The sequence below is a fragment of the Rutidosis leptorrhynchoides genome, chromosome 6 (assembly GCF_046630445.1).
Source record: "Rutidosis leptorrhynchoides isolate AG116_Rl617_1_P2 chromosome 6, CSIRO_AGI_Rlap_v1, whole genome shotgun sequence".
NCBI lineage: Eukaryota > Viridiplantae > Streptophyta > Magnoliopsida > Asterales > Asteraceae > Rutidosis > Rutidosis leptorrhynchoides.
In genome coordinates, this window is record NC_092338.1 from 99,607,509 (window position 1) to 99,679,597 (window position 72,089).

General features: G+C 34.7%; 2 long non-coding RNA genes and 1 other non-coding gene across 20 annotated transcripts; 1 reads left to right on the plus strand and 2 right to left on the minus strand.

Moving 5' to 3' along the window:
* Window positions 1-14,373: 14,373 nt before the first annotated feature.
* Window positions 14,374-18,929, minus strand: LOC139851925 (uncharacterized). 15 transcript variants are annotated; one of them, XR_011760795.1, is made up of 8 exons: window positions 18,739-18,929; window positions 17,705-18,047; window positions 17,563-17,603; window positions 17,346-17,472; window positions 15,978-17,254; window positions 15,700-15,821; window positions 15,220-15,267; window positions 14,374-15,127 (listed from the first exon to the last, which is right to left on the minus strand). It is a non-coding gene; the product is annotated as an uncharacterized lncRNA (long non-coding RNA). The 15 variants fall into 15 exon arrangements; XR_011760793.1 differs by having other exon boundaries at window positions 17,346-17,480; XR_011760796.1 differs by having other exon boundaries at window positions 16,009-16,062; window positions 16,153-16,193; window positions 16,388-17,254; window positions 17,346-18,047.
* An 8,001-nt stretch (window positions 18,930-26,930) lies between these two features.
* On the plus strand, window positions 26,931-31,494 carry LOC139852469 (uncharacterized). Of its 4 annotated transcripts, none has more exons than XR_011761082.1 (6): window positions 26,931-27,031; window positions 27,316-27,455; window positions 28,010-28,085; window positions 28,391-28,485; window positions 29,033-29,341; window positions 29,429-31,494. It is a non-coding gene; the product is annotated as an uncharacterized lncRNA (long non-coding RNA). The 4 variants fall into 4 exon arrangements; XR_011761084.1 differs by having other exon boundaries at window positions 28,010-28,073; XR_011761083.1 differs by lacking the exon at window positions 28,391-28,485.
* Window positions 31,495-66,664: 35,170 nt separating this feature from the next.
* LOC139856641 (small nucleolar RNA R71) lies at window positions 66,665-66,771 on the minus strand. The gene has a single exon (XR_011762109.1). It is a non-coding gene; the product is annotated as a small nucleolar RNA R71 (small nucleolar RNA).
* Between the last annotated feature and the right edge of the window lie 5,318 nt (window positions 66,772-72,089).

The window sequence follows — 72,089 nt, forward strand, 5'->3', positions numbered from 1 at the left end:
TTCTCAGCCCCAAAAAATGTAAAGAGTAAAAGGGAATCAAATGAAACTCACGCACATAAATATTGTAAAACAATTAATAAAGCATTTGCATGTATTCTCAGCCCCAAAAAATGTAAAGAGTAAAAGAGAATCAAATAAAACTCACCATATTTTATTTTGTAGTAAAAATACATATGACGACATAGAACAAATGTAGGGTTGACCTTGGATTCACGAACCTATATCATGTATATATATTAACACACATAAATGTAATCGAACGAATTTATATTATTAGTGATATACTTGGTATTTCAATGAATTCTATTGTTATATGTTTTAAATATATTATTATGTACTAATTGTTATTTGGTAAAATAATACTAATACTAATAAATAAAAAAAATTGTAATCTTTTTATAATGATAATATTAATGATATCAATAATGTCAATTCTAATAATAATAAAAATGATAATTTTATTAATAATGTTATTTTATTCTTAATTAAAATATAGTTTTTGTGCAAATAATAATTTTAACAATAATGATAATAAAATAAAAAGTTGTATTATTTTTACAATAAAAATTATCATTTTGATAATAACTCTTAATACTAATAATACTTATTAATAATTCTTGATAGCATTTTATGTGAATAATAAAAATAATATTAATGATAATCATTGTTATAATAATAATCATAATAATAATATTAATAATAATAATAATAATAATAATAATAATAATAATAATAATAATAATAATAATAATAATAATAATAATAATAATAATAATAATAATAATAATAATAATAAGTATTTGTAATACTACCTTTAAAGAAAAGCTTAAAAAAAAAAATATGAACTGCCTCATCCCAGGCTCGAACCCGCAACCTCTCGTTTACACAGCAAACACCCAAACCACTCGACTGTTTCCATTATTCCTGATTAACTCTAAACCCATTTATATTTAACCTATATTTCTGTTTCTTCCTTTTCCTTTCTTCTTCTACAAAACCCATTTACTTTTATGTTCTTATTCTTCTTCAATCTAAGATCATAACATTAACGTTATCATCATTTCATTATCACCTTCAACCTAAATTCGTAACCTCATCCCTCATCATCTTCGAATCTCATCATCTTCAAGTATCATCACCAATTACTCTAGTGGGTGTTTAATAATCGAATTAAATAAAAGAAATATATATAATCGAATAAACCTTTTCTCATTCGCCATTATCATCATAATTTAATGAATCTTTATCATCACTGTTATCACTATGTTATCACGCCATCATCCTAGTTCATCGTATTATCTTTGTAGAATATAAACCATCAACAACGAAATCTAATAGCAGCAATCGCTTTAGAACCTAATGGGTTTTCATCAAGGCCCAACAGAAAAAGAAATAATATCCCGACCTAATCACTTCCTTGGCCCAACATAGCATATATAAGCCCACGTAACCATGTGACAAAGATAATCGGAACACATAATATAAAAGCTTACGGCCTGGTTTCTGGTAACAAAAATATCGTTTACAGACTTAGATAGGATCAACCTTGGTCCACATCTTGGAGTTTATAATAATACTAAACGCATGCCTCAAAATGTTGGCCACTAGTCCCACAATCACAACATAAATCTCGGCCAAAATGGATAGCATGCGTGGACTAAATAATTAATTGCATTGCTCCTGTTTTCCATTAGTAATCAAGTGGGGTATTTTGGTTTAAAGGTGGTTGGGTTGGCTAAAACAGAAACGAAGAATAGCATCATCCATTGTGATGAGTTGTTGGTTAAAGTGGGTTTTAGTTTCTATAGAACCTTCAAACAAGCTTAAGTGTTTACGTGTGGAATATATAACATGAATCGAAATAGTCGCTAGCTCAACAACTTTACAGCTCATCTTATCATTATACTACACCTTTAATATTAGATCAAGTGAGGAGTAATATCCATTATGTGATTGTCGGCCATCATCCCATTTCTTTAGGCTTTATTCTCTAAATCCCACCATCACAATTAACATAAGTAAGAGTACGCAACCAATTGAGTATTCTCTCCTTTCCTTATATTTTGTTTTTAAAAAAAAATAACGAAGCAATAAGGAAGTAAAATAATAAATGGGTTTGCAGGTGGTTTTGCATGTTTTGAAGAGTACCTTTGATAATGGTCCTTGTTTGGTTTAGATGTAAATGGTTGGAGGCGGTGGTTTAATTAAATGGGTTTCGATCATAAAGGTGGTGAAACGGGTTGTTGTTTATGGTGATCGAATAATATAGCAGAGGAGCAAACAAGATGGTAGTGGTGTTGATTTGTTTGGTTCAGGGTTACTCGAACCGAAGGAAACATGAGAAGTTGTAGCGGTAAGTGTGATCGTATGTGAATTGGTGTGGTTTTTTGAAGTGTGAAGATGACAGAGGTGGATAATATTTTGTAAGGGTGTTTCATTTTTGACTCTCTGTAAGTCTAAACTTATGTATATAACTATCTTATATTCTCATGTGTACATACATATGTGAATATATATATATATATATATATATATATATATATATATATATATATATATATATATATATATAATAGTATTCATAATATTATTGACGGTAATCGAATAATTGATTGGAACTATATCTGAATTGTTTTTTTAGTGAATGAAGTTGACATTCGTGGCACATAGAACAGAGAAAAGAGGGATAGGAGATTAAAGCTGATTCTGATATCTAACTGTATTGTACCCGCCGTTGTTTTGTAGTGATTTGGAGTCGACATAGTGAATTTCGTGAGCAGGGAAAGAAGAAGAATTAAAAGTGGATTGTGATTGATAACAGATTCGTACTACATTTTGATCTCAGTATCTAATAATTTGTATCTGACAGAATTATTATATTAAAGGTTGATTCCTATTAGATCATACACGTTCTTATATATTATATAGAGTGATTATTAGATATATTTGATTCAATATTGTTTTATAGTGTGATTGTGCTCGACAGAAATTTCTTTAGTCTGACAGAATCAATTAGGAAGACAAAATAAGATACAGAATTCAATCAGATAATGATGCTTAACAGATTATAATTATCCCACTGTTTATCTATAATTATTATTAATAGTTAGTAATTAAAATATATTAATTCAAATAAAATATTACAGATAAAAAATACTGGTAGTAATAATAATAATAGAGATAATAATACTATAACAGTTTATTCATATCAACTTCATATCTATGTTATATATTGAAAATTATAATATTAGTAATTAGTAATTATGATATATTAATTATATTAATACTTTTAATATTATTAATAATAAGAATAATAATAATAATCTCAATACCAGGTACAATAATAGTTATTAATAATAATTATGATATTAATAACATTAATAATGATAACAATAATATATGTATTAATAATAATATAACAAATTAAATGTATCAAATCTTATATCTATATATTAGATTAAAATGATAATACTTATAATACTAATATTAATATCAATATTGATATTTATGTAGTACTGATAGTGCACCAAATGAACATATATTTAGTAGCAATATCCTCCCAATATGTAAATTATTTAGTTGTAATTGTCCTATTTGAAGTTGTAATCGTTTATATTAAATAAGTGCGAAGACAAAAGGCAAAAACGAAGATTTGAAGACGCAAATGACCAAAAAGCTCAAATGTACAAGATACAATCCAAGTGGTTCAATTTATTGATGAGAAACGTCTAAAAATGACAAGAGTACAAGTTACAAAATGCAAAGTACAAGATATTAAATTGTACGCAAGGACGTTCGAAAATCCGGAACCGGGACATGGGTCAACTATCAACGCCCGACGCAATGGACCAAAAATTATGAGTCAACTATGCACAAGAATAGAATATAATATATAAATAATTATATAAATTATTTAAATATTATAAATATATATATAATCATGTCGACAAGCTATGAGACAAAGGATCCTGAGCTGAATTTTCAAACTTCACGACTCGCGGAGTTTGAAGGCCAAAAACTCCACGACTCGCGGAGCTGTCAGAAATCAAAACGCCTATAAAAGGCCATGCATTCGTTCGATAAAAAATAAAAATAATAATAATAATACTCTGTAATAAATAAATAAATAAATATATATATATATATATATATATAATATATAGTATAGGGTAGTTTTATATTAGATTAGTTCGGGTTGTGTAAAGGTTATTTTACCGGTTTTTGAAGTCGAAATTCTGTCCGTGTAACACTACGCGATAAATACTCAATGTAAGTTATGTTCTCCTTTTTAAATTAATGTCTCGTACTTAAGTTATTATTATGCTTATTTGAGCCAAAGTAATCATAATGTTGGACTAAATATTAAAGACGGGGTAATTGGGCTTTGTACCATAATTGGGGTTTGAACAAAAGAACGACATTTGTGGAAATTAGACTATGGGCTATTAATGGGCTTTATATTTATTTAACTAAATGATAGTTTGTTAATTTTAATATAAAGATTTACAATTGGACGTCCCTATAAATAACCATATACACTCGATCGGACACGATGGGCGGGGTATTTATATGTACGAATAATAGTTCATTTAACCGGACACGGAAATGGATTAATAGTCACTAGAATTATTAAAACAGGGGTGAAATTATGTACAAGGACACTTGGCATAATTGATAACAAAGTATTAAAACCTTGGGTTACACGCAGTCGATAACCTGGTGTAATTATTAAACAAAGTATTAAAATCTTGTTACAGTTTAAGTCCTCAATTAGTTGGAATATTTGACTTCGGACATAAGGATAATTTGACGAGGACACTCGCACTTTATATTTATGACTGATGGACCGTTATGGACAAAAACCAGATGGACTTATCAAATAATCCAGGACAAAGGACAATTAACCCAGGGTAATAAATAATCAAAACGTCAAACATCATGGTTACGGAAGCTTAAATAAGCATAATATATTTTATTTCATTTTTCCTCGTACTTTTATTTATTGTCATTTTAATTATTGTTATTTATTTTATATTGTTATTTAAATATCGTCATTTACTATACGCTTCGTTTAAAATATAAATCGACAAACCGGTCATTAAACGGTAAACCCCCTTTTATATATTATTATATATAATTATATATATTTTGTACAAATATAGTTGTTTAAAAATATAGTGTGCAATAAGCCCGCTCCCTGTGGAATGAACCGGACTTACTAAAAACTATACTACTCTACGATTAGGTACACTGCCTATAGTGTTGTAGCAAGGTTTAGGTATATCCCATTTGTAAATAAATAATTAAAACTTGTGTAATCTGTATCGCTTTTCGTATAAAAAATATAATACTATTTCGTACCCCCACGCTACCACATCAAGTTTTTGGCGCCGCTGCCGGGGAAGTCGGCGAAACTCTATATTTTTAATTTATTTTTGTATAAATATATTTATATATATTTTTAGAAAAGAAAAAAAAACCGAAAATGCAAACTTCGCGACTTGCGGAATTTTAGGGCACGTGGCAACGCGACTCGCGGAGCCGCCCTGTCTGACGCGCCTGAAACCCTAAACCAACATTTATTACGGTGTATTTAATTATTATTATTATTATAAACCTTAATTAGTTTAATTTAATTAATATTTAGTTTAGTTTTAATTTAATTTGTATTTTTAATATATAAATTAGTACTTTTATAAATAATAATATAAAAATAATATTTTTTTTATAAAATTAGTAATTTTATCATTTTTGTATCTTTTTAATTATTTAATCGTAATATTTGTATTTTTATCGTTCATATCTAGTTTTAAGCTTAGTATTTTGCCGTAGCTTATTTTTATTTCTAGATTCTTAGGCTTTGCCGTAAAATTCCTTAAGTGCTTTTTCTTTAGATTAAGATTTAGGCGCTTTGGAATTTTGCGACGCTGTTTTTCGCTTTAGTTTTAAATAGATTTTAGTGCCTTTAAGTAATTGCCGTTTTCTGAATAAAATTGCATTTACCTTTAGACCTTTAGGCGCAACTTTTTAGATATAATTTTTAGACTTTTAAGTTTCGACGTTTTTCTTTCTTATTTTTATTTTTCGACGTTTTTAGACGCGCAATCTTTTTCTTTCTTATTTCTCGCCACGCTAGTTTTTAGGACTTAGAAATTTTCTCTACTTCTTCTCTAATAATTCCAAACGAAAAATTATTTTAAGCAGTTAAATTGATAGACATCCAAATTTTCTACTTCGTAGTAATAGTTGGATTTGTTAGTGGCTGAGTTGTGAGCTTCCGATTTAAAGGGTTCTGGCTCCCTGCTGCATCTATTGGCTATTCGAAATGTGGGCAAAAGCAGAAAAGTCTATTAATTTGATAACTTATATAATTTTTATTTTTTATAACTAATAGGATAATTAAGTAAATGCACCACATTGTAGCTAAAATTTGATAAAAAGTGTATTATGGAAAATTTTGAGAATATGTTGGAAACTCTTTTTGACATGCGAAATCAATTAAATCAATACTCTCAAACGGGTGTTGATGATAATTCGTTCGGTCAATCTTGGATCACGAATGACGAAACAATAACTGGTTGTGAAATCTGTGGAGATTATCACTCAACATAGGAATGTTTTTATTACGTTCCTATGGAAATTTACGCACCCATGGAACCTGAATGGAATGATTATGAAGAATACAATTCAAATTGGGATTATTCCCAAGAATATATTCAAACTCAACAACCAGTAGACGAGGAAAATTATGTGTCCGAAAATTCTTTAGACAATATAAAAATCAAACTCGAAGAACTCGATGCTCAAAATGAACAAATGAGAGAGTTTGTAAATCGGCAAGCTGAAACTCTATCAGATTACACACCTGTTGATCTGAGGAGTATTGTGCAAGAAAATTTCATATCATCGAATTTTGATGAATTCGAGAGCTCCGAAATCACCAATTATCCCGATGATACTTTTTATTCAGTCTTACCAATTTCACAACATAATGACACATTAGCCTCTACCAACGAAATCATCAATCCATCAATGGATGATGAAGAAGAAGTAAGGGTGACAAATTGGTACTCTTGGGAAAACGATAACGTTGAAAATTTTACCCCCGAGGCCAAACCGAACTTCGCCAGTACACAACCTTCCAACCCAATATTCTCAATAGACGAGTCATCTACCGAAAATGAACTACGAGCTGTAATAGATAATGACACCTCGGATTTCACCCAATTGGGTAATAGAGGTGAAAACTTTGATCCCGAGAATAAACGGAAGGAAATGTTAGGAATTGTCCACCCTATAGAAATATGTATGTCGGTGTATATCGATCCATTTGACCAAGAACCAGAAAAGAGACATATCCATTTACTAAAAGCTACACTTAAAAAAGAATTAAGTAGTGACGATCGGGTGGGTCTAAACTTTAAAGCCATTGATATAATATATACCACCCGAGATGTAAATAACTGGCTCACTATTTTAATTCTTGGAACTTATTCTACCGACTTCACATGTCGTCAGCTAAGTGTGGGGAAGTTTAACCCCACTTAACGTTAAATTAGGGGTTCGGGTTAGTGCATAACTCGTTAATAAAAATGCATGATTAGGGTAAAAGACGCTTTTTCAAATATTAGTAAACAGTTCAGAAAAGCAGCCGTTTTTGAAAAAAAAAGCATGTGTGATAAAACAAGAAGGAATGAACGATGAGGCGCGCCATCTATCATTCGACGAGCTTTGTAATTACAAACTGGGTATTTTCAATCATTTTTCTACACTAATCACCCTCATGAATTTATAATTAGAGTCTGATTTCATGCAAATGAGGGCATTGCATGATCTCAAGTGTGGGGAAGGGTTATAAATTCTCTCGGGTTTATACTTGGTTTATTTGCCAAATTTTATGAAAATTTGAAAAATTTTCAACTAAATGAATTTAAAATCATGTTTATATATATTTATGAACGGTGAAAACTAGGTGTTAATACCGAAATTATCGTTACCTCGGAAAGGACATAAATTGAGAAACACCCTAAAACGTTGAATTCATTTAAAATGGAATAAAGGATAATAAAAAGGCAAAGAAAGAAACTAAGTGTGGGGAGAATGTACCTAGTTATTCAATTAAAAACTATCTAGCACATGTTTCCGTAAAGTTATTGCAGGTGCTTTTGTTTTGGACTAAATTAACTATTTTACCCGATGAAAGAAAAGAAAAGATGGATCTACACGATGAATCAATTCCATCATTAAAAGGAAGTAAAGTCTTCCGAAAAAGACACGCGCTTCTTGATTTAGGTCAAGAAGTTGTCGTCCAGACCAGCTGTAGGTTGACGAAAAATCTAGAAAAGTCATCACTAAAATCAGCAGGAAATCCACGGACCTCAGCATCAAACAGGGTCGCCAAGTGGTCAGATTTATCCTAACCATGAGAAGGATTTATCTCGTACAATGGGGGGGACACCGTGCAAATTAGTTTGATAAGACTAATGAATCAGATCCCCAGAAAGGATAATCTCCTTAAAGATTAAAAATCAGCTTTTAAGACTGATATTACTCAATCCTTGAGATTGACCTTAAAGATTGAGAATTCAAACTCATGGAATTCAATGATATCTAAACTCGAGCTTGAACGAGAAAATATTTTGATCAAAATTATAAACCGATTTGTTTTCTGAAAACCCATTTTCAATGCGTTCATTACCATTGAACGTAAAATCCTAGGAATTCACCTGGAATTCATTAGGTCACCTGAACCAAATCGGGTGTCAACCGTAAGAACGGTGGTTGCATAGCATGGTCGAAGACATGACCTTGTGCCAGACCGAAAAATCATAGGATGATCTTTACTATTGCTCCTACAAAGGATAGTAATAGCATCCGACACGTTTTTGGACCATAATCAAATGCATGTCATTAGACATTGCCTTAACAGTTTCTTGTTCATCGCTTTCCTTTACAACCGGACGGTAGTTTGCCGAAAGGTAATATACGGGACAAGTAAACTGGACGTGTTGCTTTCCTAATACAAGGTTAGCAAGTGGGTAATACAAAACCACAAGTGTTGAGCTAAAATTTTCAAATCTGAAACCCACACAACCCACAAAAATATTTTGCAAACACCGGTGAAGTGTTATTCCGGAAAACTTGTCTAGGGTAAAAGCTAGATTGAATTTTCAAAAGATCAAATGTTTTCATAAAGATCCAATTTCCTAACGGATCTAAATTTTCATAGTCATGTGGGACTGTAAACCGCCTTTCAAATGTGCACTTTGCTTTGGAAACCGAAAGTAAATCGGCTATTTGATTGCAAGTGTCGTTGACCTAAACCCGAGGCAACTGTGGATGACACACCCACCTTTAACCATGGTTCTATCGTTACTATCATTGTTTATACCGCCATCTCAAAATCACTGATGTATAAAGTGTGAAGAATAAAGAAGTGATTCGTGTGATGTATTATATTATTTCAAGTTATGTATTACTTGAGGACAAGCAACGTTCAAGTGTGGGGATATTTGATAGTGCTCCAAATGAACATATATTTAGTAGCAATATCCTCCCAATATGTAAATTATTTAGTTGTAATTGTCCTATTTGAAGTTGTAATCGTTTATATTAAATAAGTGCGAAGACAAAAGGCAAAAACGAAGATTTGAAGACGCAAATGACCAAAAAGCTCAAATGTACAAGATACAATCCAAGTGGTTCAATTTATTGATGAGAAACGTCTAAAAATGACAAGAGTACAAGTTACATAACGCAAAGTACAAGATATTAAATTGTACGCAAGGACGTTCGAAAATCCGGAACCGGGACATGGGTCAACTATCAACGCCCGACGCAATGGACCAAAAATTATGAGTCAACTATGCACAAGAATAGAATATAATATATAAATAATTATATAAATTATTTATATATTATAAATATATATATAATCATGTCGACAAGCTATGAGACAAAGGATCCTGAGCTGAATTTTCAAACTTCACGACTCGCGGAGTTTGAAGGCCAAAAACTCCACGACTCGCGGAGCTGTCAGAAATCAAAACGCCTATAAAAGGCCATGCATTCGTTCGATAAAAAATAAAAATAATAATAATAATACTCTGTAATAAATAAATAAATAAATATATATATAATATATATAGTATAGGGTAGTTTTATATTAGATTAGTTCGGGTTGTGTAAAGGTTATTTTACCGGTTTTTGAAGTCGAAATTCTGTCCGTGTAACACTACGCGATAAATACTCAATGTAAGTTATGTTCTCCTTTTTAAATTAATGTCTCGTACTTAAGTTATTATTATGCTTATTTGAGCCAAAGTAATCATAATGTTGGACTAAATATTAAAGACGGGGTAATTGGGCTTTGTACCATAATTGGGGTTTGGACAAAAGAACGACATTTGTGGAAATTAGACTATGGGCTATTAATGGGCTTTATATTTATTTAACTAAATGATAGTTTGTTAATTTTAATATAAAGATTTACAATTGGACGTCCCTATAAATAACCATATACACTCGATCGGACACGATGGGCGGGGTATTTATATGTACGAATAATAGTTCATTTAACCGGACACGGAAATGGATTAATAGTCACTAGAATTATTAAAACAGGGGTGAAATTATGTACAAGGACACTTGGCATAATTGATAACAAAGTATTAAAACCTTGGGTTACACGCAGTCGATAACCTGGTGTAATTATTAAACAAAGTATTAAAATCTTGTTACAGTTTAAGTCCTCAATTAGTTGGAATATTTGACTTCGGACATAAGGATAATTTGACGAGGACACTCGCACTTTATATTTATGACTGATGGACCGTTATGGACAAAAACCAGATGGACTTATCAAATAATCCAGGACAAAGGACAATTAACCCAGGGTAATAAATAATCAAAACGTCAAACATCATGGTTACGGAAGCTTAAATAAGCATAATATATTTTATTTCATTTTTCCTCGTACTTTTATTTATTGTCATTTTAATTATTGTTATTTATTTTATATTGTTATTTAAATATCGTCATTTACTATACGCTTCGTTTAAAATATAAATCGACAAACCGGTCATTAAACGGTAAACCCCATTTTATATATTATTATATATAATTATATATATTTTATACAAATATAGTTGTTTAAAAATATAGTGTGCAATAAGCCCGCTCCCTGTGGAATGAACCGGACTTACTAAAAACTATACTACTCTACGATTAGGTACACTGCCTATAGTGTTGTAGCAAGGTTTAGGTATATCCCATTTGTAAATAAATAATTAAAACTTGTGTAATCTGTATCGCTTTTCGTATAAAAAATATAATACTATTTCGTACCCCCACGCTACCACATCAAGTACTTATTAATTACATATCATATATTGAATATTATATATTTTAATATATAACAATATACATAATTATAAATTAAGTATATATTTCATATATATATATATATATATATATATATATATATATATATATATATATATATATATATATATATATATATATATATATATATATATATATACACACATTTATTTTAATAACACTTAATTATTCTGTATATTATTTTATGTTTTTAATTCTAATGATTAAATTATATTTTATTAAATCACATTAATATATATATACTTTTATTTATGAGTATATCTATATATATTTACATATTTATTTACACACATTTGTTCGTGAATCGTCAGAAACAGTCAAAGATCAAATGAATATAAGAAACAGTTCAAAATTTTTGAGACTCAACCTAACAGACTTTCCTTATCGTGTCAAAAAAATATTAAATCGTATCGAGAGTTCAACTTAAAATTAGTCGAAAATTTCCGGGTCACTACACCTTGGAACCACCAAACCTGTGCAACGTCTCAACCTTCACACCACTGTCATTTCTCCCGTTCCCCGTACTTATCCGGAGGCCCTTCACGACCCTAATTGAAAACAAGCTATGACTGATGAATATAACATTTTAATTAACAACAGTACTTGGACGCTTGTGCCTCGCCCATCGGATGTGAACATTGTTCGCTCCATGTGGTTATTTAAGCATAAGTTTAATGCAGACGATAATTTGAGCAGGTATAAGGCTCGACTCGTTGCTAACGATCGAAGCTAATAGGTTGGTATTGATTGTGATGAGACTTTCAGTCCGGTTGTTAAACTGGCATCGATACGCACTATATTCAGTTTGGCGGTATCTCGACACTGGCCAGTTCATCAGCTAGATGTCAAGAATTCCTTTCTTCACGGACAATTTTCGGAGACTGTCTATATGCAACAGCCACCAGCGTTTCGGGATCCTCAATACCCAGATCATGTATGCCTCTTGTAGAAATCTTTATATGGCCTTAAGTAGGCTCCCCGTGCATGGTTTCAGCGGTTTGCAGGTTATGCTCGGCAGATTGGATTTCACCAAAGCCGATGTGACACTTCTCTTTTTATCTATCGCCAGGGTTCGGATACATCATACCTGTTATTATATGTTGATGATATTGTGTTGACTGCCTCTTCTACAGGTTTAGTCCAACGGATTATTGCTTCTTTACATAAGGAATTTGCTATGACTGATTTGGGCCCACTGGACTATTTCCTTGGCATTCATGCTACTCGTACTGCGTCTGGAATGTTCCTCTCCCAGAAACAGTACGCTTCTGAGATCATTGAGCGGGCTGGTATGCCCTCATGTCATCCTTGCAGGACCCCGGTCGAACCGGATGCCAAACTTACTAGTCATGGTCCCCCTGTTAAGGACCCTACTCTCTACCGCAGCCTTGCAGGCGCACTACAATATTTTACATTTACTCGACCAGACATCTCTTATATCTGCTACAGTAAACAATGGGCTTTTTTATGAGTAGGTAAATATATTTTGATTAATTTTACTCGGCCACCCTCGTGTTAATCTTCAAACTCCGTCCCTAACCTCCATGGTACGATTAAAAAATATATATTCTCCCATCCTCATGATAAGAACAATAGACGCGCAACACACACGATAAATTCCCAATTATCTCACGGCTTCTCGATTCTTCCATGTACCCCTGTAAATACTATTTAACGAGAATAAAAGGTCCGCGCTTTGCTGCGGGGTGGTTTTGGTTGGTTAACGGTCGGTTAATTGAACGTTTAAAAAAACAGTTAAAGTTGGTTAGTTAAACATTTAAAAATAAAGTAATGAAAAATCAAGAGAAAAAAAATAAGGTGAAAACAATTGTAAAAAATTAACTTCTTTGCGGGGGTGATTTTGGTCAGTTAATAGTCAGTTAATTTAACGATTAAAAAAACGGTTAACAGTCGGTTAATTAAACTTTTTAAAAAAAAAAACTAGTTAATTGCCCGCGAATTCGCGGGGATTTGTGATGGTTTTTTCAGAAGTAATGTTTATAATCAATGTATTCAATTTAAGTAGATGGCTCTATTGAGTCGATAACAATCGTCGATTTATTGGCGACTTGACTGACTCTTAGACCCTAAACTAAATTCTAGGAAGGATTTAAAACCCATGAAAATTTGATTCTACCATTTTCACGGCGTCTATTATTATTTTTATTTTAGTATTTAATTTTAAAAAAAAACTTTTTCCTACTTAAGGCCGGAGGTCCTCTCGAAAGCAATCTCTTTATCCGTCGAATAAAGAGAGGGATGACTTTTTCTACTCTTGAGAGTGTTTCACTCTGGGTGGAGAAATGACTTGTCTTTATTCTTGAATAAGGGAAGGATTGTCTACATCTCACCACACCCATACACCACTCATGGGGTATTGGGCTTTGTTGTTGTTGTATTCAATTTAAGTACTAATGTTAGTTGTCTTATATTCAATATTCAATGTAGTAAGCGAAAAACCAAAAACAAACCATATATCTATAGAGAATAAAAGTGAAAGTTTAACATAGTACTGGAAATTAAACATTGATTTTCAAACTTGGTCTAGTTTCCCACAATCTCCAACGGGAACTCCTCTGTCAAGCCCTAGTCCTCTCCAAACTAACTGCAATTCCACATTATAAATAATATTACAGAAACGTTTAAATCCAGAATTTAGGTTATTAGTGTAACTAAATTTGACGTGTCATTATTTAAATAAACTCCGCAAGTGTTGGACAGAAATTGTTTCCGGGTAAATCCAACCTGATGATGAGTAATACGGCTGCATACCTATAGAGACACTGGTAAAGCAAGACAAGCGTTATGTGTGTAATTACAAATCGACACTGGAAAACTTATAAAGAAACTTGTAATACACAATTGTATCAGATTAGCCAAATTAAACAAGAACAAACAAAATTACCCTCAATAGATGAAGCAAATATTGTCATTAATCAAATCAATCTTTTACAAAATACAAACAAGTAAAACTCTCAACTCACTAATTGCTTACAAACAAGTAATTACAAGTCTCTTTATAAATTTTCCATGTCTCCATTATAAAAAAAAACACAGAAGCCTTTAATTTACTCTATTCATTGATAAGTAAATTTGCCTTGAAGATACAGTACCCATACCAACCAAAAAGTCGTCCCCAATAATGTCACTGGACGGGGCATTGTTTACCATGACTGAACGATATGTGATGCGCTGTCTACTAACAGCAAACACATTCTCAACAGAACGTGTGGCTGCCGCCAACGCTTTTCTTGAAACAATGTTAAAGAAGTCAAATTACGAATGCAACACACCAAAAAATAAATAAAACACGAGCAACTTAATAAACAAATAAGCAAGAAATTTAAAGCATCATTACCACAAACAAAAGTAGTAGTGTTGTAATGGGACCTCGTAACAGCAGCAGCTGTCGTTGCTGCAGACGGAACAGCAGTAGGCTGTATAGCAGCAACAATTACCGACCCTACCAAATCAGCGTTCACAACTACACACTCCGATTTATGATAACGTAAGTCAAATACAAAATAGTGAAACACTTAATATTAACAGTAACCTGATTATCACAAATTATTAACAGTAATTTAAAACTCGATTAAATAGCATACGAATTGTTTACCTGATAATTTAAAACCTTTGTGACAGTAAAAAAAAAAGCCTTGAATCCATGTGAATAAGAGATCGCAACCCATTATGACAGTACAAAAACCCTCAAATCCATCAACAACTGAAAAATGCAAATGAAAGCCAAAAGCAGATTATTTAACCAAAGACTGTATAATTCGATATTGTGTAGAAAATGTATTCAAGATATCTAACCTCAATTGCAAAGTCCAAGTGTGTTACGCTATAGCTGTCTTTTGAAACCTGCAACAAAAAAACTTAAATAAGTCGCAAAGTATTCATTGTGGGCAATATTTGACCCGTTTCGACCATCAAATGCAATACCGTGAATCAACCGTAAAAAACGACAATAACTTTCAATAATTTACTTAGTTAAAGTAGATAGATATATTTTTCCGTAGCAAGATAATGATCTAAAATTATACATGTACAGATTAATTAATTCGTGGATAGAACTTCATAAAAGTTTTACCATTTTCACGTGGATTGGGACCTATTTAGTAAATTTTTATAGAAAGTCCACAAAACTCAAGTTTCGATCCGTTTAGACCTATACATAAGTAAATACATGTTTTAACCCATTACCTGTTGCACCTGAATCGCCCAATTTTCACCTTTAGTCACTGTGATGCCAATTAGTTCCAATCCAGGTAAAGGGATATGGTAAACAGTTACCTAAAACAGCAAGTAGTCGGCAATTGAAAAAAAAAAAGGTTCAACAGATAGGCAAGCATTATCCGATTTGTGATTGTTGCGGCATTGGTGCTTGCTAAGGTACCGGTAAAAGCTTGTGATAACTGTAAAAAATGAATAAAAATAAAACTGACATTTTAAACATGTTGGTTACTTCAAATTCTCAAAACTACGTATATGGGTCAAAATATGCCCTTATGACCCATATGGGTTATTTAACCCTAAATAAGCACAATTTTTTATTTTCGAAAGACCGTAACTTGCAATTATACTTCACTTGACACACTCAACCTGTTCTGAAATATTATGCCCCCTTTGATGTCTTGAAACATCAAACCTGTATAGCTGTATATACAAATGATTCTTGAATTTATAAGCATTCTGCGATTGGCATCACTACATATCAAAGTGCCAATAATAGAGGTAGCAACTAACTATTTTCATATTCCAGAGCTTGAAGTATCATCTCAATGTAACTGCAAAATCAGCGTATACAATACATATAAGAAATATAAAGATAATAATAGAGAACAATCATAAAGGTTTGAAATATATTATCTGTATCTTTTCAGGAATCACTTACAAAACCTTTCCTATTTGCATAATGAAAATAAGCAAAACAATAGAAAGATCTTTTTTAGTCTTAGTAACATACGAAATCAGTACACACCTGAAGTAGTTCAAATCCAGTACACTCCACCCCACAATAAGTAACATACGAAATCTAAAGACACCTGAAGCCGAAGTCCAATACTTGTCCGTCTTTAATGACATGTAAATAATAATAACTAAATTAACTCACACTGTGACATTTCCTCCACACATGCTGCCATAAGGTTTTTAGCTCATTCTTTCAAATAGGGTTGACTAAAAAGTCAACTGTACCTTTGGATAAACAATTAAAGAATATACCCATTGAGTCATCAAATGACATCACTGCACCTGGAACTCATTAAATACAAACAACAAACATACATAATCAAATATATGAAATTGGACTTCATGAAGTTGTAAGAATTTTATGAACATGAATTATACTCTCTTATCACACATGTATTCTTGCGAGTAACATCGTTCACGATCTTGGATAAGAGACCAATGCCAGATAATTATGGCATAACAACCTAAGTTAGAATAAGATCGCTTTGTTTGCTTGGATCAATCAACTCTTTCCATGCTTCTAAACCATTAACCACATCAGTAATTGACATAGGATAATTGATATAAGGTGAATATATACGAAGAATTGCAAAAATCTAGAAACTGATCAAGAAATTGAAAAGAATTTATTGGCGATATAAATAGTTTATAAACCTTCATAGCTGCAATACCTTTTCTCCCATGTCGACTTCTTTGTACTCATCTTCTTAATTTATTGAGAAACAATATGAATATATACTGACTTTGACATTGACACTGAAGAATTGAGAATAATACCTGAATAACTTCGGGCATCGATACTTTAACACGATGATAGGGTTTTACGTCAACACATTCTTCTTTACAACCAAGATTCTTAGACACTTTTTTGTATTTTCTGCATTCATAAGTATAAAATCATATACAAAGAAAGATAGTCGATCAGCAGTTGAAACTCGGAGACTTTAATATCGAAAAATATATCATACCAGCTTCTTTGTTAAAGTCTAGTTCTTTATGCGCTTCTTTGCACCATTCGTCTATTACAGGGTTGAAATTAAACTTGGGTTCTGCCCAAACTATCCGCTCTACAACTGACTTAGCGTTCGTCAAGTCCTGTAAAACTTAACGACAAAAAAAAGTATGCTACTTATTCCAATTAAAGACAGTCTCAACGAACCATGGATACAGATTTTTTTACAATACCTCCAAGATCGTTGTTTTGATCCCTTCGTGTTGAACTTGTGCTACATGCATACAATATATTTGAAATACAGCTGCTTATAAGTATATTATTTTTGTATAATCAAATTTTAATCTAATATAAGATTTATCAATTTTTATTTACCTGCTTTGAAGAGATCGATTGAGGTCTTACCGATGTTGTAGCAAGAGGTTTTTCAACAAAATTTGCAAAAAGTTCATCCATTGTATAGTTCGATAATCAACTTAACAATACGGTTAGCATTACGCTCATGTGCTCTCTCCCATAAATGCGGATTTTTCAGAAGCGTTCGTCCATTTTTTCAGATTTTTCTTTCAGCCATACACCATCCATGATCAACTGGTGGCGGTGGAGGTGACTGATTTGGAAGAGTTGGGGAAGGGTATATGCATCACACTTCCTTCTTCCATATTCACATTAAACTCATGACAACCTTTGTCGTTCCTTTTCTGGCTAACTTTTCGACCTGAATGTGACCATAAATTCCAGAAACCCAACTCGATGAGGATGTGAAAGCAATTCCATTGACTAAAAAGATAAATTAAATGTGCTATTACCATATCAACTCCCATTTTACAACCCAACAGCAAACGATATACACATTATGATGTATATTCATATGCAAACAAAAAAAGACAGTATCACACCATAAGCAACTATAAATAATATGTTGTTAAAAACATTGTTAAAAAAACTCAAGATTGCACAGACATTTTACATAACAATTGCTGATTGGCCTATGCGAGCGAACAAAAGGACATCAAATATGACACAATTGGAGGTGATTAACAAAAAGAACTTCCACCAGTTCTTTTTCACTTTGCTGCTACAATCAATCAATTAGCTCTAATAGTTCTTCAAAAAATTCATAAAATAAATTATATAGTAGGAAAAAAATCTAATATGCATGTCTACAACACATCTATGCTGTCCAGTAGCAATAGCAATGAATATAAAGTAGAAATAATAATCAACGAAAAATACAAACTTACTTGAACATAGTAATTATGATATTTAAGTTCTTTTAAATAATAGACTCTTTAGCACAGCAACAAAAAACCACAAATTAAACGCGTACTTTTAATAAAATTGGGTAAACAAAACCAGTAAGCGGAACCAAAAATAAATCAAAGAAAAAGAAGTAAGTATAAACTAACCCTGATGAAAATTCTCCTTCAACTGAATACGTCAATTAATTGATGAAAATCGAATTTTCAATCAAAGTAACCCTAATTAGGTGAAAACAAACGATTATAAGCATTAATCGTCTTTTTAATCGCTGTTAAGCAGTTAGGATAGACCGATGTTTTCTCATCAACAATCGCTGGATGAATGTGGCGATGGTCCCCTTTTTTGTTTCTGTTGTGTGGAGTTGTTGAAGAAACCTTTATTTCATTATATTTTGCCCGTGTGTTTTACAATGTTTAAGGGTATTATTGGAATGATCGGTGTAAATAATTGATTTATTACATCATATGTTTAGGGGATGATTAACGGTCGTTGGATTAAGTAGTATTCTAACGTAATTTTTAAATCTAATGGTGATTAAGGGGTTTTTTAAAATATTTATTAGCTAATAAATACTCTCTTTTAAGATATAGTATATAGAGTGATGAATGAAAAAAGAAGAATAAGAAATTAATGTAGTTTATGTTTCTCATTGTTATAATAATAATAATAATATAGATATGGATAGTCAATTTTGGTGTATACATATAGTCAATTTTGGTACACAAAGTATGTATTTTTATATTGAGATTTTAGGCTATAAATACTCATGAATGCAAGCATTAAACTTGCACCATTTCTCACACTTACAAAGTGTTTCTTTCTTTCTCTCCATTATCATCTTTGTTCTTACACTTCATTATTAGTATTCTAAATCAAGAATCAAACCACTAAAGGTAGTTATAAGCCTACTGAATTATAACATCAAGAATCAAACCACTAAAGGTAGTTATAAGCCTACTGAATTATAACATCAAGAATCAAACCACTAAAGGTAGTTATAAGCCTACTGAATTATAACACGTTATCAGCACGATAATCTTAATACTAAATATGGTTGGCTCTGCCACCAAAATGATATATGGTCGGTTATACCACCAAAATGATATATGGTCGGTTATACCACCAAAATGATATATGGTCGGTTATACCACCAGAATGATATAGGTCGGTTATACCACCTGAAAAAATATATGGTCGACACTGTCGCCAAATTTTCATTTATGTTTACTAATATTTATATTTTTGTTATATAACATTTATTTATGATTGCTTACACATGGTCGACACTGTCACCTACTTATCATTTATGTTATATTAAATTTATGTTTAATGTTTATATACTTATGAATATAAATTGACTCTAATTTATCATGATGTTTGTTTTAATTTTTGATAATAGAAAATGTCGAATCTGGAAAAGCTTAAATTTACTCCTTTAGAATCAACTGGAAACAACTACATGCCATGGGTTATAAAAGTAAAAATGCATCTTAAATCAATGGGCATTCTTGAAACCATAAATGAAAACAACACTTGTTCTGAAAAAGAACAAGCTACGGCATGTTGCTTTATTCATCAACATATTGATGAATGCTTACAAAATAATTATGTGACTGTAGAAGATCCCCATGTTTTATGGGAAGGTCTCAAAAGCAGATTCAATAATCAAAGAGAAATTTTACTTCCAGCTGCAATGGAACAATGGAGAACATTAAGGTTCCAAGACTTTAAGAAAGTAAATGAATACAGCTCAGCTCTGTATAATACATGTTCACAACTTAAATTCTGTGGACATGAAATTAGTGATGCAGACATGATGGAGAAAACTTTCTCCACAATGAATGCTGCAAACATCACAGTGCAAAGAAATTTGAGAATGCTAAAGTTCAAAACATATCCTGAACTTAATTCATATCTCTTAGTTGCAGAGCAAAATGATGAGCTATTAATGAAAAATCAGCAATCCCGTCCTACTGGTACACTTGCAATCCCTGAAGCAAATACTGCAAATAATTATAAACAGGGACAAGGACGCGGGCAAGGTCGTGGTTATAATAACCATCACCATCATCATGCCAAAAGCCATAACTATGGTAGAAACCATCCTTATGGTAATGGTAATGGGCGTGGACGTGGTCGTGGTCGTGGCCGTGGTGGTCAAAGAAATAGTAATCCACGAAAATATAAATATCAACCACAAAACAAGCCCATTAAACAAGATGTTGAAGAAAATTCTTCTAAAAATTCTGAAGAATCTTGCTACAGATGTGGTAGAATGGGCCACTGGGCTAATACTTGCCGAACATCTAAACATCTTGTTAAGATGTATCAGGATTCGCTGAAAGGTAAAGAAAAGGAAGTAAATTTTGTGGATAATATTGATCCAACAGTCACTGAGAAACCATCTGATTTATATGAAGATTTCTTGAATGTTTAAGTTGTGTGTCTTTTGAAAAATAAACGATTTAATATCGTCTGTCTTTGTCATTATGTTTGCTAAATGTTTCAGTACTATCTATTTGCGTTTAAAATATTGTGTAATATTAATGTACTCACTATTTATTTCTTATATATGAAGTTCAATATGAATTTTGCTGGAATACAACATCAATCAAGTGGTGGAGATCTCTGTATAGCAGACAGTGGAACTACACACACTATACTTAAATCCGAGAAATATTTTATTGATCTAAAACCAACGGAAGGAACTATACATACAATATCAGGACCTGCTAACTTGATAAAAGGGATAGGAAAGGCAAATTTCATACTACCAAATGGTACAAAATTTTTAATAAATGATGCCTTATTTTCTCCCAAGTCAAGCAGAAATTTATTGAGTTTCTCCGACATATACCTTAACGGGTATGATTATCAGTCAGTGACAACAGAAAATGAGAAATATTTAAGTATCACTGACAAGAGTCATGTGGTTGAAAAACTGCCAAGACTTAGTTCTGGATTACATTATACACATATAAATGTACCAGAAATACATATGGTAGTTAACGAAAAATATATTGATCCTGGTGTATTCAGTTTATGGCATAACAGATTAGGCCATCCAGGATCAACAATGATGAAAAGGATTATTGAATGTACTCATGGACATCCACTAAAGGATAGAAAAATCCATCATGATACAATGGTTCCATGTACATCTTGCTCTCTTGGAAAATTGATAACTAGACCCTCACCACTTAAGGTTGAGAAAGAATCACCAATGTTTCTTGAAAGAATTCAAGGTGATATATGTGGACCAATTCATCCACCATGTGGACCATTTAGATATTTCATGGTTCTAATAGACGCATCTAGCAGATGGTCTCATGTTTGTCTGTTATCAAGCCGTAATGTGGCATTTGCAAAATTTCTTGCCCAAATTATTAAATTGAGAGCTCATTTTCCTGATTACACCATTAAAAGGGTGAGACTTGATAATGCTGGTGAATTTACATCTCAAGCATTTAATGACTATTGCATGTCTATAGGAATTGTTGTTGAACATTCTGTTGCTCATGTGCATACACAAAATGGTTTAGCCGAGTCATTGATTAAACGTTTACAGTTAATCGCTAGACCATTGATAATGAGAACAAAACTCCCTGTATCTATATGGGGTCATGCAATTTTACATGCTGCTGCATTGATTCGCATCAGACCAAGTGCAAGTCATAAATATTCCCCCCTACAACTTGCTTTTGGTCAAGAGCCAAATATTTCCCATCTTAGAACATTTGGTTGTGCAGTGTATGTTCCAATTGCGACACCACAACGTACAAAAATGGGTCCTCAAAGGAGGTTGGGAATATATGTTGGATATGAAACATCTTCAATATTAAGGTATATTGAACCTATGACAGGTGACGTTTTTACAGCACGTTTTGCTGATTGTCATTTTAATGAAACATTGTTCCCTAGATTAGGGGGAGAAATGAAAAATAAAGAAAATGATGTTTCATGGTGTGAACCTCAATTAAAGTATCTTGATCCTCGCACAAAAGAATGCGAGACAGAAGTTCAAAAGATAATGCATATACAAGAACTTGCAAATCAATTGCCTGATGCATTTACAGATACAAAAACGGTGACAAAATCATATATACCAGCAGTAAATACTCCAGCTCGAATTGAAATTCCAAAAGCTGGCAATAACGTCACTCATGAATCTTTGCCACGTCAGAAACGTGGAAGACCAATCGGTTCAAAGGATAAAAATCCTCGAAAAAGAAAATCAGCTGATAATGAAGTAAAAGAAAGTGTTCAAGAAGAACCACAAATCAGTACTCCTACTGCAGAGGAGATTGATGATGTCAATACAGAAATTGCAATCAATTATGCATATTCAAAAATATTATGGAACCGAAATGAAATGAAAAATCTTGATGAGAAATTTTCATTTAATGTTGCATATGACATCATGAATAATGATGATGATCCAGAACCAACATCTATGGTTGAATGTCAAAATAGACATGATTGGGCTCAATGGAAAGAAGCAATACGAGCTGAATTAGAATCACTCAATAAAAGAAAAGTTTTCGGATCCATCATTCTCACTCCTAAAGATGTGAAACCTGTAGGATACAGATGGATTTTTGTCCGAAAAAGAAATGAGAAAAATGAAGTTACAAGGTATAAAGCTAGACTTGTAGCTCAAGGTTTTTCTCAAAGACCGGGAATTGATTATGAAGAAACTTATTCTCCTGTTATGGATGCAATTACTTTTAGGTACTTAATCAGTCTGGCAGTTTCTAAAAATTTAGAAATGCATCTCATGGATGTTGTGACTGCTTATCTATATGGATCACTTGATAGTGATATATATATGAAGATACCTGAAGGATTTAAGGTACCAGAAGCATCAAATGCAAAACCCAAAGAAATGTATTCGATTAAATTACAAAGATCTTTATATGGGTTAAAACAATCGGGACGTATGTGGTATAACCGATTGAGTGATTACTTGATAAGCAAAGGGTATACAAATAATCTTACTTGCCCTTGTGTTTTCATTAAGAAAACAACATCCGGATATGTGATCATAGCTGTTTATGTTGATGATCTTAACATCATAGGTACAAATAAAGAGATCCATGAAGCCATTCAACTTCTAAAGAAAGAATTTGAAATGAAAGATCTCGGAAAAACCAAGTATTGCCTTGGTTTACAAATTGAGCATATGCCTAATGGTTTACTTGTACATCAAACAACATATACTGAAAAGATTTTGAAACGTTTCAATATGGACAAGGCAAAACCATTAAGTACTCCTATGGTTGTTAGATCACTCAATGTTGAAGCTGATCCATTTCGTCCATGTGAAGATCAAGAAGACATTCTTGGACCAGAAGTACCATATCTTAGTGCAATTGGAGCTCTTATGTATCTTACAAATTGTACAAGACCTGACATTTCTTTTGCAGTTAATTTGTTGGCAAGGTTCAGCTCTGCTCCTACCAAAAGACACTGGAATGGGATCAAACACATATTTCGATACCTTCGAGGAACTACTGATTTAGGATTATTTTATTCTAACGAATCAAAACAAGATTTGGTTGGTTATGCAGATGCAGGTTATTTATCTGATCCACATAAAGCTAAATCTCAAACTGGATATGTATTCCTAAATGGAGGTACTGCAATATCATGGCGTTCTCAAAAACAAACACTTGTTGCTACATCGTCAAATCATGCCGAAGTGATTGCATTACATGAAGCTACTCGAGAATGTTTTTGGTTGAGATCAATGACACAACTCATTACTGATTCTTGTGGACTAGAACGCGATAAAAGTCCAACAACTATCTATGAAGATAATGCAGCTTGCATAGCACAGATGAAAGAAGGGTATATCAAAAGTGACCGAACAAAACACATACCACCTAGATTCTTCTCATACACTCAAAATCTCATTAAGGACAACCAGATTGAAATGAGATATGTGCAATCTAGCAAAAACTCTGCTGATCTTTTCACGAAAGCACTTCCAACTGCTATTTTCAGAACACACGTTCATAACATTGGCATGAGACATGTTCAAAAGATGTAACAGCTGAAGCGATGTCTACTTGAGGGGGAGTCAACTCCATGCTGCACTCTTTTTCCCTTAGCTAAAGTTTTTTCCCACTGGGTTTTCTTTAGCAAGGTTTTTAACGAGGCAGTAATTTATAGTTGATCTTCAACAAAATAAAATTGCTATCCAAGGGGGAGTGTTATAATAATAATAATAATATAGATATGGATAGTCAATTTTGGTGTATACATATAGTCAATTTTGGTACACAAAGTATGTATTTTTATATTGAGATTTTAGGCTATAAATACTCATGAATGCAAGCATTAAACTTGCACCATTTCTCACACTTACAAAGTGTTTCTTTCTTTCTCTCCATTATCATCTTTGTTCTTACACTTCATTATTAGTATTCTAAATCAAGAATCAAACCACTAAAGGTAGTTATAAGCCTACTGAATTATAACATCAAGAATCAAACCACTAAAGGTAGTTATAAGCCTACTGAATTATAACATCAAGAATCAAACCACTAAAGGTAGTTATAAGCCTACTGAATTATAACACTCATGGTATATTTAAGTCGTAGTAAACCTAACAAAACTAAAATGATAATAACTCGGTTTAATCATTAGAAATTCAGTTATTTAATTTTTAAATTTTTAATAAATAAATTAAACAAAATGACTATGTTATCGAACCTACATAGATTAGACACTTTTGCTTATCACTTATTCGTATATATAGATAACTGACTGACTCTTAGAGCTTAAATTAAATTAAAATCCATGAAAATTTGATTTTACCATTTTCATGGCATCTCAATTTTATTTTTAATTTAATGTTGTTTTTTTCTAAAAAAAAAATTTCCTAGTTATTGGCCGGAGGTCCACTCGGAAGCAATCTCTCTATCCGTCGAATAGAGAGAGGAATAACTTTTTCTACTTTTGAGAGTGTTTCACTCTGAGTGGAGAAATGACTTGTCTTTATTATAGGATAGGGGAATGATTGTCTACATCTCACCTCCCCCATACACCACTTATGTGGTATTGAGTTTTGTTGTTGTTGGTTACTTCGTATATAGGACTGTATATAGTTGTAAATAATCTTTTTTCCAAAAAAAATGTTCTATAAAAGTTTTTGACTATCGAATTTGAACAACAACAACAACAACAATACCCAATTCCACGAGTGTAGGGTATGTGGGAGGTGGAGTGTAGACAATCATTCCTCGAACCCTAGAATTTGAAGTAGTCATATATTATGATCTATTTATATTCATTATGATTAAGTGGTTATGAACATTTTAGTGGGATCGGTGATCTACTAAGGAGTCACAAATGATAGAAATAAATCATCTCGGATCATTGTGATTTAAGTTTCTAAGTCGATAACAAACATGTATTTAAAATTATGGTCAATGCTTTTTATAACTTCTCTAACTCTAACGATCAGTGTAATTAGATTGCTTGAACTGAGCTTTTTGTTTGATTTTCTTTTCAATGGGTTGAAGCCCAATATGATTTTATGGTCACTTTTCTCTTTCTATACCGATCGAAACTTAGAAAGGCATTTAACTTCTATCTCTAAACATTTTCATCTACCATAAACCTTAAAACTTCCCACTCTCTCTACAATTTCTGATACCGCCTCACTCACTATTCCGTCGCCAACGCCGACGCACCACCACCGGCTCCTCTATTCCGTCGTCACCGTTGCCAACTACCACTATCCGCCGTCACCTTCTTTTTAATTCAAATCGATGTGGCTAGATCTGTTGACGGTTTAGAGTATTAAACCAAATCTAGTGATTTTTTTAGGTTTAATTCGTTACCTATTTTCAGTTGTCACATTTATTTCAGATCTGGAATATTTTTCAGTTCTGGTGGTGTTTGGTACAATATTTACTTATTTTAGTACAATATTTTAGTTAGGGTTGATTATAAACACATTAGGAATCTTTTGATTGATTTTTTTGCCGCGTAAGGTTGTTTCCGGTAGTAACCGCCGGTGATGGAGGTGTGGTATTTTCCGTTGGGCGAATGATGGTCACTGGTGGTGTTGGCAAGAGGTTAATAGTGGTGGTTTGGTGGCAGGAGGTTGGTAATAGTGTGGTGGCAAGACCCTTTGTTCACACCTATACCAAATTCGGTCTTTCATATTCATAAGAATGAAGAATATTATTAAAAAAAAAAAAAATAAGAAAAAAAGAAAATAGCTACAGTGTAACAGTAAGAAGGGGTAGGTGGCGGGTTACTATTGGGGTTCAAATACACCAGTTAGTATGTGTAAATAAATAAATAAATAATAAATACCCTTCCTGCCATATTTCACACACCAGTTTCACCTTCATCGATTTATTGATTAATTATTCCATCATCGATTAATTCTTCTTAATTCTCCAGGGTAAACTCCTCGATCAGGTAATATTCAATTCAATTTGATAATCTGCGTAATCTTCTTCAATTATCTCTCGATGGATTAAAATTCATGTAAATTATAACAAATTAGATCGTTTGGTTCGGCTGTTCGTGAATCGAGAATTATGTCTCATATCCTATTTGATATGCTTCCTTTTCCTCAGTTTCAGATCGTCTATTCTTAAATAAAAAATTAATTGATTAATTAATTTAATAAATTTATGTGCATCTATTTTGTTATAAACGGATAATTTGATTTGATAAATCTTGGTTAATTATACGTATAGATGGTTTTGTTAAATTCTTAACACGAAGATTACGCGGAAATCAACGGGATCGTGATATGGAAAGGGGCACAAGCAAGGGCTGGCGATAAGGCAAAACAACCTAAAACGGATGGATTAACTCGTGAACAAAGACGGAAAAGGTATTATCTTTTTCTTCTTTTTATTGCTTTTGTGTGTATATCTATATTGCATATATTAAGAAAATTATACCAAGTGATGAAATGTCATCTGATTCAAAAGTTGAATTAGTAGAGATGTAAAACTTTATAAACGAATTAGGCTTTAATATCCTCTAGCTATATTCTTCCTTATATTTAGATGGTTATTTGGTAAATCTTTAAGCCTTAATTTGAAATTAAGAACAGAAGAAATCAGTTTCTGAGTTATGGGTTTATTTGATGTTATAAACATTAATGGTCATAGTGATATTCTGGTTTTTTAAGTTCTGATAAACCCTGTTAGTTGATGTTATAAACAGGCATTCTGTTTTGAGTAGTTCTAGAGTTTTAATATAGTCGGTTTTGATTCAATCATGAAAGTTAGATAACAAGTTCAAAAAGCGTGCTAAAGTAAAAAGCTACATAATAAATTGAAGTTTATATGTAGACTTGCAATACAATCTGCTTACATTATTTAGTTTATATATATTTAGTTATGGAGTAAATTGACTAATTTTGGGTGAATGTTGGAGCAGGGATGCAAAGGCACTTCAAGAGAAGTTGGCAAGAAAGCAGCTAAAGATTCAGCTGGTGCTAAAGGTGGGAAAGATGGTATGAAGACCAAACAATAGATTACCAGTTGTGTAGGTGGTGCATATACATTTAGAGGTTGTTTGTTTTTTTCATTGCAGACCTTATTTGGTCTTATGTCTGCGGGCGGGTAGATGTTTTGGTTGCAGACGGTTTGTTTTTGCGAAGATATAAGACAAAAAAAGATCTTAAAATGTCTTCAAATTAGAAGACCCAAACTAGTGCTTCTCATTTTTTAAGATGTTTTAACTTCTCTCCAACTTATCTCCTGATCTATTTCTCCATCTCCCTTTCACATTCCATCCATCTACCTTCTTCACCTATAGCCGCCACCAACTCCGGCCACCTCCAGCCGCCGCCAACTCCGGTCACCTCCAGCTCCGGCCACCACCACCATCTCTTATCGTAGTACCTTAATTTGGCACAATTTTTTCTTATTTTTTTAATATTAAACTGTTTTAATCATGAATTATGTGATAACTATATACACATCTACTTTCTTAGAATCCATAAATCCTTGTTTATTTGTAAGTTATATGTAGACATCTACTATATTACGTGATTTAAGAGGAAAAAATTAGGTTATGTGATTTGAAATGCACTGTTAGTTGATTTTGGATATAGTGCATTAGTAATTATATAAACAACCTCTAATTTGACATTCAAAGGCATCTAAGCTTGATTTAAAATAAAAAAATTTTTATCATCGCTACTTTACTTTTTGTTGATATCAAATTTATTTATTGATTTCTTTTGACATAGCTTGAATCACACTCCTATCTATATAGTTTTCAATAAATCACATGTTATGTGATTTGAGATATACATAAAGTCATATACAGTAACCATATTACATATTAGATAGGTTACTAGTAACCATATTAGATATATATTGTATGTGATATACGATGTACTATATGTATACATATATAATATTAACTCTATTAGTATTTGTTTATTTTTGTTAGAAATGGATAAAGGTCGAAATCATTGGTCGAATGAAGTACTCAAATGCTTATTAGAAGTATCACTTGAAGAAATTGTTAGGGTAGGAAGAAGGGGAGGTAGTTTACAAAAGGAGTCTTGGGATAAATTAATAAAGTATTTAAGGAAAAGTTTAATTTGAAGAAGACTCAAAAGCAAATTAGAAACGGCTATGATAACCTTAAAGCCAAATACACTGGATGGGTGTATTTGAGAAACAAGACGGGGAATATCTATAATCCTCAAACAAATATGTTACTATGGCGAGTGAAGATTGAGAAGCATTTAGGAAGGTGTGTTATTTTCAAATTTTATACCATTTATGCCATACTTATAACGATTACAAGATATTTATAGTAGGATTTATTAATTGGATGCAGGGTCATCCGAAGGCAGGGTCATCCGAAATCACCCATTACCTTATCTAGACTTATTAAACAAATGATGTACTGGCACAACGGTTTTGATCCCATTACCCATAACCCTTCTGGTCTTGAGTTCGATTCACAGGTTTGTTAAAAACAATCTATTAATTTTTTCAGATTGCCCCTCTCTAATATTAGCTATTTGGGCAGATTTCTACATTTATTTCTACATTGTTGAGAGAAATATCACTACACCCTTAGAATAAACGGCATAATTTAGTGGAAGGTGTGTAAAAACAAATATAAATAAATTATATAAAAACAAATATAAAATATAATACACACACACCTTCCACTGATCAAGAGTCCAATCTCTTTCTGGAATGCAATCATATAAGTATCATTGTCTCTGTATAGCAAACCAACTAAAATATCAACGTGTTTACATGTGCTAACTTTCTGAATGTTTTTAAGCACACGAGAAACGTTCTTTTCCTTGCAAAGAATTTGAACGCGAAGATCACCGGTTTGATTCAACAAAACTTCATTCTGCGATGCATATAATGCATCCCCATCCAAATAAACCATTTCATTACTTTGCAACCCATATTGTAATCTCAGATCTTCTAATCTTAGATTTATAAGATCACTAATATTGTACTCCACCCACTTCTTTATAAAACTTTTCATGTTTTACTTTGAATTCAAGGCGTCTTTTATAAGGTCCGGAGAAAAAGACCAATAAGAAGACCAATATATAGAAGTTGTTCATGTAAAAAACATGGAAAGTTTTATAAAGAATGTCTGGAGTACAATATTTAGTGATCTTATAAATCTAACATTAGAAGATCTGAGATTACAATATGGGTTGCAAAGTAATGAAATGGTTTATTTGGATGGGGATGCATTATATGCATCGTAGAATGAAGTTTTGTTGAATCAAATTGGTGATCTTCGCGTTCAAGTTCTTTGCAAGGAAAAGAACGTTTCTCGTGTGCTTAAAACATTCAAAAAGTTAGCACATGTAAACACGTTGATACTTTAGTTGATTTGCTATATAGTGACAATGATACTTGTATGATTGCATTTCCATAAAGAGATTGGACTCTTGATCAGTGTGTGTATTATATTTTATATTTGTTTTTATATAATTTATTTATATTTTTTTTGTTTGATAATTTGTACTGTTGGGTGACGTTGGAGGCCATTCTAAAGCATATCTGGTTGTTTGATGGCCCGAAACACATTCGGTTTTTGATCGCCATAAGTGATACAACTTTCAACAAAAGCTACTCGGGCCTTACCAAAGAGGACGTTGATAAATGTTATCCATTGAAGAACATTGATCCTGCAACTGGACAGCCTAGCTGGGTCTGAAGATTTATACGATCCCATGAATGACGCAATAGCAAATCCATATAAATACGATCCAACATCTGCTGCTGACTTTTCTAGGTTTCTAAGAAACCTGAAACATCACCCTGAAAATGTATGTTCTGAGATACGAAAAGCCTTCGCAAAAAATGACGACGTACTTGCAAAGATAACCATCCAGGCATAGCCTGGGTGGCCACCAGGACTTCCAATGAAGCAAGAGGTCACGGGTTCGATTCCCTTCAAGGTAAATACTTGGGGCGAACTCCATTTAGTGACTGATTGACTAGAGGATGCCTTACCTGGTAGCGGTGGAGGCCTGGCTTGCCGTTTACCCGGGGTTTACCTGCTAGAGGGGAGCCATTATGGCTCGTCGCTAGGGGGTTCCTCGTAAAAAAAAAAAAAAAAAAAAAATCCGTCAAACGTTCAAAGGTTTGTTCATCTAGTTTTATAAAAGGGCTTGGTGGTTGGTGCATTCTCTGAATCCTCCGGAAAGATTAATAGAGTTCTTTTGATTTTTACGATTTCTCGGTCTATACTTTGCTTGTAGTTTGCAATTCCTGTTACTGTTGACATATAGATTGTTCTCATGGTAAAAAACAAAGTTTTTTTGTTCTTTTTGAGTTGTCTTTCCGATTTGGAGTGAATATGTAAAGTACATATCTCTATGATGGAATAAAGAGGGTTGCTTTTCTGATGTTGATGTTTTTGTTTGCTATTTGCAGGGGCGGAGCTAGTAGGGGGGCGTAGGGGTGCTTCGCCTCCCCCAACTGCAGTCGTATATTTGACATCGAATCTGTATTTTAATGGAGAATTTTTAAGTTGTAGACTATTAAATATAAGTTAGGGTTTATGGTTACTAACTTGCAGGTGGATTTTAGATGAATTGGGGGATGGGACGATTTTTATGAGTTTCCTAATTTCTACCCCTCAGCTTATGTTTAACATTTCATTTTAGTCCTTTATAAATGATATTGTGTCAATTAATATATTTAAGTAAATATAATTTCTTGTGAAAGTCAACAATATTTTCAACATCTCAATATAGTTGTAAACTTCCATTTTTTAGTAATCAATCTATGTAAGTGTTTTGGTAGAGAATAATATATTTTTAATGGTTAGTAGTACAATTATATACCGTAATAGTGTAAATATGTACAAAAATATAAGTGTACAACTTGAGATGAAAATAATAATATGAAAAATCATGTATTCGAGTCCGAGTGTTAGCTATTACAAATGATTGTAAACTTGTATATGTTGTTCTTGGTATGTAAACTTGTATATAAGTGTTTCTAGGGTAAAACTTAGTTTGAAACTTGAAAGTAACTTGAATAAAAATATACTGTATATGTTGTTATTGATATGTAAACTCGTACATACGGAATCGAGTGTTTCTAGTGTTATTGTAATTAAACGTAAAAATTAAGCCACCCTTAACGCTAATTCCTGGCTCCGCCATTGGCTATTTGCTATATGTGACGTTTAATTCAAGTGTGATGTTTGATTTTATAATTCAAGTGTCATGGATTATGAACAATTGTCTATTATAGCAAAGTTCAAAATAGTTGTTCCAAGTGAAGATTATCAAGTTTAGAAGTATTTGGTCAAATGCAGTTTTTCAAGACCCAAATCAGTTTATATATATATATATATATATATATATATATATATATATATATATATATATATATATATATATATATATATATAGTTTATCAAGTGCAGCTTATGTCCCAAAACTGTATTTTACAAAAGAGGGTTATTTTGACGTCAGCATTGAATGTTTAAAATAAAATCTTTTTGAGTGTAGACAACCCAGCCAGACGTCTACCGAAAATGACACCCATTTTGACATGTCACACGACCCAGGCAACTTTTACACATCCAATAAGCATGCAATCATGCTGAGACTTATCTCATCTCAATAAGCTTACCGTGCGGCACTTAGTCTCTATTAAGTCGGCCTAGCTCGGACCTTCCAATGATTCAAGTGACTAATATAGAACAAAATAGAGAACAAGTGGGAACTTAAAGAAAAAGCTTATATTGATTATTAAAGCTTTACAAGAGAGAATGCTTGAGTTTTGAGGTGTGATGTCCCAAATGAGGCCACCCCTATTTATACTACTCTTACATCAAAATGGATGGCTAAGATGAAACTAAATTAATGGCTATGATATAAGTACTAGAAGTTTCAAGTATATACATGTGTTTAGATATTTCTATGGACATTCCATATCATTCCATGGAAGAAGCAATGAGAAAGATCTAGAGAGCTTCCATAAGTTTCTTGGGCCTTCTTTGATTTGGTATATTGGGCCACAATCTTAGTGGATTGGGCCATAAGATAAATGGATTGTGACATTCTCCCCCACCTAAGCTCGCGACGTCCTCTTCGTGTGATCCTCGTGATACTTCTTGTAACACCGGCCATTTTTTTTAAACACAGCGGAAGACTTTATACTAAAATCGCAACATTTAATACATCACAACAGAAATCCACATAATTAAGCTTAAGTTTAAACGACGGTGTTACTTATTACAAAATACATGTTACAAAAGTCCACATCAGAATTCACACGTCAAACATGTCTTCAATGCTAGCACCCGTCCAAACTAGCAGCACCTAAACCTGCAAGGGTGAAAATGTGAGGGATTAGCGCAACGCTAAGTGAATGGAATCTATCTAACAGATATAGCTTAAGCCACACACACAAGCTATATACTAACAACAACACATACTATCTACCAACTAGCATACAATAAGACAATACAAGGATCGACGGCTTGTACGAGCACACGACTCTCAGATGATCGGGTCCGAGTCTCCCGATAATCCCTGCTACTCAATTCACAGTATAGTTATCCAGATGCAGGGGATGCATCATTCACACTATACTCCACAATTAGTAGCCTATGGACCCAACCTCCCCTAGGCACGGTTGACCTCATACGGACTTTATGTAGCGACCCCGACAAATCGTCAAGTGACGGCGTCGACTACGTAGGTCCCATTACCTGGTCATAAGTCTTTAAAACAGACGTTTGACCCGAAATATGTCGCATCCATTCAAGTGTAAAGATTGTTTCAAAGTTTACAAAGATAATTGACCACAAGTTAAGTTACAACGTTATAAGTACAAATGAAAACTATGCGACACAGTTTAAATAAGTTCAAAAGATGCTCCAAAATGCATGTATACTCAACATCCAAGCAAGTATCAAAAGAGTGCGGAAGCATGTATCACTAAGCATTCAAAACCTGAGAAAACATAGAAGAATCTGTCAACGAAAACGTTGGTGAAATCATAGGTTTAGTAAGTATTAAACGTTGTTTTTGAACCACAAGATTTTGTATTTCCATAACGTAGATTATCCAAATCATTTGCATTCCAAAAGTGTTGTTATACGCGAGCACTCAATTATCAAAACTTAACCAACGTTACCCCATCACACAGTGCTAGAACCCACACTAAAACACAAAAATATATTTCATCCGCATAACGGTAGCGAACCGTCCGAATGAGGGTTTGTTAAACCCGTATGGCCACACAATATAAGTTCTCGCTTACACCCTGCAAGTGTAACTAATGATAATCGAATTGAGGCATTTTTTGTTCTAACTCGCACGTGGAATGTTTGTTTTCACACTTGTGTTCAAAACATAAAAGTAAGTAGTACAAGATGTAACAAAGTATATGTTTTCTCAGCCCACGATTTAAAAGTATAAAAGTTGTTGAAAAGGTGGGACTATGATCTCACCTTGAGCGCAAGAGTTAATAAAGTACTTCAACAAGTAGACGCGTGCAAAGACAAAGCTAGTCTTGACCTAAACATATAGGTTGTATCAATAACGGCAAACACAAACGGTCAAAGATGTTCAATTAGTCCTATGGCTCGTTACGACTCGATTAATATAGCATGTGAATCAATTTGTCAAGTTTCTTGCACGATACAAGTAGTTAAGTATGTTAGAACGATTGTATAATCGTTTGGTTAAGTTTGACTAAAAGTCAAACTTGGTCAAAGTCAAAGTCAACGGGGTCGGGTCGGGTATCCGACAATTTTCCCAAAACGAGAAGTCATATAAGAGCCTAATAGTCAAGTTTCATGTTAAACGGAGTTTTAGTTAAGCGGAAACATTTTTGTGACATTTAAAAACAAAAGAGAGTGGCCTGGGGCTTTTGCGCGGCGCGCACTGGGTTGCGCGGCGCGCACCCAAGTGCAATTTCTGGTCAGAACTCAACCAAGAAGGCAAACATCTGGGATCTCTGATTCTGCGCGGCGCGCGGGTAAATGCGCGGCGCGCAATACCTGGGAATCATGCAGTTTGCAGAAAAATGGTCCAAGTCACGAACCAAAATACAATATAACACATTTCATGCACCGAAAACACTTAAAACGCATAACCTATATCATTAGAAAGGTAATTTGACAAGGAAAACAACTAAGCACATTTCATCAAGCAATTCATCACTAACAACAACCAAAAACCGCATTAAACGTTCATAATCAAAGTTTCAAGTTCTAAAACGCATTTTATGATTCGGGCAACCAATTTACATGTATGATATGCCGTTTCGAAGGTAATCATACACACATTGCAACAAAATTCTTATCTACAATATTTCATAGCATTTGGTGCATCAAAAGTTCATCTAAAGCTTATCAAACCCTAATCCAAGTTCACAAAATCACTAATCATGTTCTTGGAGTTTCCTTAATCAACCTATACATCAAAACGAAGCTAATGATACTAGTAACACTTTTAAAACATGCACTTTAACAATCTAACAACATTTGATCATCCAAAATCAAGGATTTAGCAAGTAATTTTCATATTGAACTAGTTACACCAAAAACAACGAATCGAGCATACAAATTACATACACGACATCACAATGAGCCATAGACACTAATTAACAACTTTATAACTCAAAAATCTCAAGAACACATAAAATTAGTGATTTTAGAAAGTTAACCAAATGAGATGAAGTTGGTATCAAATTGAAGAGGATGAAGAGAGGATTCCAAATATGTATTTTGTTTTGGTTGAAGCTTCCAAATCCGAATTTAGATGATGATTCTTTGTAGTGGTGTTTGAGAGAAAATTGGAAAGTATAGAAAGAAAATGGAAATGAAAATGAAAAGGAAAATGGGGAGGTGGGTGTTGACTAGTCAATCTAGTCACATCTTTGCTCCAATGGCGAAACTAGTCCCTCGCGTTCGGTTGCGGGTGCGTGAATTGACCAAACGAATTATTTTAAATTACACGGAAGTACGGGAGATATTAAAAATCCGATAACGAGAATATTTAAAATGTTACTTAACAAAGGATACGAATCTAGATATGAAGGGTATTATTTAAAAAGAAAAAGACGGGCGTTAAAATAATTTAACGGAAAAATGCGGGATGTTACATTATCCACACCTCAAAAGAAATTTCGTCCCGAAATTTAGTTGGAAATAATAATCGATACCTCTCAGTCGAGACCGGAGATGTCAATGCTATGAATAAGTGAAGGTACGTCCTTGAGTGTTCTCATGAATTTGGATTTTTACGATCCCCGGTTTCAACTGGTTTTCCTATGAAGAGAAGTTTGTCTTCAATAGTTGGTGCATTTAGAAGAATTGCACGTTCCTGTTCCGCAGGACACGTTTCTATGTTTGTTACACGAAATGTAAGGTAAACGGAAACTTAATTGAGTCGGAAGTTCTAAACGGTAGGAAGCGGTTCCAATACGCCCCAAGGTTTCAAAAGGTTCAATATTGCGGCTATAGCCTTTCTCGATTTCCCAAAATGGATTACACCTTTCCAAGGTGCGGTTTCTCAATATTACGTGGTTACACACTGGGATTTGTGAGGTTTTCATCTAAGTTTGGTATAACTCTTTTGGCGACTACGGATCGTCTCGAGCCCTCCTCGGATTTGAATGATTTCAATTGTTGTTTCTTGATGGAGTTCAGATTTCGGTGGTTGATACTTTGGTTAAATGAACAGGGGTATGACATTAGCGGTCATATAGGGTTTCGGAAAGTGCGCGTGAACACACGAGTGGTAACTACTGTTGTAAGAGTGATCTACTAAAGGTGACAATACGAGTTTGTGACATGTCTTTCCAAGACGTAAATCGTTCGTTTGTTCGGTTCGTCGGGTTGTGGAAGATACGCGGTACACATGTCTAAGTGGGTTTCCAAGGTTTCTTGCAAAACTAGAAGCGATACGAGTATTTTGATCCGAGGTAATTGGCAATGGTACACCGTGTTAGAATAGGATCTCTTAAGATATGTTTGAACAAGTCAGTTAGGGTTCGAAAAAAAAAAATGTTCGTTAGGACTATTCACCCTCGTGGCGAATACTAAGGTAATATGAGGAATTTCTCTATCCATGGAGAAATGTTACAAGGAGTTCCCTTAAACGGAAGTGCGAGCGATAAAGATAGGAGTGAAACGAGGACTTAGAATAGGATGAGCTTACATCTCGAGGTTGCCATAACGTGCCTCTAGTTGTCAAAAAAAAAATGAAGTCTGAAAGAGAAACGAGATAGTACACGTAATTGTATAGTTCGGGGTTGAATAATGGTTGGACGATTATCAGCAACGCAAGGGCGTTAAGTCAAAGAAGAGTGAAGTATCGTTGGATTGTGTGTTATCTTAAATTCCAGTAATATCAGACGGTAACGGTGAAATAACAGAGGTATGTGTGTGGTACGTGATGACGAGAAAGTTGATCGGATCTACAGTTTAGTATTCGAATTCTTCGTGCAAAATAACGAATTTTAGTTACGTTAATTTTGAGTCGAGAGAGTATGCCTTTCGGCGTTCATGTAGAAATATTTCCATGTTTGAGTTCCATCTGTTGCTATACGATTTTAACTAGAAATGTTGGTGTGAAGAATCACGCTCAAGGTTCGAACACGGAGAGGTTTAAAGTTTTCCCTTAGTGAGTTAACGAGTTTAAAAGTCGGGTAACAAGAGAAAAGTCAGAAATGAATCTTCGGTGATAACAGGCGAGATCTAAGATTTTACGAATACAAGTCTGAGTTGAGAGAGTTTCATGATTACGTGTGGCTTGATTTCGAGATTGATTGTAATGCCTTGACCATTAACATCATGGTCTAGAAAATTTGACTTCGTTTAACAGAAATTCTCACTCGGAGAATTTGGTATAGAGTTGCTCTTTTCTCAAAGTTCGAGCGTAAGATGATGATGTTGTTCGTTTGCCTTCTTTACTTGAATAAGTTAAGATGTCATCTATAAATATTATAACAGATTTGTCTAGATAAGTTGCATACGTGGTTTAGGAGGTTCATGAATACGGACGGAGTCCTAAATAAATCAAACGGTACTAAGAGGGATTTACAACTAACGTTGCGAGCTCGGAAAATGGCTTAGGAGACATCGTCTCCCTTAACCCCCAATTGATGATAACCAGAACGGAGGTCGATTTGGAATACACGGGATCCACGCAAATAATCATGAGGTAATGGATACGAGGAAGAGAGTATTGGTTTCCAACCGAAAGTTACTTAGTTCACAATAATCTATACATAAATGTAGGGCAACAATTTCTCCTTAATGAATAGGTTTTGAGTTCCTTAGTTCTATAGGTGTCGAGTCCAATTTCTTAACGCATATCCTCCGATAAAATTTATAGGCACACAATATATTCCGTCGGTCACTTAAATCGTCTAAGTAGTATCTGGGGGAAAGAGGTGGAATATAAAGAGCACGAGTCAAATCCTGGGTTATAAAACGTCTAACGGTACTCGAATCGAATAAGTATGAAATATACGGTTTGTTGTGAAGAAACGTACCCGTGACTAGTCCATCATCGTCTCGGGCATCCTAGGTGTCGATGTTGTAAGTTCAACGGCGCGCGTTGGTTTTTGCTTTATTCTTTGGGCATTCATTCCTAAAATGACCCGATTGGCCACATTTGTAGCAAATACTCGGCTTTGGTGCGTCGGGCCCCTTTTGAGTGACGGGGGCGGTACTTCCACAATACTTGGCAATATGACCACTACCTTGGCACCGATGGCAAATTAGCTTGCCACATTCACCAAAATGATGCTTGTGGCATTTGTTGCAAAAAGGTCGTGTCCCGGCATAACTTTTCTTGCCGATGGGGGTGAGAGGTTCCTTGGAAAAGTTGTTGTTGTAGTTACTCGATTGGGGGGCTTCCCATTTTCTTTTGTTGTCACCCGACTCATCCTCGGCTTTAGGTGCCGGCACTTCAATCTCGTCTACCGTTTCGATCAATTGACGGGCCATATTCAGGGCCTCTTGGTGATTACTGGGTTTGGATGACATTACTCCTTGTTTGATGCTCTTGGGAAGACCATCCATGTAAAGTTCAACCCTTAGAGGTTCGGGGGTCACGAGGTTTGGGCACATCAAGGATAGCTCAGAAAATCGTTGATTATATGCCTTTAGGTCATTCCCGACCGCTTTTAAAGTTCTTAGTTCGTGTTCGAGCTTACGGGTCTCTTCGCGCGGGAAGTATTCGGTGATCATCTTTTTCTTTAAGTCGGCCCATGAGAGTGTGTGGGCTTCATCGATACCCACCGACAGCACATACGTATTCCACCATGTGAGGGCGATACCGGCAAAAGTGTGGGTGGAATATTTGACTTTGTCTTGGTCCCGACAACCGCTTATGCTAAAAACGGCTTCTGTTTGCTCAAACCATCGGGTGAGCACAACCGGTCCTCCGGTCCCATCGAAGGTGTGAGGTTTGCACCCCATGAAAGTTTTGTAGGAGCAACCCTCGTTTGAATTACCGGCTCCATGGTTGTTGTGGTTGTGGTTGTTATTAATGTCGGAGGAGATACTAGCCATAGCCGCACCTATGGCGGTGGCTATCATGCGTTGAAAAGCTTGTTCGGAAGTTTCATTACGTGGTCCGCGACGGGGAGGCATTGTTCCTTCAAGACACAAGAATATCGTTGATTAGTATTCTCAATAATACTAATCATGATAGGGAATGATGATGTAGAGAAAATTTTCCTTGACTCGCCTTAAATTCTTTATGTCATAATGTCGGAATGTCCATATGAATCACCGTAATATAATCCCGGAAATTATATTACCCTGATTCTCATGTGCATTTAACATTACCTCATAAAGTCAAGGTGGCGCGTCAACAAAATTTATCAACGTAAGATCAAGATCGAATACGAGTTAGATATGATTGAAGAGTTCGAGTATAAATGCACAAATAGTCAAGTAATTCCTACTTCAGTCTATATGCCGGTTGTAGTCTAGATTCACCTATGTACCCTATGACTCGGGGTGGACACAAATGAACTCTAAATCCCTACAACCAAGGCTCTGATACCACTTGTAGCGACCCCGACAAATCGTCAAGTGACGGCGTCGACTACGTAGGTCCCATTACCTGGTCATAAGTCTTTAAAACAGACGTTTGACCCGAAATATGTCGCATCCATTCAAGTGTAAAGATTGTTTCAAAGTTTACAAAGATAATTGACCACAAGTTAAGTTACAACGTTATAAGTACAAATGAAAACTATGCGACACAATTTAAATAAGTTCAAAAGATGCTCCAAAATGCATGTATACTCGACATCCAAGCAAGTATCAAAAGAGTGCGGAAGCATGTATCACTAAGCATTCAAAACCTGAGAAAACATAGAAGAATCTGTCAACGAAAACATTGGTGAAATCATAGGTTTAGTAAGTATTAAACGTTGTTTTTGAACCACAAGATTTTGTATTTCCATAACGTAGATTATCCAAATCATTTGCATTCCAAAAGTGTTGTTATACGCGAGCACTCAATTATCAAAACTTAACCAACGTTACCCCATCACACAGTGCTAGAACCCACACTAAAACACAAAAATATATTTCATCCGCATAACGGTAGCGAACCGTCCGAATGAGGGTTTGTTAAACCCGTATGGCCACACAATATAAGTTCTCGCTTACACCCTGCAAGTGTAACTAATGATAATCGAATTGAGGCATTTTTTGTTCTAACTCGCACGTGGAATGTTTGTTTTCACACTTGTGTTCAAAACATAAAAGTAAGTAGTACAAGATGTAACAAAGTATATGTTTTCTCAGCCCACGATTTAAAAGTATAAAAGTTGTTGAAAAGGTGGGACTATGATCTCACCTTGAGCGCAAGAGTTAATAAAGTACTTCAACAAGTAGACGCGTGCAAAGACAAAGCTAGTCTTGACCTAAACATATAGGTTGTATCAATAACGGTAAACACAAACGGTCAAAGATGTTCAATTAGTCCTATGGCTCGTTACGACTCGATTAATATAGCATGTGAATCAATTTGTGAAGTTTCTTGCACGATACAAGTAGTTAAGTATGTTAGAACGATTGTATAATCGTTTGGTTAAGTTTGACTAAAAGTCAAACTTGGTCAAAGTCAAAGTCAACGGGGTCGGGTCGGGTATCCGACAATTTTCCCAAAACGAGAAGTCATATAAGAGCCTAATAGTCAAGTTTCATGTTAAACGGAGTTTTAGTTAAGCGGAAACATTTTTGTGACATTTAAAAACAAAAGAGAGTGGCCTGGGGCTTTTGCGCGGCGCGCACTGGGTTGCGCGGCGCGCACCCAAGTGCAATTTCTGGTCAGAACTCAACCAAGAAGGCAAACATCTGGGATCTCTGATTCTGCGCGGCGCGCGGGTAAATGCGCGGCGTGCAATACCTGGGAATCATGCAGTTTGCAGAAAAATGGTCCAAGTCACGAACCAAAATACAATATAACACATTTCATGCACCGAAAACACTTAAAACGCATAACCTATATCATTAGAAAGGTAATTTGACAAGGAAAACAACTAAGCACATTTCATCAAGCAATTCATCACTAACAACAACCAAAAACCGCATTAAACGTTCATAATCAAAGTTTCAAGTTCTAAAACGCATTTTATGATTCGGGCAACCAATTTACATGTATGATATGCCGTTTCGAAGGTAATCATACACACATTGCAACAAAATTCTTATCTACAATATTTCATAGCATTTGGAGCATCAAAAGTTCATCTAAAGCTTATCAAACCCTAATCCAAGTTCACAAAATCACTAATCATGTTCTTGGAGTTTCCTTAATCAACCTATACATCAAAACGAAGCTAATGATACTAGTAACACTTTTAAAACATGCACTTTAACAATCTAACAACATTTGATCATCCAAAATCAAGGATTTAGCAAGTAATTTTCATATTGAACTAGTTACACCAAAAACAACGAATCGAGCATACAAATTACATACACGACATCACAATGAGCCATAGACACTAATTAACAACTTTATAACTCAAAAATCTCAAGAACACATAAAATTAGTGATTTTAGAAAGTTACCCAAATGAGATGAAGTTGGTATCAAATTGAAGAGGATGAAAAGAGGATTCCAAATATGTATTTTGTTTTGGTTGAAGCTTCCAAATCCGAATTTAGATGATGATTCTTTGTAGTGGTGTTTGAGAGAAAATTGGAAAGTATAGAAAGAAAATGGAAATGAAAATGAAAAGGAAAATGGGGAGGTGGGTGTTGACTAGTCAAGCTAGTCACATCTTTGCTCCAATGGCAAAACTAGTCCCTCGCGTTCGGTTGCGGGTGCGTGAATTGACCAAACAAATTATTTTAAATTACACGGAAGTACGGGAGATATTAAAAATCCGATAACGAGAATATTTAAAATGTTACTTAACAAAGGATACGAATCTAGATATGAAGGGTATTATTTAAAAAGAAAAAGACGGGCGTTAAAATAATTTAACGGAAAAATGCGGGATGTTACACTTTAACCTCTCCTAGGCACGGTCTCGAGTCCCCAGTCTCTCTAGGCCCGGCTGGTGCCATTTACACAATGTACACATAATTCACACACAACATCAGACATACTATATTATTCTAACATGACAATCCCTACACTATGCATGGTAAAAGAGTCGATCACAGTATCATGATATGCTACTTAAACTCTATCCGGAGATAGACCCACTTACCGATTACCAGCTACAGCTCAGTTATCTTACTTCTGAGCTTCTTCCTTGTTCTTATCACCCGAGAACAACACAAACGAAGTCAATATACATATCTCAATCAATAGTATAGTCAAATCGTACTATAAACTTGGTCATAACATAATTTCACAAGTTCACAACGTAACTCCATTCACTATTGTCAAACAAGTACGTGGAAAACGGGACACACACGTCAAAACCTATTTTCCTGCCCCAAAAACAGTTTGATCCAACTTCTTAAAAGTTCATCATTGAAAAGTACTCTTCAATACGATTCCAACGATATTTGATTCATCAAAAACGGAGTTACGGTTTGAAAGTTATGACCAAAACAAATTTCTCAAAATGCTGAAAAGACACACTACCCAACTCGGTAGTGTGTGTCATAGACACTCGATCGAGTGTGTAGACACACGGCCGAATGGTAGAGACACTCGACCGAATGTCTTTTCAAAAGACACACTACCGAGTGTGTAGACACACGGCCCAAATCAAAAGACACTCGGTCGAGTGTGTACACACACGACCCACTTCCAAAAGACACACTACCGAGTGTGTTCTTGAGCTGCTGAAATTGAAAAAGTGACGGGTTTGAGCAAAAAATCACCAAATCTCGACCATATACTCGTTTTAAACCTCAAAACTTATCACATCTTGTTTATAAAACCTTTTGGGACATAAACCCACAAACATTATATCAAAACAACAACAAATTGCACAAATATGACATCAAAATCTACTTTAACAAAAACCTAACTTCAAACTCAATTTGACACAAATTTAGGTAATGAAAATGGACGATTCTTACCTTGTTTGAATCAGTAAAACACAAAGAATCGATTTCTAACACAAATCAAACTTCAAATCGAGATTTGGAGAATTAGGGTTCAAGAGGTGAAGAAAGTAGGTACGGGAGTGATTTTGGGGAAAAGTCTAGAAATGTGAAAATGATGCAAGTATTACTCACTTATTTGGGTTAAAACCCATACCCCACAACACACGGATATTTATCAGTTATCTAAAATCTTTCGTACCTCGTTAGGCGGCTCTAAAGGAGTCCAAATTAAATAAACAAACCTGTTTTGTGACCCTTGTCACAAACTGGTCTTAACCAAATAATAAAATAACACTATTCACATAATTAAAAATAAAAGCATATAAAGCACATAATAAAACCCTAAGGGCAAAATAGTCCACTTACAACTAGCCCAGGTTTCAGTCTGTTACACTTGATTTTGTTTGTGAACTGCCACAATAAGTCTTCGGCTTCCCAGCTTGCTTCACTATCGGGCAAGTTACGCCACTTAACTAGGTATTCTCTATAGCTCGACACACCTCGCCTCCGTACCGTCCGATGCAACAAGATATCTTCCACTTCACGATCGAATGAAGTCGCAACTACCATTGGTGCTCGTTTAGAAACTCCTCGTTCTGGGTCTTCCTTGTCTCCATGATAAGGTTTCAGAAAACTTACGTGGAAGACTGGATGGATCTTTAACTTGAGCGGTAGTTCAACTCGATATGACACCTTTCCAACACGTCCAATCACCGGGAAGGGGCCTTCGTATCTCCAGATTAGTCCCTTGTGCACCTTCCTAAATGTTTTGAACTGCTGCGGTAGAAGCTTTACCATTACTTTATCCCCAACGTTGAACTCGACGTGTCGTCTTTTCTCATCCGCCCACTTCTTCATTTTCTTTGGCCGCTTTATCTAGTGATGCTCGTGCCAAGTCCGCTTGTTCGTGTCATTCCTTCATTGTCTTATAAGCTGCTGTACTATTTCCATCATATGAAGCGGGTAAGGCATTTGGAGTTAATGGTTGACGTCCTGTCACCAATTCGAAAGGACTTTTCCCTGTGGACCCACTCCTTTGCATGTTGTAGGAGAACTGGGCAATATCCAAGAGTTTAGCCCAATCATGTTGATTCGCACTTACATAGTGTCGAAGATAGAGCTCCAACAACGCATTCACCCTTTCTGTTTGTCCATCTGTTTGGGGATGGAAACTCGTAAAGAAGTTCAAGTTTGTTCCCATGATCTTGAACAACTCCGTCCAAAAGCGCCCCGTGAACCTTGGATCTCGATCGCTTACTATCACATGTGGTATTCCCCAATACTTCATCACATGCTTGAAGAATAGTTTGGCAGTCTCATCTGCGGTAACTTCGGATGATGCGGCTATGAAGGTTCCATACTTAGAGAACTGGTCCACCACAACTATAATACTCCCACACCCTTCCGACTTTGGTAAGCAAGAGATGAAGTCCATGGAAACACTCTCCAATGGTCCATTCGGTGTAGGTAGCGGCTGTAATAGCCCTCCTGGTTGGCGTTACTCTATCTTGTCTTGCTGGCATATTAGGCATGTCCGAACGTACGTCTATACGTCGTCTTCCATCCTTGGCCAATAGTAAGTACCTTCCACTAATGCCAACGTCCTATTGATACCTGGATGACCGGCTGATATCGGCTAAAAAGTCACATTTTCACCCCAGTATTAAGGCCCAAAAACAAGAAAGATTCGAACTTTGTCGGCAAAATACCCACTTCGTCGGTTAGAATTGAAGAACAAGTAATTACAAAGGCGGTGCAAAAAGAATCAAGAGAATCAGAGCTAAAACAAAGATTCTAGAGCAAAAACGGTGAAAGACAAGAAATCAAGTTACGATCCAGGGAATCAAGGCTGACCAGCATCAAATCCGGCCTGCCATACGGGCTGCCATACGGCCTGCCTGTATGGATACGGCCTTCCAAATACGCCCCAACACACGGTCCACCATGCGGTCTGCCAACAATACGGCCTGCCAGCAATACGGCCTGCCAAATACGCCCCACCATACGGCCTGCCATGCGGGATGCCAGGCGTATTCTGGCAAATTCCAAGTCTATTTAAAGGGTCTTTGTCATTCATTCCAACACACACTTCAATTCACTTCTTTCTCTCTCTTGTACAATATTAGTCATACTCTCAAAGCCTTCGACTCCGTGCGGGAAACCTAGTACCCGGAGAAGAACGCCGAAGATTGTATTAGGAGCGGTCTGGAGTCTTGAAGTTGTCACTTTTGTATTCGGAACTCGTTTAATCTACTGGTACTTCTATCCTTTATCTTATATAATGTTTTATGATATTATTGCCATGATTAGTGAGTAGTTATCTTTAGTGTATGCTATGATGTAAGCAGTTATAATGCCGAAATAATATTATGGTTTGTGTATGCTGTCGAAATGCTTTCCGATTATGCTTTAAACTCAATCGCTTTTCCAACTAATAGAACGTAGTTATAGGCTCTGTTATTGGGAAGTCGCGAACCCCGATTCAGAGTACACTATCTGTGTCACCCCTTGGTAAGAAAAGTCTATCGGATACAACGTAAGATCGACCGAGGCACACCGGTTGTAGTAAGTCTATCGAGCTTTGGATTCCGACTGAGGACTCTTTCGTAGTGAAACATCTGACTAGACCCTTAGTACATTGTCGGTCCTAGACCATGCTAGTGTAGTGATATTGCTTTAAACATACATATATTTTGACGCAATATCATTTATATTTCATCAGCTTTTACCGTTTACGAAGACATTCAAATGCATAATTCATGAGAAAAACGATAAAAGTAAACACGAGCTTAAAGTTTGAAGAAACGACGATAAACGATGGATTTAAACCAAATATATATCGAGATAACGTTACTCGAATACAAGTTGAAGATGATCGAAAAAAAAGAGTTCAAATGAAAGTTCCAAGTCAATATACGTCAACACGGGATCAACAAAGAATAAACGAAAAAATAAAAATAAGAAATTTTCTATTTCAACTTACGCGGATCGTGTAAGTATTCACGCGAAACGCGTAAGTTATGTTATAAATGCAGATTCAAACTTGCTCTTACGCGTATCGTGTGGCATACTACGCGAAACGCGTAGTGTTTTGCTCTTACGCGAAACGTGTGGATGGCTACGCGAAACGCGTATTGTTGAGTCCAGATTCAGATCTAATTGCAAATGGGACGGTTAGTTTATGTTTGATTAATACTACTTTTCAGCCACTGTCTGCAATAAAGAATAAAAATGATCATCACACCTACTACTATTCTACTATAATACGGAGTATATTGTGAAGGACAGAGACACAATTTGAAGAGATAGAGAGCAGAGGAGAGATATCAACATAACAAATTTATTTTACTAGTATCTTTGTATTTTTAGTACTCCGTATAATTTGGTACAGTTCCATATTAATTCTCAAAGGTTAAGGTCAAGAATTAGGATAGTTTCAATTTTAAGGGTGTATTGTACGTGATTAAGGGTATTATTGTGCGAGTGCAAGGGTGTTGTTATTGTAATTTTCTACCGTTTGAAGTTAATGAAAGTGAAGATTTTCGTGAGTATATTCTATTAAAATTATCGTTATCAATTTTTATCGTTATTATTATGTTTGTATATTTATATTTTTATGTTTACCCTAGTATAATGAGTAGCTAAATTTCCATAGTGTTCGCTTAGATGTAGAGCCCCTAGTAAAATGGATTGTTATCATTTGTAAAAATTAAAATGTAACTTAAGTATTTTTTACATTGTGCCTAGCTAGAAGAACCATTATTATGTATTTAGATATTTAACATTTGTCACTTAATTTATTAGATTCAAATAACGAAAGTTATTTTTAATTATATAAATTAAGCTTCAACATTAATAGTGATTTAGACGAATTTATGAATAAGTTATTAACACTAATTTAGAAATAAAGTTCGGTGGTTTGGGTGATATCATTAGTTATATAATAGTGAAATTGTAAAAAGAGAAACCGTTACGATTTGGGTTTTGGCGAAAGTCAAAACTGAGTTAGGTCTCAATTTAAATACTTGGGAATAGTAAACTACCTAAATAAGGTCAAATGAAAATTAGATTTAATTTAGCTAGTTGAAACTTTATATATTCGAAAGAAAAATATAAAGTTTTATACTAAAACATTTTAATAGAGCTTAATTTTAAAACAATCCATGGATCTAGAAGTGAAACATTTAAGTGAACACTCCCATTTATATATTGCAAATAATTATTATTATTATTTATTTACGTATTATTATACAGATGAAATAAAAATATAATCAATATACATCAGTTTAATAGTTACTGTTTTGTCACATCGAATATAACATACGCGTACCGTGTAGATATATACACGAAACGCGTAGCTTCAAAAATATACGCGGAACGCGTATAAATATACGCGAAACGCGTATATACTAATACAGTGCTGGTACGAATACTGTTAAAAATCTAAGTTTTAATTAAATCTTTTATTATTACTTTTAAAGTATTTAATTTATAATTAGTATAATTAATAAAATTTCCTTTCATCCACCTTTAATTTAATTAAAACTTATTATTTAGTTAATTTAAGTTAATTTTAATATTTTATTTTATTGTTTAAAATAAATTCTTAATCATTTAGTTTTATAAAAAATTATTGTTGTACTTATTATCATTTAGTAATAAAATTGTTCTATCACAAATAATATAGTTTCAATTAGTTCACTTTTAAGTTAATAATTATAAATCATGTAATCTAGTAATTTTAATTAATAAGTAGTTCAATTAAATTAAGATTAAGTTATATTTTATTATTATTATGCTAAATATAAATTCCTAATCCAAAACCCCCTTTAAATAAGTTTAACTTCAAAGATTATTAAAAACCATTAAACACTCCATCTCCCTGTGGAACGAATCGGATTTACCTATAAAACTAAACTACGCGGATAGGACTAGTTGCCTATATATGTGTGAAATCAACCCGAATGAATTAAAACACCATATATATAATAAAACAATTTGTGTAACAAAATCGCTCAAATCCGTTCATAAATAAAGGTATAGTTTCACCACATCAACTTTTTGGCGCCGCTGCCGGGGAGTTGGCAGTTAAATGAATAGATAAATTTTCTGATTCGTAGTAGTAGTTGGATTTGTACGTGGACTGGGTTATTGGAGCCAAACAGTACTCAATTATATTGGGACCAAACGAATCCTGCCCCTCTGCTGCATCTTTTGGCTATTCGAAACGTGAGCAAAATCAGAAGGAAAATCTGTTTGTTTAAAGGTTTTTATCATTGTTTTTATGTTACTCGATCCTTTTTGAAAGAATTCAATTCTTAGAAAAGCTTTTGGTGTTGTGATTGCATAAAAGAAATTAATGCATGAATTTACGTTCTTCCAACACTGATTTAACTCCTTCATATCCTGAACCCGAAAGGGAATTTCACGAACGCTTAAGAGCTCAAGAAGTAGAGTCTCTCGCTGAGGGTTTAGAATCACTTTCATTGGATTCTAACTCTGAACCAGTTATTCAACCAATCATAGAACTAGTTATTAAAGAAGAAGAAGAGATGGCTGCTACAAATCAAACGATGGATGCATTAATGAAGGCAACAAGAACAGGTCAAGGCCACGCAATTATTCAACCTACGATGACTGACGGCTTTGAAATAAAGGGTCAATTTCTTCACATGGTGACTAATACATGCCAATTCGGTGGAGCTCCAAATGAGGATGCTAACGAGCATCTTCGTAAGTTTGTAAGCATTTGCAAGCTATTCAAAATCAAAGATGTCTCCGATGAAGTCGCATGTTTAAAAATCTTTCCATGGTCATTAAAAGATGATGCAAGAGATTGGCTAGACTCATTACCAGAAGGTTATATCGAAGACTGGAATGATATGATGGACAAGTTTTTGTCGGAGTTCTTCCCTGCTTCAAAAGCAGCAAAGTTGCAAAGTGATATAAATCACTTCAAGCAAAAGCCTAATGAGACTCTTTATGAAGCTTGGACCCGATTCAATAAAATGCTTGGGGTATGTCCTCAACACGGGTTGAATATATTTCAAAAAGTCCAAATATTCTATAAAGGAGTCAATGTGGCTACTCGAAAGGATATAGATGTTGCAGCAGGAGGATCAATCATGAAAAAAATGCCCGAAGAAGCGCACACAATCATTGCCGATATAGCAGCACATTCTCATAATTGGCATCAAGAGATGGAATTCTCTAGATCATCAACCGTTGCTAGTATCGAAAGCAACGATGAAATTGCTGCTTTAAAAGTTCAAATGGAAAATCAAGCAAGACAAATTGAGAAGGTAACCAAGGAAATGCATGCTATTAGGGTAGGGTGTGAATTGTGCCAAGGTCCTCACCTTACTAGAGATTGTGATCAAACAACAATGGAAGAGCAAGCGAATTTCTTAGGTTACTTGCGAAAAGGTGAAATGAATTTCAACGATTTTCCGGCGGTTGAAGTAATGAACCGGAAATATCCTCCAATTAACAACTATCAATTAGGAGGACCTTCAGGTTCAAACAATAATTATCAAGGAGGAAATCCGGTTTACCAAAATAACCGGAATTTCTCAAATCAAAATCAAAGAAATGCACCACCGGGTTACAATCACCTAAACAACCGAAATCAACCCCAACGAAATTACCAAAATAATTTCCAACACAATCAACCACAACCACAAGCACCTATACAACCACAACCCGAGAAGAAATCCGGTTTAGAAGATCTTTTGAGAGATTTTATGGTTAAGCACGAGCAAACTACGGAACTTCAAACTCAGCAAATTCGAAATCAACAAGCTACGATACAGAATTTAGAAAGAGATGTTGGAAGGATCTCACAGTTACTATCAGAGAGACCGCCAGACGCTCTCCCCTCAAATACTCAAGTGAATCCCAACAACAGTCAAACAAGGAATGAGCAAGTAAATTCCATAACTACGAGAAGTGGGTTAACCGTTAACCTCGATGTTCCAAAGCCTCATGTTCCTATTTCTATTCCAATTCCAAATGAAAAAGATTCTTCCGTTAAAGAGGATAAAGTGCCAACCACAAGTGCACCTAATACTCAACCACCATTAAAAGAATACAAACATCCAATTCCATACCCACAACGTTTGAAGAAAGATAAATTACAAGCACAGTACAACAAGTTTTCCGAAATGATTAAGCAAATTTGTATCAATGTACCACTTGTAGATGTTCTTGCGGGTATGTCAAATTATGGAAGGTTTATCAAGGATCTCATAGCCGATAAAGGTAAATATGAAGAAGTTTCAACCACATTCCTCAATGAGGAATGCTCAGCAATTTTGCAAAAGCAAAAGATGCCACCGAAACTTGGAGATCCTGGTAGTTTCATTATTCCGTGTCTGATGGGAGATTCAGTAATGTACGATGCATTAGCTGACTTAGGCGCAAGTATCAATCTTATGCCACACTCCTTGTACTTAAAACTAAACCTAGGTGATCTAAAACCAACTAGGATGTGTATACGCCTAGCCGATAGAACTTTTAACTATCCTATTGGTATTGCCGAAAACCTACCGGTTAAAGTTTATCACTTAATCTTTCCTGCCGATTTCGTTGTCCTTGAAATGGAAGAAGATAGTAAGGTTCCCCTAATTCTAGGGCGACCTTTTCTAAATACCGCCGACGCGATTGTGCGTGTTAAAGATAAAAAACTTAGTCTAGGTGTAGGAGAAGATAGAGTTACCTTAAACATAGATAAAGCTATGAAACAACCTATCTCCTCCGATGACGAATGTTATAAGATAGACATTGTTGATTGTTGTGTTGAAAAAGAATTGCAAGAATTACTAAATGTAGACACCTCGAACTTCACCCCAATGAGTGAAAGTGATGAATTTGATGTAGAGCTTGAACTTGACGAATTGTTGAAAGTAGTCATCGCTGAAGATTGCGTTGAGGAAGAAATTCCCAAGGAAGATGAACCCTTTGAAGAAATTACCGATGGTCACAGGTTCCGGATAAAATCTTCCTTGGAAGAACCACCCACCTTGGAACTTAAAGAACTCCCGGAACATTTGGAGTATGCTTATCTCCAAGGTACGTCACAATTACCCGTTATAATTTCATCAAAACTTTTCGATAACGAAAAGAGTAGGTTAATGTCCGTTCTAAAAACTCACAAGAAAGCAATTGCTTGGAAAACAACAGATATTCCAGGGATTAACCCCACTTATTGTACTTATAAGATTCTAATGGAAGAAGATTTTAAACCCGTGGTACAAATACAACGAAGGTTAAACCCTAACATGAAAGAAGTTGTCAAGAAGGAGGTTATCAAGTTACTTGATGCCGGGTTAATATACCCTATATCCGATAGTCCATGGGTTAGTCCTGTTCAAGTAGTACCCAAAAAAGGGGGTACAACTGTCATCCTTAATGATAAGAATGAACTCGTTCCTACAAGAACAGTCACTGGCTGGAGAGTCTGTATAGACTACCGTCGTTTAAACGACGCTACAAGGAAAGATCATTTCCCACTTCCTTATATTGACCAAATGCTAGAACGTTTAGCGGGAAAAGAGTACTATTGTTTCCTTGATGGATTCTCCGGTTATTTTCAAATTCCCATTGATCCAAAAGACCAAGACAAGACAACTTTTACTTGTCCATTTGGTACCTTCGCATACCGACGAATGACGTTCGAATTATGCAACGCGCCAGGCACCTTTCAAAGGTGTATGATGGCAATCTTTCACGACATGATAGAAGGAAGTATGGAAGTCTTTATGGACGATTTCTCTATTTTTGGAGACTCCTTTGATTCATGCCTTTCAAACCTCGAGCGAATGTTAATTCGTTGTGAGGAATCAAATCTTGTTTTAAATTGGGAAAAATGCCACTTCATGGTGAAGGAAGGCATTGTTTTAGGGCACAAGATTTCTCGAGATGGAATGGAAGTAGATAAAGCTAAGATCGATGTAATCTCAAAGCTTCCTCCTCCAACTAACGTTAAAGGAATTCGTAGTTTCTACGGTCATGCGGGATTCTATCGACGATTCATAAAGGACTTTTCCAAAATCGCTCGACCCATGACTAAACTTCTTGAGAAAGATAGTACATTCGACTTCAATGACGAATGCTTACAAGCTTTCTCCATTCTAAAAGATAAACTTACAAATGCACCTATCATAGTATCTCCCGATTGGTCCAAACCATTTAAACTAATGTGTGATGCTAGTGATTTCGCACTAGGAGCCGTTTTAGGACAACGCCAAGATAACAAATTTCAACCAATATATTATGCAAGTAAAACACTAACAGGAGCACAATTCAACTATACAACTACCGGAAAAGAACTCCTTGCAATTGTATTTGCTTTTGATAAATTTAGATCATATCTTGTGTTATCTAAAACGATTGTTTTAACCGATCATTCAGCCCTAAAGTACTTGTTCAAGAAACAAGATGCAAAACCTAGATTGATACGTTGGATTCTTCTCTTACAAGAATTTGATATAGAAATCAAGGATAAAAAGGGTGCTGAAAATCTCGCTGTTGATCACTTGTCTCGTCTTGAGAATCCCGACCTAAAAAAACTAGATGTGTCAGTTATTCATGACACTTTTTCCGATGAGTTTCTAATGAGAATAGAAACCGAATTTGAAGTTCCATGGTTTGCGAATTTTGCAAACTATCTCGCTGCAGGAGTATTAATTAAAAACCAAACGTACCAGCAAAGGAAGAAATTCTTTGCTGATTTAAAATTTTACTTCTGGGAAGACCCTAATCTTTTTCGAATAGGAGCGGATCAAGTTATCCGCAGATGTATATATGGTAAAGAAGCTCAACAAATATTGGAGCACTGTCATCAAGGCCCAGTCGGTGGTCATTTCGGACCTAGCTATACAGCTAAGAAGGTCTTTGACTCGGGTTTTTATTGGTCAACCATTTTCAAAGATGCACACCACATAGTTAAAACATGTGATGCATGTCAAAGATCCGGTAACATCTCAAAAAGGGACAAAATGCTACAAAAAGGCATTCTTGTATGTGAAGTATTTGACATTTGGGGTATTGACTTCATGGGTCCATTTCCCGTGTCGAATAAATGCAAATACATCCTTGTGGCAGTTGACTACGTTTCTAAATGGGCCGAAGCAAAAGCTTTACCCACAAATGATGCTCGTGTTGTTGTGAACTTCCTAAAAAACCTATTTTCACGTTTTGGGATTCCAAAAGCATTAATCAGTGATCGTGGAACTCATTTTACAAATCAATTACTCGAGAGATTACTTAAAAAGTACGGAGTTAATCATCGTTTCTCAACTTCTTACCACCCTCAAAAGAGTGGCCAAGTTGAAAACACAAATCGAGGTCTTAAACGGATTTTAGAAAGAACGGTTAAAAATAATCCTAAAATCTGGCATCGAAAGTTAGATGATGCGCTTTGGGCATTTAGAACTGCATTCAAAACGCCCATTGGTACTACACATTTCCGATTAATTTATGGTAAGGTGTGTCATCTACCTGTCGAAGTTGGACACAAGGCATATTGGGCTTTAAGAGAATGTAACACTGACCTTGTGGAAGCCGGAGAAAACCGATTCTTACAACTTAATGAATTAGACGAATTAAGACTACAAGCTTATGAAAACTCTAAAACATACAAAGAGAAAACTAAGAGATGGCACGATGCACGATTAAAAGAAAGAAAAGAATTCGAACAAGGGGATAAAGTATTAGTTTTTCAATCACTTTTTAAGTTTTCACCTGGGAAACTTAGATCCCGGTGGACTGGGCCATATATAATAAAACAGGTTTTTCCATCTGGATATGCAGAGTTATATAGCAAAGATGGTGGAACTTTCAAGGTGAACGGTCATCGACTCAAGTTATACTTTGACGGAATCAACACTACAGAAAGAGACGAAATCACCTTCTACCCTAAGGACAAGTAAATTTGGGGTAACTTTAAGGTTTTCAACTCCATTCTCGATCTTTAGTTTTATCTTTAAGAGTGGGGTTTGTTCGGTCTTTCCCTAGCATACACTAAAGAACTAGTCTTCTCCCTCCATTCTACCTTTTTATTTTCTTTTCGTTTTTATTTATTGTTTATTTTCAAGATGCGCAATCAATATGTCTACAACCACTTCCTTTTGATGTGCGATAATATTTTACCGAGAGATGTGGTATTAGATATAAAGAGTAGACGCGATCAGGCGAGAAAAGAAATAAGGCAAGAACTTAATGAGAAAAATTATGCTAAAGGCAAATCAAAATCAGCTAAGAAGCGTCGAGCGCGTCATTTGGGCAAGTGTGTAAAATGTGGAAAACCGACTCATTACGAAAATTGCCCAAAGAACCAAACGGACTCTAATTACGAGTACGTAACTTTGTGCCGAGAAGGACCTTTTAAATGTTCAAGGGAAAACCTCTTAAACCAACGAGGTTACGCCTACGAAGCCATGGGGGGCGAAATGGTACGAATCTACTATGAGGCGAGTCAACGCGGTTTCACAATCTAATTCTTTTTCTCGCAAATTGTATGTTCGTGCATTTTTTGTGTGCTTATGTTTTGGTGTGTTTTAGTTTGTATTTGTTTGTTGTGTGTTTTTATTAAAAAGGGTCTACCATTTAAAATTGATGAACCTTGAGTTCAACCTGTTTTCATTGAAAACGATAATGTTAAGTGTTACAACTGAATTGTCGTTCTTCAAATTGCACGAAATTTATTGTTGGATTCATAAGATATCTTTTAAGTAGTAAACCACAAAAACAAAAGAAAAATTATTTCTACTAAAAATATACTTTTTCTTATCAATAACCGTAAAAATATATAACTTATAAACTTTGTCGTGGGTAATGATAGGTGTAACAACCGAGATTATCTCTACCTAGTTGATAGGAAACAAAGTTTTAAGTTTGAAAATTAGTTGGTTTGAAAGTATGTATATATATATATATATATATATATATATATATATATATATATATATATATATATATATATATATATATATATATATATATATATATATATATATATATATAGTGTATTTTAAATTCATTTAATTTTTATTTTTCATGTACTTGTTTTAAAATTTTAAAATATTAATTTTCTTTTATTTTTAAAAATATAGAGTGTTTTGTTTTATTTTTAAGTTGTTTTCGAAAAATATTAAAACTTTAACTTTTAAAGCATTAAATTTTATAAATTGAATTTGAAAATTTATAAACGGATAAAGACTAGGTATAAAAACCGAAATTTCCGTTACAACAAATATAAATTTATAAAAAGATATTTTAAAAATTTGATTGCTTATAAAGTTGAAAAAAAAGGGGGACTAATACTTACGCGGAACGTGTAAAGTTCCATGCGAAACGCGTATAATCACAATCTACGCGAAACGCGTAGACCTACGCGAACCGCTTAATGTGCAAAACCAGAACACATATCTGTCGAGCAGCTCTTTCTCCTCCACACTTTATTTTTTTTTTCTGTTTTGCTGTGAACGAAGGGAAAACCCAAAATCAACCAAAATCACTTACAAAAATCACATAAACACTCTTAATCTCCTCCAATTCTTTCATCTTTCAACATGCCTAGATTGGTAAGGGTCCTAAACCCATTTTACCACTTGTTCTTCAAGTTTTGTTTCATTATTTATTTTTATAGCTTTAATCCGAATTAATGCATGTTATTGTTGAATTTTGCTTGATTAATGCTATAACTATGTTGTTAGTATGATATTAAACCCGATTAGCATGAGAATTTGATGTTTAATTGATTATTTTAAAGTTAGGGTTTGTACAAATTGAGGAAAATTGAGGAATTGCTATTGAAGTATGATATTTTGGTTATAATTAGATGTTTTTAACTGTTTTGATAGTAGTTAGAACCTTTGAACATGAGTTTGATTGTTTTGATTTTGTGATTTTAATTTTAGTCTAAATTTGATAATTTTTGTTATTGACATGAATCAAGTATAAATTGTAATGATGCTAAAGATTATTTGGAAGTTGGAAAGCACGCAATGTGATTGAATTGAATTATATATGCTTAGTTCATTGAATGTTTCCACTTTTGAATTAAACTTTGTTTATGAAACTTGATTTATGATTATGAATTTTTTTTGGTTTATTTTTGTTTGTTTTAATTTTTAGAAGTAAAACTTTAACTGTTGTTGCTATATTAGTTCCTGTGGTGTTGAAAACAAGCTTGTATGCTGAATATGGATTCTTTGCTAATATTAACATACCCAATTGGGACGACTTTCTTGTTTTAAAATGTTATGCAGGGATTATTTAGAATGAGAGCTATAAACCAACAACAAGAAGAGGAACAATTAACACCACAAATGGAACAACAACTCCAAAACTTACACCCGAACCTGAGATTCCCTAATGATTTACCTCAACGGGTGCAAAAGGTTAAGGACTTACTTTCTCTGATCAATAGAAAAACCTCTCCGGTATACATTGTGGATTGGACTCCCTTAGGACACCCAGTCAACTTAGATACACAAATAAGGGAAATTTTAAACCAAAGTTTCACAAACGAATTTGGGGTAAATTTGGTTTTTAATGATTTTGAGAGGTTGTTTAGTTTAAATAGTCCTGTATATAGAGAATGGTGATTAGAATTCTATTCTACTGTTAGAATGAGCATACACCCAGAAACTATCCATGATACTAATTTTCTACAATTTAGACTGGGTGGGGTAGATAGAAGAATGTCTCTAAGCGAAGTGACTAACGCATTAGGGATTTACAACATCGAGGAGATGTTGACTCCCGGTTTTAGGGAGTATATTTTTACTGGGGCTAGGTATACAGGTAATTATAATTCTGAGAGAGTTTGGCAATCTTTTACTCGTAGAAATACATATGAGGCCGGACAAGAATCATACCTAAAGATCACTGATGTTCGGTTTAGAATAATTCATAAATTTATAGCGAACACGATAAACCAAAGGTCATTTAGTAATACAGATAAAATTAATTATATTGACCTTTTTTTATTTAGATGTGATCAGAGATAGGGAGACTTTTGTTAGTATACCCTATGGAGTTGCCTACTTCTTGGCTCATGTAGGTAAAGGTGTTAGAGGGTCAAGTGACATGTCGGGGGGTCGCTATATCACTTGTTTAGGAAATTGGTTCGGACTGGACCCGAGTGAATCAGAACCTCCAATCATACCGGTAGATCAAGCTGTTAGAACTTTAGGATTGGATGTATATAAAACTGTAAAAGCTATACAAGTGAGGGGTGGGGTAATTAGTTTAAGACGACAAGAAGTTGTTGCTCCCGCTCCTATGGAGGAAGATGATGAACCTGAGCAAGATACTAGGAGAAGACGGAGACAGCCAGATCAGGCTAGTTCGTCTAATGTAGGTACTTCTGATTTCGATATGTTACAAAATTCGTTTAATTCATTGAGTTTAGATGTAAGGAACTCATATGAAAATTGGGGACAAAGATCAGAAAACCAGTACACTAGTTTGTCTCGGCAATTAGGGGACATAAGGAATACCCAACTAGCTCAGGGTAATATTTTAGAAAATATCCGATATGATCAAAGGGGTCAGGGAGCACAACTTGAGTGAGTACATCATCAGGCATATCTATACGCAGCTAACCCACAGACTTATGCACCCTCAGCCTTTGCTTCATACATGATGTGCGAGAAGTGTCGTATAAATTGTCGTCTAAAATAATATGGAAAAATACCGATTAAAGATTTCTACACACTAACGGGCAGTGTACCCGATCGTGTAGTAGTATAGTAACTGGTTTAGTTCCGTGTATCGTTCCAAGGACAGTTGTATTAGCCAAACTAGAATTAGAAACTATATTATGATTAACTAAGTAAATGAAACTTAAAGGTACAAGTTTTATGTTTTGGTGGCCATTTAATGATTTAGCCAAATCAGAGAAGGTTAAATGTAAAAACAATATTTTTGGTCTTTTAAATTTATAAGATGAAAATAAATGCAAAGAAAGCAAGTAAGATAGTTTTGATTTAAATCAAAGAGATGAAATGTTCATCTAGATATTTTACCCTCGGTATTGGATGTAAGTTTTGATATTAAGGCCTGATTGAATAATTATGTGTGTAAGTTATCTAATAGGTTCACTAAGAGTTCTCTTGAATAAACATGCAAACACAATCACAAGATCAAGGGTTCCCTTTTCACTATGGTTCTTGTATTTGTAATCAAATAACTATTATAAGCATGCTAATCACCTAAATCGACCCGCCAAGAGTTCTCTTTAGCGAGTACTAAAACTAGAATTACTAAGTGAGGGTTCCCTATTACTTAGACCTTTTCGTTTGTGACTAGTTGATTAGCTAGATCAAAGACTTGAATAACAATTGTCTTTGCGTTCGCCCTACACAATTCATTCCTATTTTGTTTAACCATTTTAATCTAGTTTACTCCCTTGGTCCGGTTTAGTAAACAATCAATCTAAGACAAGTTGATTGTAAATCAATATGATACATCAACAAGAGTTCTCTTTATTAACAACATATCAATTAACTAGATACAAATGATTTTAACAGCAATAAGCATGGTTCTTAATTCAAGCTTTAATCTATCACACATAATACATTCAATCAATAAGATTACATCCAATACCTTGGTTATTAATCTAGACAAACATTATAAAAACTAGCCAACAATCATGGTAACAGACAACATAACAATCAGATTAACAACTGAAATCATTGTTTTAGAACAAGGAATAACCTACAAGAACAAGGAGTTCTTGGATGATAAAGGTTTTGATCTTTGATGTCTTGATGTTGAGCCTCTTCCAAGAGCTTGGAGTTCTCCAATTTTGCTCCTAAAAATCGTCTCTGTACTCTCTGGTTCGTAAGTAATGAAACAGTCCCTCAAAACAGTAGTTTTAAAGTGGAGAAAGTAGGTAAAAAGCACAAAAGTCGGCTGAAACCTACTACGGGACGGCGTCCAAAAAGGCTGGACGGCGTCCCGTCCTTAAGAGCTAGACGTCGTCTTCAAATCCAGGATGGCGTCCTGTTTCAAGATGCTGGACGGCGTCCTATAACCCCGGACGGCGTCCAGATATGCTGAAATCCACTGTTTCGCTTTCTTTTCAATCCTCTTTTATTTGGACGAAGCCTAACACCTTGGAAGCTTTGTTTTACCATTTTAGAGCACTAAATAGACCTTAAGTCGTATCGGGATCAACCAATGTCATAAATCATCAAAACTCTTTGTAAATCACTCTTCCGATACAAATCTGCGCATCTTGGATTATCACTTGTAGAAACGCCTTCATTATCCTCGATTCTAGAGCATTTTACACGATATTGCGATAGATATATATGATGTTATTGAGCAATATCAATACACCCCATGGCAAGCACCCGGTGATCCTCTACCTCCACCTTATGACCCCAATGTTGCTCTAGCTGCAAGTCAGGATGTCTATCGGCGTTTTTACGAGGAACAACGCCAAAATGAACAGCGGCAGCAACAGCAACAGGAAGAGGAAAATCAAGGAGGCCCAGTATGGCCGTTTTTCCTAGTTTTTAGTTTTATAACAATTTATTATTATTATTTTTTTTATCTTGTTTGTAAAAAAATGATTTTTATGGTGTGTGTTAAGTATTTACTTTTACTTTTAATTTTTTTTATATATACAAAAATTTTAAGTGTGGGGTAACATTTTTGTACTACTAAAGTACAACCCCATCTTTTGTGTGATTAACATGTTTGTTGACAGGTACTTATGATGATGATGCATTCGACATAACGAAACACTACATTTATATTGTGATAAAGGGATTGGATATATTCATATGATAAGCATTTTACAATGTCCAATTACTTAACAAAGGAAGTTCCATATACTTTACACTTTTTGTCCTCTCAAATTTATACATTTAATCTGATTTTATGTAATGAGGGCATTACATAATCTTAAGTGTGGGGTGGGAATATATAAATTCTCGAGAACTTATAACTTGGTGGTTTTTACGAAAAACTTTGAAAATTTTTAAACAAATATATCTAGTCAATTTTTAAGGTAATTACCAGTGTTGTAAAAAACGGAAAAAACGGGGATGTAGACGGGGGTGTAGACGGATTTTGGAGTGCCCCGTCCCGTTTATACATAAAACGTTTGAAAAAACGGAAATCGGCCAAAAAACGGTCAAAAGACGGTCAAACACGGTCCGAGACGGGGAAAAACGGGTTTATTTTTTTTTATCTTTTTCAAGTTTTTTTTTAAAAAAAAAATAAAAAAAAATTAAACCCTGTGCTATTACTTAAGGTTTCTTTTTTTATGTTTGAAATGTTGAAGTATTTAAACATGTGTGAAATGCTTATGTTTGGAATAATATAATGTACAATATATATATATATATATATATATATATATATATATATATATATATATATATATATATATATATATATATATATATATATATATATATAACATTTTAATTTAAAAGTCAACGTTAGTCAACATCCGTCTAGACCTCCGTCTCGACCCCGTCTCGACCGTCTCGACCCTTTTAGGACCCGACCGTCTCGACCCCGTCTCGCGTCTTTTGCAACCTTGGTAATTACGAGCAATTAAAGATTAGGTGTCAAAAATCGAAATTATTGTCTCCATACATTAAAAATACATAAATTTATTTGATTAAAACCTATAAAAGAAAATCAAGTATAACAGAATTTATAAACCCATATGTTTAAAAACCATTTACCACATGTTTCTATGAAGTTTATTGCAGATATCATTGCTTTGGAATGTATAAACCTGAATATCCAATTGATACGAGTAATAAAAGATGAATCAAGTCCATCCCTTAAGGAAGTAAAGTCTTCCAAAATGACACACTTGCTAACTTATGTTAGAAGATGTAGTCCAGAACAGCTGTAGGTTGACAAAAAATCTTAAAAAGTCATCTCTATCATCGGCTGGAAATCCACCTCACCTCAGCATCAAACAGGGTTTTTGGTGGTCATACTTATCCTAACCATGAGATGGATCTGTCTCGTACAATGGGGGTACATTGCAAATTAGCTTTTAAGACTAATGAATCTAATCCCCAGATGGATGATCTCCGTAAAGATCAACCGCATCTATGTTGACTGCGGTCAACATACATATGCCATAACAAATTGAGGTGTGCAAACTCATGGTTCACCGATGATATTTGGACACGATATAAGTTTCTTCTAAAACTTATGCTATTTTATGAACTATATTGTGTAAAACCATTTTTTGGACATTCGGTTTCAAGTTCCATGATACTTCAATCATGGGGGGTGGATAGCTTGCTAATCGCCGACTGAGACTACGGTTTTCAGTTACCCTCGACCGGAATTTGAGGTTAAAACCGGAAAACGTGTCTAGTGTAAAAACTAGCATGACATTTGATAAAATCATAAAACGTTTTCACAAGGTCCAATTTTCCCTAAGGATCCAAAATTTTAAACCTTAATCACGAGTTTCAACTTTGTTTCTGTTGTCAGAATTTCATTTCGTGTGGTGTGCGTGTGATCCAATAAATATTGTGTAGTGTTTCCAACTTATTCCATATAGCGTGTGTTTTCATTTCGTGTGGCGTGTGTTGTGTGATTTAATATTCGACATGGAAAAATATGTAATGTTCCGATTCTGTTTAAAAGATGTAATTGCTTGAGGACAAGCAACGTTCAAGTATGGGGTATTTTGATATTGCTTTAAACATACATATATTTCGACGCAATATCATTTATATTTCATCAGCTTTTACCGTTTACGAAGACATTCAAATGCATAATTCACGAGAAAAACGACAAAAGTAAACACGAGCTTGAAGTTTGAAGAAACGACGATAAACGACGGATTTAAACCAAATATATATCGAGATAACGTTACTCGAATGCAAGTTAAAGATGATCGAAGAAAAAGAGTTCAAATGAAAGTTCCAAGTCAATATACGTCAACACGGGATCAACAAAAAACAAACGAAAAAATAAAAATAAGAAATTTTCTATTTCAACTTACGCAGATCGTGTAAGTATTCACGCGAAACGCATAAGTTATGTTATAAATGCAGATTCAAACTTGCTCTTACGCGTATCGTGTGGCATACTACGCAGAACGCGTAGTGTTTTGCTCTTACGCGAAACGTGTGGATGGCTACGCTAAACGCATATTGTTGAGTCCAGATTCAGATCTAATTGCAAATGGGACGGTTACTTTATGTTTGATTAATACTACTTTTCAGCCACTGTCTGCAATAAAGAATAAAAATGATCATCACACCTACTACTATTCTACTATAATACGGAGTATATTGTGAAGGACAGAGACACAATTTGAAGAGATAGAGAGCAGAGGAGAGATATCAACATAACAAATTTATTTTACTAGTATCTTTGTATTTTTAGTACTCCGTATAATTTGGTACAGTTCCATATTAATTCTCAAAGGTTAAGGTCAAGAATTAGGATAGTTTCAATTTTAAGGGTGTATTGTACGTGATTAAGGGTATTATTGTGCGAGTGCAAGGGTGTTGTTATTGTAATTTTCTACCGTTTGAAGTTAATGAAAGTGAAGATTTTCGTAAGTATATTCTATTAAAATTATCGTTATCAATTTTTATCGTTATTATTATGTTTGTATATTTATATTTTTATGTTTACCCTAGTATAATGAGTAGCTAAATTTTCATAGATTTCGCTTAGATGTAGAGCCCCTAGTGAAATGGATTGTTATCATTTGTAAAAATTAAAATGTAACTTAAGTATTTTTAACATTGTGCCTAGCTAGAAGAACCATTATTATGTATTTAGATATTTAACATTTGTCACTTAATTTATTAGATTCAAATAACGAAAGTTATTTTTAATTATATAAATTAAGCTTCAACATTAATAGTGATTTAGACGAATTTATGAATAAGTTATTAACACTAATTTAGAAATAAAGTTCGGTGATTTGGGTGATATCATTAGTTATATAATAGTGAAATTGTAAAAAGGGAAACCGTTATGATTTGGGTTTTGGCGAAAGTCAAAACTGGGTTAGGTCTCAATTTAAATACTTGGGAATAGTAAACTACCTAAATAAGGTCAAATGAAAATTAGATTTAATTTAGCTAGTTGAAACTTTATATATTCGAAAGAAAAATATAAAGTTTTATACTAAAACAATTTAATAGAGCTTAATTTTAAAACAATCCATGGATCTAGAGGTGAAACATTTAAGTGAACACTCCCATTTATATATTGCAAATAATTATTATTATTATTATTATTATTTATTTACGTATTATTATACAGATGAAATAAAAATATAATCAATATACATCAGTTTAATAGTTACTGTTTTGTCACATCGAATATAACATATGCGGACCGTGTAGATATATACACGAAACGCGTAGCTTCAAAAATATACGCGGAACGCGTATAAATAAACGCGAAACGCGTATATACTAATACAGTGCTGGTGCGAATACTGTTAAAATTCTAAGTTTTAATTATATCTTTTATTATTACTTTTAAAGTATTTAATTTATAATTAGTATAATTAATAAAATTTCCTTTCATCCACCTTTAATTTAATTAAAACTTATTATTTAGTTAATTTAAGTTAATTTTAATATTTTATTTTATTGTTTAAAATAAATTCTTAATCATTTAGTTTTATAAAAAATTATTGTTGTACTTATTATCATTTAGTAATAAAATTGTTCTATCACAAATAATATAGTTTCAATTAGTTCACTTTTAAGTTAATAATTATAAATCATGTAATCTAGTAATTTTAATTAATAAGTAGTTCAATTAAATTAAGATTAAGTTATATTTTATTATTATTATGCTAAATATAAATTCCTAATCCAAAACCCCCTTTAAATAAGTTTAACTTCAAAGATTATTAAAAACCATTAAACACTCCATCTCCCTGTGGAACGAATCGGATTTACCTATAAAACTAAACTACGCGGATAGGACTAGTTGCCTATATATGTGTGAAATCAGCCCGAATTAATTAAAACACCATATATATAATAAAACAATTCATGTAACAAAATCGCTCAAATCCGTTCATAAATAAAGGTATAGTTTCACCGCATCATGTAGTCACCAAACATATAAACTTCGTACGTGCACGCTGAAGCACAGCTGTTGTTGTAAGCTGTGCCTCTGCTAAGTAAGGCCATGGAACACGGTTAGTGTTGACCAGTACACTGCACCATAACGCGGTCTCAAGCATTTCACCCCGCTTGAGGGATTCTTAGTTAATTAAGAAAATGTTTATTTAGACACATAAAGGATTGGACCGTTAGGATAACCGAACGTGTTCATGGAAGTCAACTTGACTTGGCCATGGTGTTCTTTATGGTTGAACTCTTTTTAAGGGCCTAACTATCTTTTACCAATCATTAATGAAAGCATTGAAACACATCACGTCTCTCGGATATGGTAAACCATGTATTCTAATATGCTTAAGAAAGTTTAGACCATTTTGGAATGTTAATACGTCACCCAACCGAGTCGCTCAATTGGATGAGCCGTCTGAACGTGTATGCCTGTAGTCAGACTGCACGGGGCGTCGAGGGTAGGGGACGTTGCTGTCTATTCAGAATCTTCAACCCTAACGCAGTACCCAGTGACATGTCTTATGACAGGGGCGTTTAGGACTAGTGTAATGAATACAAGGCCTCTGCCTATTCATGAGCCAGCATTCCATAATCTCGGCAACATAACTGACGAAATCATAGTATGCACTTACTTTAACCTTATCTGGATTACAAATTTTATCGCATTTACTTTACCTGTCATTATAAACTAGAAAATCCCAAAATAAACATTCACTACTCCCTAACTATCTTAGGCTAAAATATAGGTTCGATGTTACTGATATCTCAAAAATACGACTCTAGGTCATACTTCCCTTACTTATAAGGAGTAGTAAGATTTAGGCCCCGCTAAATATAAATTTAAAACAGTACCCTCTCCCACGAGTGGCTGATCCTGGCGAGCCGCGGCCTGACGACACCGCGCAATTAAAAACCGTCCGTTTCGGCCATATCAGGAGAGTTGCTAGTTTTTGGCGCCACTGCCGGGGAACTGGTATCAGGCAATACTGCTCTCTATCAAACTTATTCACAAGCATTTAGTGGTGTCTAAGAAAGACAATTATACACGGACTTGGTTATTGGATTTTCCGAACAGTCGCCAATTATATTGGGACCAAAAGGATCCTGCCTCTTCGTAGTCGGCCTGGCCACTTGGTTTGTTGAATAGTTCGTGCAGAGCTCTGTCGCAGAAATACCAGGGAATCATTAGCCAGAACCAAAAACATATTTCACCGTAGGATAGTTAGTTAATTAGTTAAAGAACTTTAGATTACTCTAGATTACCTTAGATTACCTTAGACTACCTTAGATTAGATTACCTTAGATTAACTTAGGTTACAATTAGATCAAATTAGATTACCGTAGAATTAAATTAGTTTAGTTTAGCTTATTATAATTTAGCTTATCTGCGAAAATTAAAAACAAAAAGGCATACCCAGTGTATGACCCAAACCCGATCTAGACCAGGGCCGTTGTTATTCGTACCTAATCCAGACGCAATAATCTCTAAAGCACGCAAGGAAGCACGAATCAGAAACCAAATGGCGTTACGCATTACTTTAGCAGAAAATACCAAACCCTCGATTGAAGGTCGAGGAGGACCAATCAGATTTTCAGAGATTCAAGGACACTCGTTCGAGTTAAAACATCACATCATCCAGCTCATTCAGAATAGCTGTCAGTTTCATGGATTACCGAATGACGATCCTAATTCTCACCTTGATAAATTCATATCTCTTTCGAACTCCTACAAACAGCCAGGGACAGGACAAGATATAGTCCGGCTATACCTGTTCCCCTATTCTCTCACTCATCATGCTCAAACTTGGTTCGAAGGACTGGAAAAAGATTCCATCACGTCATGGACGGAGATGGCTACTAAATTCCTAACCAAATATTTTCCCCCTTCTAAACAAACCAAGCTGAAGAATGACATCATTAACTTTAAACAAAGTTATGATGAATCTCTTTACACTGCATGGGAGCGTTTCAAAACCCTGCTGAAGAAATGCCCTAATCACCAGCTAGAACGGTCAGTCCAAATCTGCACCTTCTACAATGGTTTTACGGTAAATCATAGGACGACGATTGATGCAGCAGCTCAAGGGAATCTGATGAACCAAACCGCAGACGAAGCATGGGAATTGCTCGAAAACATGACGATGCATCATCATGACTGGAACAGTGGTGAAACAACTTCATCATCTGCCCCACTCTCTGCACTTAACAATCAAACGGAGGCCATCAAATCCCTCACGGATAAAATGGAATCTCTTGCTAAACAACTCGGAGAACTGAAGACGCAACCGCAGCAGGTTAACCAAGCTCAGGCTTGTGTTAATTGTACCAACCCGCAACCTACTAAAGAATATCAAGTTGAGTACGAAAACCCTGACGGTTCAGTCTGTTACGTCCAATACCCAGCTCGTCCACCAAATCCCGGATTCAATCAACCACCTAGGATTAATCAATTTCTGCGAAGTAATCAACCTTTTCGCTATCGCTATCCACCTTATCCAGCCCAACAATCTCAATTGACCTACGATTAACCACTCCCACTCACTGGTCCCCAGTTGAGGAAAATTCCCCTACCACCCAGATTACAAAAGCAACTAACCCCACTCTCGGAGCTGATGATCAGTTAACTCAGTTCATTCAAGGGCAACAACAGTTAAATCAGAGAACTGTAACCAAACAAGATCAGACGGAGATACTAATGAGAAATCAATTGGCTCTGCTCAAAAGTTTGGAAACGCAGCTCAGACAGTTATCACAACGCCTTGAAACCCGACCGCAAGGAAGATTGCCAAGTAATACTATCCAAAATCCCCACATAGAAGAAGGAAAGCAAATGGACGTCATAATCCCAGAGGAAGAACCACGGAGAAGGTCAACTAGGCTCAAGAACAAATCGACATATACTCAGAAGCTGACTCCTGAAACTCCAGTTCGCGTACCTTATCCTGGAAGGCTACAAGAAGAACCATCCAAGCTCGATTCCTTCAAACTTGATGGAAGATTCCTGGACACCATGTCCAAAGTTCCCAACCAGAAGAGATACATCCGAAGGCTTCTCTCTACAAAGGAGAGGATACCAGACTCTAACAAAATTCCACTGAGTGAAGAATGCTCTGCATTACTCAGAAACTCTCTACCACCTAAGCTAGGAGATACGGGCCGATTCGTTTTCCCGTGTTCAATCTACCTATCTGGAACCATTCATGCGCTAGCAGATTTAGGAGCAAGTATCAACCTAATCCCCTACTCTCTCTACAAGAGATTAGAGTTAGGAGACTTGTCACCAACTAAAATGACAATCCAACTTGCCGATCATACAATTCGGTATCCTAAAGGCATAGTTGAGAACGTCTTGGTGAAAGTCGACAAATTCTTGTACCCTACGGATTTCGTAGTAATGGATATCAAGGAAGACCTACACACCCCAGTAGTGTTAGGAAGGCCTTTTATGAATACGGCTAGGACTGTCATTGATGTGTACAATCAAACCTTGATCTTACGATCACATGGGGAGAGCGTTACCTTCAAAATTGACCGACCAACCGATCTTTCTGGACAGGCAGAGATGTTTGCTATTTCCACCAGACGGATCACTTCCGATGACGAGTCTTTACCACCAGCCGACGATGTCGAGATGGGTGTCGAATCATAGTCTGTAAATGACCCAGAAAAGGAAGAAGAGGATCCCAGCGAAGAAATAGAGGAAGAGGAGGAATCTGAGGAGGAAGAGGAAATGGAAGACGTAAAAGAAACTACGACAATACCCGTTCCAAGCACTGAGCGTCATGAAGAAATAATGAGGCTTGAGACGGAAGATCACAGTTTAATCATTCGCTTCAAGAAGAAGACCGACAAGGCTGAGGTTAAGGATATAGAAATTGATCCTGTAAGTATCAAAGTGGAGAATCAGAATACTGAAGAAACCCATTCATCAGACGCATCCTCAGAGGAACCAGATATCGATGATGACGAGAAAGAGCAACACGAAGACATTCTGAATAACTCACACTCCAACCGAACCAGATCAAAGGGAGCCGGACTCTTCTTCAGATCGAATTCCGGTTATATCCACACATGCAGACATGATCACCTTCATCAATGATACCGATGATTTTGAAGACATTCTCGAAGCCATCCGAAACTCAACCATTGATTTTTCGCTACGCTTAACAGAACGAATTATGGCTATCGGAGAAGAACACCACCTCTATCTCCGAAGAGAAGACAATGATGTTGAAATCCTAGAAGAATGCATTCAAGACTTTATCAATTCTCTTCACGATCATATCTATCATGAAGAAAGGCAACGAGAGCATAATTCAGTGATTCGCACTATTCTCGAAACAAGATTCTGTCGAGATCAGAAGATCATTTACTCTAGGGTTTATAACGCCTTCGCCGGATCTGCACTTCCGTTCTCACGAAACCAACGAGCACTACTGACTCTCATCCGGAAGCATATGGATCTTTCCACCGAACGCCCGACTTATCACTCTGATTTGCAAATGGTCGAGGATATTCACAGTCTTTTCACTCTTCTGGATAGAGATAATTTCAAAAGCACGCCAGACAGACTAGTGATTTACGTAACAATTGATCACCACACTGATCTGATTATCAAAGAGTTACAAGAAGCTGTTATGGAGGAAGCAAGGCGAAACAATCTGTTCTCTCATCTTGAACCAGATCGAGTCAACATTGCTGTGATGACCCGAAAATTTTCGACCAAATTAAAACTCAATCTTTATATGATTTCGACACGATAAGCAAAGTCTGTAATGTTGAGTCTCGAAAATTTTGGAAACTATGTTCATATATTCAAATTACCCTTTTGACTATTTTCGACGATTCACGAACCACTATTTGTAACTAAATATGTAAACATATAAATATAAATAAAACTATATGAATATATATATATATATATATATATATATATATATATATATATATATATATATATATATATATATATATATATATATATATATATATAATAACTTAAAATAATAATATACAATATAATTAAATTATTATTAAAATAAATCTATATATATAGAGTATATCAAATATAATTATTTAATAATTGTAACGATTATTATTTAGAGAAGTTTAAAACGAGCTTATATGATTTTTAAATTAAAGGGTGATCCGAATATGAGTTATATAAGTTATAGGCTTATTAAAAGTATATTTAGGACCTAACTATTAAATTTTAACACTTTTTATATTTTACCCATAAATGAGAGGGACAGTTAATGTAAATTTTATTTATTAAATTAATGACTAAATTTTATATCATAATGACCAAAATAAATAAATATAGTTAATTTAAAAATATGAGATTTTTCGAAAAACTTTTATCCGCCACTGATTTACAACGGAGTACGAAATAGTAGCTCTATTACACTGTCGGCAGATAAAATCCACATGTATCTTCATGAACGTCTTATTGAAAGGCATATAGTTATTTAATATATCTATTCTTTTTACCGTTTTTGTTTTGCATATAATTTGATTGCATATATTATACTTCTTTGAGTGGACTTAAGAAACCACTCCAATAATTTTGCTATTTCTTCATCTCTGTCTCTAGTATCACTTGATTCATCAATTACTAAACCCATAAAAAATGGACAATTAAACTCATCATCCTAACTACCAAGGCTTTCTAATTCCATCTCATAGATCACTTTCATCTCAAAACCAACCACTACAACTTTCACCGTCCACCATAGAACCACCATCATTTTGTCTCCTCATCAATCACCACCACCTTGCCACGACCGGTTAGTTTCCATTTCGTTGCATAAACCACCACTTTCGGTTTAAAACACCACCCACAACTTTGAATTACCCATCTTGAACACACCACGAGTAAATCACCAACCACAACTAATACTTTTTCCATTTCTTTCTTTTTGTTCAGACCCTTTTTCTACTCAAAACCCCCATCAAAAGCTTGAACCTGCTGCCCATTTGTTGCAGCCCAAACCGCCACCGGTTACCATTTGCCACCACCATCATCATTCACAACTCTCCACCTTTCACCCGTCGACAAACCTCCACCACCATCATTATCGTTTCATTTTTTTTTTCTTTTTCGAGAACACCACACAAACCAAACCCACAATCACCTAAACTTCTTTCCATCTCTATTTTAATCATGACCGAACACTATCACTAAACCCACTTCGGTTTTGTTATATTCGAAGAACATCATCAAGTCATCACTTGTCACAAGCTTTGATCACTCTCAAACTCTCTCTCTCTCTCTCTTGATTGAAATCACGCCACAACCGCCACCACTCAACCATTACACAACCATCGAGCACCATCTTTTATCACCATTATAAAAATACCATGCTCGAACCACCATCACCACAAATCATCAACCTATCACCATCATTAACTAACACCACCACCACCTTTATGTCTCGATCACTACACAACCGTCACCATCGAAACTGATTAAAAATCACCACCCATCTTCACCACAACACCACCGCTACATAGTAAACCTCTACCACCGCAATACTTACTATTTGCTGTAAACCCAAACCATAACCGCCCTCCTTCCATTGTGTTTATGTCATGACTACAAACTAATACCAACCATTTAAAACTATAAATAACACCATCAAACTACCACAACCGAGAATCACCTGAAAGGTTGTTATTTTTTTGTTTCATTCGATCAAATCATCACCACCATAACCACATACGAACTGCTGCTACAATGAATAATCCATTTCCTAGTTCAGCCTAACAAACACTCCTACGGTCCATAGCTATTTCCCTACTACTAGTCGAACTACTATGTTTCTGTTTTACTATCGACAACTGCTGCTTTTCCTGTTTTATTTTCGCTGTAAGAGGTGATGGGGAAAATAAATAATACGGTTAGGAGAGGGATGATGATAATAATAGGATAGACACGATTAGACAAAATAATGATAATGAAGTATGGTGTTAAGATGAGCTGTAAAGATATGGCTACAACTTGATTGATCAATTTGTTCCTATTATATTTTTTTATATATACCGAAACCCTTTTGAGATATTCTAATGGACTAGGCCTATAAAAATGGGTTTAATTCTTGGACCTGATGTAATAAGAAGTTTGGGCCCAAAGATCCGATATCTGTGGTTGGTCGACTAATACATGAAGAGGATGACAGGTAGTTATGGCACATATTTATTTTTTTGGGGTATAAATCAGAAAAAGTATGGATGGAGTAACGGTTGAGTGTGTTTAGGTTAACCTAGTGGTCACAGGTTCAATCCTTGTCTCTAGCATTTTTTTTTTAAAAGAAGAAGGAGGAG